Here is a 69270-nt window from a genome sequence, read left to right on the forward strand (position 1 = left end):
TGGCATCATCTCTGGAAGGGAGAACCCCAAATCTAGTGGCATTTCCCCATCATTAGGCAACATTTCCTATGGAATCCATCCTCACTGACCAGCAGAACAGAGGATGAGTCAAATCCTTGCCCAGCATCACCTCCCCATCACCCCTGAGCCCGGGGGCTGGATTCCCACCGCAGCTCCCATGGAGTTAATGGAGCAGGACACCTCCATAGCCACAACACTCAGCCCCATGTGCTCCAGAACACTCAGCCCCATGTGCTCCCATGGCAGGATGCTCCTTGAACCCTGGGGGGAAGGATCCAGCCCTCCCTCTCTCCCACCCCTGTTCCCAAACCAGCCAGGGAGGAGCTCGCTTTTCTCCCTTCTTGCAGCATCAATAAGAGGCAGAGTCAATAAGAAGGTAACAAAGAAGCTATATAATATATATATATAAAATATATACAGAGAGAGGAGATGGAATAATAACCTAGAGATTCTCTATTTCTATTGTATATTTATTCTGTAAATGTCACTGTAAATGCTGTTAAATGACAAAATCGTATTCCAAAGTGGCCCATGACCTATTTTCATTCCCAGTGCTGTACAGATCAATTCTCATTCTAGAGCAGGGCGTATTTTTACCTTTTTATTTCTTGTGTGTGCCGGGTGCACGTCCCCTTCTCCCCCCAGCCTGGGGCACCCTGGGCATCCAGCAGAGAGGAGGAGGAGGAGGAGGAGGGACGCCCCCTTTACTTTTACCTGTGGAAATACTCGTGTTTTGTCGTGGCATTTGCTCGGTGTTAGACACGGGGTTTTGGGGTGGGCGTGTGTGTGTGTGTGTGTTAGGTTTTAGGAGCTCCGTGTTGGGTGTGCGTGTTCGTCCGTGGGGTGTGCGTGTCCGTGTGCGTGGCTGCCTTTAGGATTCACTTCTGGCCTGGACTCGCTCACTTTTGGGGGTTTCTCCTGCTTACCAGGGCAGGTTCTCCCTCCACACAACCTCCTCGGGGTGCCAGGCTATGGATTGGGCCGACCCCCGGTGGCTTTTAGCCCTAGAAATCACTTTTCCTCTTTTTCTGCACAGAGGCACAGGGAATAGCTGCTAGTTGTGAGCACAGGCACTTTTCTGTTTTCCTTCAGGCAGTGGGACAAAGAGGGGGGAACTGCTGCCCGTGTCCCTGTCCCCCCACATCAGCTCCTGGGTGGGTTCCCAGCCCAGATCCTGCTGCTCAGAGCAGGCTGGGGTCCCTGCTGCTGGGTAGGGCAGGAGGGCTCCAAACCCTCTTTCCTCTCTGGGGGTTCTGGAGAAGGCACAAAGGAGGTTGCTGGAGGGGCACAGCCTGGAAACAAACTGGAAACTGGAAAAACAAACTGAAAAATGCAATTCTGGCCCTTGGCGGGGGGGTGGAAAAACGATGACATTGTGCTGCTGGAGCTGCAGGTCCAGCCTGTGGAGCTGGATTTGGGATTCTCTTTTCCCCAGCCTGTAGGGCAGGATTTGGGATGTTTTGTGCCCCAGCCTGTGGGTCTGGATTTGGGATGTTTTGTGCCCCAGCCTGTGGGTCTGGATTTGGGATGCTCTGTGCCCCAGCACTGCTCTCTGCTGCAGGGACCCCAGTACAAGGCAGAGGGCCTGTGGAGCTGATCCCCAGGGTGTCCCACGGCTCAGCCCCTCCAAACCAGCCCCTTCCTCACCTCTCAGCTCCTGCCCAGCCCCTGACAGGTCACACTAATCCCCAGCACCTCCCAGGAGCAGCTCCCACTGCCTTCCAATGGTCCCCCCCCCCCTTCCCGAGCGTGGCAGGAGCGGGGTGGGGTGGCCTTGGTGGCCGGGGGGACATGGCACAGCCCCGGACACACGCGGGATGCGTGGGACAAGCACAACCCTAGCGAAACCCTCGTGTACAGGTGAAGCACAGAGATCCGGCGCGTCCCCGGCCCCGGTACCGCAGTAGTTCCCCCTGTGCCGGGCGGGGCCGGGCAGCGCCGCCCCGGCTCCTCGGCCGCCGGGAGAAACCCTGTAAGAGCTGTATCAGAGTCTGATTAAAAGTCTCTTCTTACCAAACGTCTCCTCATCGAGTCTCTTCTGTGCCTCTCTTTGCTTTCTTGGGTGGGCTTTGGGGTCTTTTTAGGGTGGCAGAGACAGAAAGCAAAGGGCCCGCAAGTGTTGAGGTCTGTCCTTCCCTGTCTGTCCCCCTATTGTCCTTCTGTCTCCCCTCATCCCTTCCTCCACCCAGCATCAGCCTCTGCAAGGCTTTGCTCAGATCGAGCTGTCTGTGGGTGCTTCAGGAGCCTGTGGGGGTTGTTTTCCCTCCTGGCCCAGTTTAACCAGCACACCTTGGCTTTCCAGGGCACTGGGACTGCTCTGCTGCTCTGCGCAATGCCCTGCTCACAGTGCTGCTGGTTCATCCTGAGTTCTGCAGAAGGACCTGCAGTTTCCAGCAATCCCAGATGACTTCAGCTGCTGGGAATTAGCTTAGGTTAGCTGGGGAGCAGGGCTGCCCCTTCCCTTCCCTTCCCTTCCCTTCCCTTCCCTTCCCTTCCCTTCCCTTCCCTTCCCTTCCCTTCCCTTCCCTTCCCTTCCCTTCCCTTCCCTTCCCTTCCCAAACCTTCCCAAACCTTCCCAAACCTTCCCTTCCCTTCCCTTCCCTTCCCTTCCCTTCCCTTCCCTTCCCTTCCCTTCCCTTCCCCTCCCCTCGTGGCTTCTTTGGCTTCTTCAGGGAGGATGAGGAAGGAAAGAAGAGATCAGGAGAGATGGATCCAGATGAGATCCCCACCCTGGGGATGCCACCACACATGGGGACACTGCCATGGCCATGAACCAAACCTGTCCCCACGCAGGGGCAGCTGGGGGGAGGCAGGGAGGGTCTTTTGGGCAGGACTGGCAGAACCAGAGCACACAGCCTCAAGCTGCACCAGGGGAAATTCAGGTTGGATATCAGGAAAAGTTTTTTACAGAAAGGGTGATAAAGTTCTGGAATGTTCTGCCCGGGGAGGTGGTGGAGTCCCCATCCCTGGGGGTGTTTAACAAAGCCTGGATGTGGCACTGGGTGCCAGGGTTTAGTTGAGATGTTGGGGCTGGAGTGGACTCAATGATCTTGAAGGTCTCTTCAAACCCAGTGATTGTGTGAGTTCTGTGACTGGGGTAAGTGTCTGTCAAAGCTGAAGGAGCAGCACTGCCCAGGGAGGGCACAGGAGGTGGCACAGGGCTCTCCCTGTCCCAGAGGACATCCAGGACCCAGCTCTGGGGGTAAAATCCCCCAGGAGTGATGCCCAGGACACTGGGGCAGCTCTGAGCCCAGCACAGCCCAGGGCTGGGGGAGCAGGGATGGAGATCCCAGCTCAGGGCCATGCCAAGGGCTCAATGTGGTGTCACTGCTGTGCCCAACTCAGCCCATCCTGTGCTCCCAGGGGCTGAGAGAGGCCATAAAATTCCAGTGCCAGGGGCTTCCTGAAAACAGGTAAGAAAAACAAACAGGAAAAGGCAATTCTGGCCCTTGGGGGCTGGGAAAACGACACAGAAATGGGCCCAAATGTGGAATTTGAGGCGAATACATTCTATTTAAAAACCCCCATGAATATTGAACTTCAAACCCCATAAATATTGAACTTCAAACCCCATAAATATTGAACTTCCCGTGACAGTGATGGAGAGAGGTTTCAGAGCCTGCTGGGAGGTGAAGGATGCTGCTGTGGATGTGGGGGTGGATTTTGGGTGTCCCATCTCAAAACAGGCTCCGGGATCGAGATGGGTTCGGACACGAGGTGGAGCTGCTACAGCAGCATCTGCTGTTATTCCTGGACACCTCGGGAAGGGAAAGGACACTCTGATGTGATTCCTGGGCACCTCGGGAAGGAAAAGGACCTCCCGATGTTTACAGACAGGGAAACTGAGGCACAGCCCCACCGCAGGAACCGCTCAGGCTCATTCCGGAGCCAGACCATCCCCAGCGCTGTCCCCACTCCAGCCCAGCCCCCTCCCGGCCCCAAGCTGCTTTTATGGAGCGAAATTGCATCAGCCATGCCGAGGATGGAGCCAGATTCGAGCCAGACCCCGCCGGGCTCCGGCGCCCGCGTTCTGCCTGCCGGGGCTCCAGCAGAGAGCGCAGGACACGAGGTGGCACTGTGTGACAGAGCAGGGTGGCAGTCACCGTGTGACAGAGCAGGGTGGCACTGTGTGACAGAGCCAGGGACACGCTGGGAATTCGGGCAGCACTCCCACCCGGGAATTCGGGGAGCATTCCCCACCTGGGAATTTTGTGAGTTCCCCTTCCAGGCTGAGCTCATGCAGGGATGGGGATGCAAAGTCTGGCAGTGCAACCTGCACTGCTGAAATGAGGAATTGTAGATGAAAAATTCACCTGGCAGAGGCAGAGCTTGTCCATGGGTTGTGACAGCTTTTTTTTGGGAAGATCCAGCTGTAACAGAGAGTCTAGAAAGGTTTCTTGGAGATCACAGCCTGGGTGCCACCACGCACAGATCAGAGACGGATCCCACCAAAAACACAAGGGCAGAGACCTCAGAACCAGGGGTTCCTGAGGACAGCACATCTTTCATTAACGAGATTCTGTCCTGGAAGGACCTGCAGAGGTTTCTTTGGCTATTTCTGCACCAAAACAGGATTGTCTCTCCCTAAACTGCTGCAGTACATCCTCCTCCTCCTCTGTCCTTCCATGGACACAGACCTTGAAGGCTCCCAGATGAGATTCCCACCCTGGAGATGGCACCACACATGGGGACGCTGCCATGGCCATGAACCAAACCTGTTCCCATGCAGGGGCAGCTGTGGAGAGGCAGGGAAGGTGTTTTGGGCACCATCTGGAGATGTTGGCGCAGCACTGACAAAACCAGAGGTCACAGTCTCCAGCTGCACCAAGGGAAATTCAGGTTGGATATCACGAAAAAGCTTTTTACAGAAAGAGTGATAAAGTTCTGGAATGTTCTGCCCGGGGAGGTGGTGGAGTCCCCATCCCTGGGGGTGTTTAACAAAGCCTGGATGTGGCACTGGGTGCCAGCGTTCAGTTGAGGTGTTGGAGCTTGGTTGGACTCAATGATCTTTGAGGTCTCTTCAAACCCAGTGATTCTGTGATTCTGTGAATTCTGTGACTGGGGTGAGTGTCTGCCACAGCTGGAGGATCAGCACTGCCCAGGGAGGGCACAGGAGGTGGCACAGGGCTCTCTGTGTCCCAGAGGAATGTGTCCCCAGCCTCTCTGTGGGGCCACTCAGCCCCCTGAGCATCCTGTGCTCTGTCTCCTGCTGGTCCCCCCCCACCTCTGGGGTTGTCCCTGATGTGCAGGACCCTGGGCCAGGCTCAGGGTGCTGTGCTGGCTCAGGGGAAGGGGCCACGGTGACCCAGAGAGCCCTTCCCATGTCCTCAGGACCCATCCAGGGCTTTCCAGGTTAGAGCTGATCCTCCTCGAGGTCTTCCATGTCCTGCTCTTCATTCCATCCTTTGGATGTTATCTCAGATGCCTTGAGCCATGCAGGGCATCCCTGCAAAAGTGACTCCTTGCTCCAAAAAGGCCCTTATTTATTTATTTATTTTCCCAGCTCTTTCCATTCCATTTTCTCTCCTTCTCTCTCTCTTTTTTCTTTTTTTTTTCCCTTTTTTTTTTCCCTGAAATCTTCCAGGTCCTGCTCTTCATTCCATCCTTTGCATGTTATCTCAGTGCCTTGAGCCTTGCAAGACATCCCTGCAGAAGTGACTCTTTCTTGCTCCAAAAAGGCCCTTATTTATCCAGCTCTTTCCATTTTCTCTCCTTCTCTCTATTTTCTTTTGCTTTTATTTTTTTCCTGAAATCTTCCAGGTCCTGCTCTTCATTCCATCCTTTGCATGTTATCTCAGTGCCTTGAGCCTTGGGTGTCCCATGCAGGACATGATTCTTTCCTCCAGAAAGTGATTCTTTCCTCCTTCAAAAAGGCCCTGATTTATTTATCCAGCTCTTTCTATTTTCTCTCCTTTCTGTCTCTCTATTTTCTTTTTTTTATTTTTTTTTTTGAGATCTTCCAGGTCCTGCTCTTCATTCCATCCTTTGCATGTTATCTCAGATGCCTTGCAGGCAAGAAGTGACTCTTTCCTCCTCCAAAAAGGCCCTTATTTATCCAGCTCTTTCTATTTTCTCTCCTTTTCTCTCTCTATTTTTTTGGGTTTTTTTGAGATCTTCCAGGTCCTGCTCTTCATTCCATCCTTTGGATGTTATCTGACATGCCTTGAGCCTTGCAGGACATCCCTGCAGAAGTGACTCCCTCTTGCTCCAAAAGGGCCCTCATTTATCCAGCTCTTTCCATTTTCTCTCCTTTTCTCTCTCTATTTTCTATTTTTTTCTTTTTCTAGTTTTTTTTATTTTTTCAAGATCTTCCATGCCCTGCTCTTCATTCCATCCTTTGGATGTTATCTCAGATGCCTTGAACCTCGCAGGACATCCCTGCAGAAGTGACTCTTTCCTGCTCCAAAAAGGCCCTTATTTATCCAGCTCTTTCCCTTTTCTCTCCTTCTCTATTTTCTTTCCTTTTTTTTTTTTTCCTTTCCCATGGACATTAAAAACCAGAAGGCATATTTCGAGAGAGCAGACAGCTTTGGGCGGGTGTTGCTGGCTAAAAGATCTCTTCCTTCCCCAGAAACAACTCATTTGTCTGCTTGGCCACCTCCTCCCACCCCAGGCGCGGCCGCGCTCGGGTGCACGGAGCTTTTCCTGGCGGGATGAAAGTCGGCAGATAAAACAGATAAACCATCAGCATCAGGTCGCAGCATCCCTCACTCCTGGCCAGCTCAGGAGCCGAGCTGCGATGCCTGGCCGGTGATGCAAGGCTCGATCTTTCCAGCACGCTTTTCCCTCGGGCTCCAGGCTCTCCCGCGGGTGCAGCTCGGGCTGGTTCGGGTGTGGAGCCTCGGCAGCCTCCACCCGCTCCGGAGCCGGCCCTGGCAGCTGCGGAGTTGCTGTCACACTTGGAGCTTTCTTGGGGCTTTCTCGGTGGTAAGATCGCAGCGTGGCTCTCTCGTGCCTCGTGGGTTTTTTGGGGTGGAGCGTTTTCCCCGGCTGCCCCCAGCGCTCAATGGATTTTGGGGGGCGCATCACAAACAGGGGGGACAAACCTGGGCAGGGGATGAGGAGGGGCCCTGGTGGGGTGACAGGGAGGTGCAGAGAGGGGTGCTGAGGCAGCATCCCCCCCTCCATGTCCCCAAGAACCCCCTATCTGAGTGCTGCCCCTCCTGGGTGAGCCCCCCACCCCAATGCCAGGCCTGTGCTGGGTTTGCATCCCTTCTGTGACCCCAAAACATCCCCCACCCCTCAGTGCAGCAGTGCCAGTGCAGAAGTAAACATTGCTGGCAGGATGAGTGCAAACAAGGGTTTATCTACCTTGGGGGCAGCCTCGGCCCGGGGGCACCGCAGCCCCGCACGCCCTGCCCAGCCCCGGAGCTGAGCACCAGCAGCGTTCCAGGGGGCTCGGAGCCCCCCAGGGATGGGGGTTTAGGGGAAGGACCCCGGGGTCTGGGGGTGGTTGATACCCCGAGCCCCGGCCGCCGCTGCGGAAAGGGGCAGCTCGCACGCAGGAGCAGAAACAGGGCGGGGAGGTGCTCGGGGAGGGCGGTGGGAGGGAAGGGGGGTCAGCCCCGAGTGCAGCCGCCCAGCTCCCCACCGGCCCCGGGGTCGGTCTCTGCTGACCTCTCGGTGAGCGAGGCATTGCGAGCCAGGGAGGGATGGGATCTGCGGGAGCCTCTGCCAAGAGCTGGCTCCAGATCCGCAGGCAGCTCTGGGCTGCATTTCCCCTCCGGCGCGAAGAGGAGCTGGGGTGTCCGGGGTTCACTCCTCGCTGACACCGACCCCCCGAGACCCTCAGCGGCACGCCGGGCCCCGCGGGGAGGTGAGCCCGGTGCCGGGGGGTGCGGAGGAGCCGGGGGTAGGCGGAGGGATGGGCTGGGGGTGGAGGGGATGGAGGGATGGATGGATGGAGGGATGGAGGGGAGGGATGGATGTGGGGATAGGAGGGAGGGCAGCGGTGCGGGGCTGGGCGCTGCGGGGCTGGGCGCTGGGGCGGGGGGTCCGCGGTTCCCGTAACCCCACCGCGAGCTCCCAGCGCTATCAGAGCCCCGCAGCCGCTCCCGCCGCCTCCCTCGCGTTGATCCCCGCGGGGAGGAGGCACCGCCGGGGCGCAACAGGGCCCCCCCGGCCCGGCCAGCGGTGAACCCCCGGGCAGGGAGGGACAGCGGGAGGCCGAGAGGGCGCATCCATCCCCCCCTCTCTCCGCCGCTAACCGGGTCCGAGCCCCGCCGGCCGCCGCCTGCTCGCCGAGCCCGGCCCGGGGGGGCGGAGGGAGCGCGGAGCCGCCGGAGCGGGAGGGGCGGGCGGCGGGGCCCCCCCGCGCCGGGCGCTGCAGGTACCGGGAGCGAGGGGGGGACACAGCGCCCGGCCGGGCTCGGCATCCCCCCAGCCCTTCCCCTGCATCCTCCCGGCCGGGCCCGCATCCCCGCGGCTGCCGCAGCCCCCCGCCCGCTGCTGGCCCCTCCATCCCGCACTTGTTGCTGCCCGGCGGGGCTGGGCTGGCCCCGGGTTTAGGGCGGTTTTATTTTGGAGGGGTGGCTTTGGAGGGGGTGGAGGTTGCAGCCTCCCCTGCTGTCCCCCGGCTGCCTGCGGTGTCCGGCGCGGCTCCGGCTCGCTCCCCCCGAGGTCAGAGCCGAGGCTGAGCCCCCCCCTTTTCCCCTCCCCAGTCCCCTCTCCGTCATCCCCTCCCGCCTTGGCCGAGCCCCAGCTCCTCGCCCGGAGGAAGGGTGCACGTTGTGGGCATCTCCCATCCACCGAAATCTATGATCAGCTCGGTGTGTGTCTCCTCCTACCGTGGACGCAAGTCTGGGAACAAACCACCCTCCAAAACATGCCTGAAGGAAGAGATGGGCAAAGGGGAAGAGTCGGACAAGATCACCATCAACGTGGGCGGCACCCGGCATGAGACCTACAAGAGCACCCTGCGGACTCTGCCGGGCACCCGCCTGGCCTGGCTGGCCGACCCCGACGCCCAGAGCAACTTTGACTTTGATGGCAAAAGCAACGAGTTCTTCTTCGACCGGCACCCCGGCATCTTCTCCTACGTGCTCAACTACTACCGCACGGGGAAGCTGCACTGCCCCGCGGACATCTGCGGACCCCTCTTCGAGGAGGAGCTCACCTACTGGGGCATCGACGAGACCGACGTGGAGCCCTGCTGCTGGATGACCTACCGGCAGCACCGCGACGCCGAGGAGGCCCTGGACATCTTTGAGAGTCCCGAGCCTGGCGGAGGGGCTGCTGGAGAGGAGGCTGAAGAGGAAGGGGGTAGGGAGATGGCCCTGCAGCGCCTGGGCATGGATGACAGGCCTCCAGGGGCAGCAGGGGCGGCTGGAGGGGGTGGATGCTGCAGGAACTGGCAGCCCAAGATGTGGGCGCTCTTTGAGGATCCCTACTCGTCCAAGGCGGCAAGGGTAAGCTCCTGAAATGCACCAGAGGGGAGGTGGGATGGATGGGGCTGTGCTGGGGTTGTGTCTTCACCTCCCCATTCCTGAGGGCAAGGCTGGCTTTCCTGGTGGGTTACATGAGGCCCTCCCAAAACCCAGAGTGTTGGGAGGATGTGTCCCCCAAAACCCAGAGTGTCTGCATTAACTGTCCCCCTCCTACTGTGGGGCACGTGAGCCATGTCCCATCCTACAAGACACCACTTCCATTGTCTCCCAACCACCTCCCAATGCATCACATCTGGGCTGAAAGTGCATGCAAGAACAATCCCTGCCCCCTTTGCATCCTCAAGCACTCCCTGGGCACCTTCTGGACACACGGAGATGAGGGATTGTCCTTGGCAGGGCTGACTCCTGGCAGAGTTTCAGGATGCTCTAGGATAGGATGTTTGGGTTCCTCCTGCTGGGCTGCGCCATGCCAAAACCCACATTGAACAGCCTGGGTGTGGAGTGGAGATCAGGGCTGGGGGTCAGGTCCTGCGCTGACAGGATCCTCTCGTGCTCCTCATGTGTAGGGCCCTCAGCCCCAAAGTACACCCCATGCCCCTGCAACCCCCTGCCCGCTATCATCACCAGGGTCACCCCTGTGACTCATGGAGCCCATTAGGTGCTGCTGACACCCCACAGACCCCATCAGGGTCCTGCAGTCCCCTCACCACACATGGCCCTGGCACCGTGTGTGTGCACATGTGAGCTCTTCCACACAGTAGAGACCACCCCAGACTCCCTGGGCACCCAGGCTGTCCCTCCCCACAGCCACCAACATGCCCAGGATGTGCCCCCTAAAACCCAGACCCTCCTTGTGCACCCAGGCTGTCCCTCTCTATGGGCCCAGGATGTGTTCCCCAAAACCCAGACCCCTTTGCATTCTCCCTGGGCACCCAGGCTGTCCCTCCCCACAACGTGCCCAGGACATGTCCCCCAAAACTCAGATCCCCAGCCTCCCTGGGCACCTAGGCTGTCCTTCCCCATGAGCACCAATGTGCCCAGGATGTGTCCCCCAAAACCCAGACCCTCCCTGGGCACCCAGGCTGTCCATCCCCACCAAGGTGCCCAGGATATGTCCCCCCAAAACCCAGACCCCTTTGCACTCTCCCTGGGCACACAGGCTGTCCCTCCCCATGAGCACCAACGTGCCCAGGACGTGTCCCCCAAACCCCAGAGTGTCTGCAGGCTTCCAGCCCGTGCTCAGGCGCTGCTCTGCGCATGTTTCTCCTCTCCCAGCTCCTCGTAGATCATCCCCAAAGCTCTGCCCCGACCCCCCAATACCCACCCAGCCCCTGGCACGCCCAGCCTATAAATCTGCCACACACACCCAGGCAGGCAGTTGGGATGGAGATGAATTCTGGATGCATTTAGAGGTGTAAAAAAACTCCATCAATGGTAAGAAATTCTGCAGGCATTTCACACCCACGAGCAGCACGCGGGGCAGGGGTCAGTTTGGCAAGGAGGTGTTTTTGCAGCAAATGTTAGAGCAACACACACACATGCAGAGAATGCTTGGGCAGCAAGAGCTGAACCCATTTTAAAAGGGTACCCCCTCCTCTGCCCATCTCTGAGGGCTCTTCACCTCAGAGAGATGCTCTGAGTGGTGTAAAGCTCCAAATAAAAAATTAAACAAAATTAAAAATAAACCCAGGCACAATAATTCAACTCCTTTTTTTCCCTCTGGTGTCATTTGGTTCTGCTTTTCCTGAGTGCTGAGGTGATCCTGGAAAGGCTTTAGCAGGAGGAATGTGCTGGAGGGAGCAGAGATGGTGGTGATTGAGGCCCAGCTGGGACTGGAGTGGGACCAGTTTGTGCTGGGATCTCCCTGCTTCCTTCTCACTGCTCTCCATAAATGTTCAGCTCAGCAGTGCCATGGGAACGATCAACTTCCAGAGGCAACAGGAAAAAATACCAATGTAGTTTTACCACAGCTTAGGGGAACTGCTCTGGCAAGAGGGGAAACTGAGGCACAGAGCAATGCAACCAGCCCAAATTCCTGAGTGCACCCAGCTCCTGACTGGAGCCACCATCCAGCACCAGGATGCTGTGGGATTTATGTGGGTACAACATTCCTGCTTCTGCCCTGGCTTTGGTGGTGGGTGAGGTCAGCAGCGGTTGGGATGTCTTTGATACCCCATTTTGGGGTCTCCCCCTTTTTTGCCAGAGCCCCAGGGCGCTGCTGGCTGCAGGAATCTGCTGGAGCAGCTTGACAGCAGGTTGCCAAACCTTGGGAAGCAGCAATCCCATGTAAACTCTCCCTCTCTGTGTAGCAGCCGTGACTAAGAGTCTCCAGAGCTGAATTTCTCTGGTCGGTCATCGCTCCTCCTCTCCACAGAGCAGCGCCTCGGGCCCTGGCTCAGTTGGCTCCTCGTTATTTCCATCTTTCCCTCCCTCCAGCACCTCTCCTCCTGAGCTGGCAGCACTGTGAGCGGGTGGTTGGAAATCTCTGCCATGTTTCAGCCTCTTCTCCATGCACCATCGATGGCCACGGGGCCCCTGGCTCCTCACTCAGGGAGTGTTTGGTCCCTGGTGCAGCTGCTGTCCCAGCTGGAGCTTTTCTCCTCCCCATGGGAAACTGCCCTGGCTGGGATTTTACCTCCATGTCCAAACTCTCCTTATGTCCAGCTCCTGGTTGTTTTTTCCCTTTGAAGCCCAACTTGGAGAGTCCTGACCTCACTTTCATGGGGACTTTCAGGCTGGTGACCCCTCTGCAGGATTTTTTGGTGACACCTATGGCAAGCTGTTGAGTGCAGGTCAATACTGTGTAGAAACATCAGCAGATTCTGGAGGACTTGTTTGGTGTGTATTAGTAGTACTGGGTTTATACACAGAGTTTATTTTATTTTATTTTAAAGGCAGTTTTGGAAAAGGACTTGAGTTTGGAGCAGAGATTGAGGCTGAGGTGAGACATCTTGGGTCAGACACAGAACTGGATCAGCACTGCTCAAAATTGTGTAGAACATCAGCAGGTTCTGGAGGACCTGTTTGGTGTGTATTGGTAGTACTGGGTTTTTACATAGATTTTATTTTAATTTAAAGGCAGTTTTGGAAAAGGACTTGAGTTTGGAGTAGACACTGAGGCTGAGGTGAGACATCATGGGTCAGACACAGAACTGGAGCAGCACTCTGGGGGGACACAATGGTTGACACTGGCTGTGAACCCAACTTCTATTTTTAAAGGCTGATTTTGCTCCTTGGGCTAAATCAGGTCTCACCTCACACCCAGCAGCAGGGCTGCTTCATTACTCAAGTGTTTGCATGGTCTCCCTCCCTTCCTGGGTGATTTTTTTTTCCTTTCTACTTTGCTTTAAGTCTAAATTTTTACTCTTCAGGTTTTCCCAAGATCCCCCATACAGGGAAGCTCAGGAACGTGACTCAGCCCTCAGCTGAAAAGCAGATTATTTTGGCTGTGCCACCACTGTGTAGAGACACTTGTCTGCTTAAGCTGGCCTTGCTTTAAGATCCCAATTGTGTTGGATTTGTTTGTTGAACACGACAGGTCAGCCCTCAGAGCTGAATCCCCATGTGTGATCCAGAGGGTCTGACTGAGGAGTGAGAGCATCTCACTGCATCCTGAGCAGGTGTCTCTCACTGGGGCAGGAAAACCATCTTCCAGATGTTTCTTCATTATTTAACACCGGATTTAAACTTCACACCCAACTCCTGCAGGGCTGGTGCTATCTGTGGTGGCCCCATGTGGCTCTGCCCTTGGGGACAGCCCCAAGGATGCTCCAGGCAGGCTCAGGGCTGCAACAGGGCACTGCTGCTCTCGGGGGTCGGGTGTTCCTCCAGCGTGACTCAGGCTGTCTCTGCTGCTGATTCACTCCGGCCGAGGATCCGGGCTGTGCCTGGAGCAGCCTCATGGTGCTGCTCCACCAGGAGCGGCCGCTTGGGTGGCTCTGACAGCAAAAGGTCACGTCCAGCACAGGGGCTGCAGCAGGACCTGCTCTGGGGAGGCTGAAACCACCGGGCTTTTGTGCTGCAGGGAGGTGGAACAAGAATTTTTCTGCTCTGAAGCTGTGTGGTGATGTTCACAGGGGTCTCAGGATGAGAGAGATGAGAATCTTGACTCCATGTTTCAGATCTATTATTTTATGATATATATTACATTAAAAGAAAATTATACATTTTAACTATACTAAAGAAAGGATTTCATCAGAAGGCTAGCAAGGAATGGAAAAGAATGATAATAAAATCTTGCGGCTGCTCACAGCCTCGACACAGGTGGCTGTCATTGGTCATCAAGTAAAAACGATTTCACATGCAGGGTAAACAATTCTCCAGATCACATTCCAAAGCAGCAAAACATGGAGAAGGTGAAGCTTGTCAGCTTCTCAGGAGAAAAGATCCTGGCAGAAGGATTTTTTATAAAATATCATGGCGACAAAGCTGGGGTTTTTTTGGGGGGTGGCTTTTGGAAAGATGTTCCAGGTAATGGGCTAGCTGTGAGGGAGGGAGGGAGCTGAGCAGGATTGATGGGAGCACAAGGGGGAACTTTGTGACACAGCCTGTGACTTCCAGTGCGTGCTGCTGGCCCCTCCTTGCTCACATCCATGGTGAGGAGAAGGGAGGAGGAGGTGACATGGAGGGGACAATGATCTCCCTGCTTGGGCAGAGCGGAGAAATGGGAACATCTGGGTGTCACCAGGTGCAGGCAGCAGCAGGAGGCTGAGCTCTGCCTGCTCCTCCCCTGGTCCTGGACCTTCTGTGGACACATCACCCACCGCTGACCCTCAGGGAGGGGGTGAATGATGTCTCTGACACATCCAGACCCCAAAGCTCATGGCTTTGAACAGTGTGAACCTGGCATCTGGAGGGGTTTGTGATGAATGAGGGGGAAAGCCTGTTGAATTTGTCCTGTCAAAATTCCCTTTTCATATCTATTCCCATTGGAAGATTGCTTCAGTCCCAGACTGTCCCAGTTCCCCCTCATCCCCACCACTGCACAGCTGGGGAGCCCAGCACACCTTCTCCTGCACACATCAGAGAACTTGGAGAAGGTCCTGGACTGATGGCCTCAGGCACTGAGGTTTGCTGTCAATCCATGGGAGAGGTCCAGGAATCCCTCCTCATTCTCCACCCTTGGTTTTGGGGCAGTGGGTGGTAGCACCTGGAGTGTTTTGACCTCCTCCAGACAGAACAGGTTGCCCCACATAACCCATGGGAGTGGTCCAGGAATCTCTCCTCATTCTCCACCCTTGGTCTTGGGGCAGTGGGTGGCAGCATCTGGAGTGTTTTGACTTCCTCCAGACAGAACTGGCTGCCCCACATCAGCTCACAGCCCGTGTAACTTTGACTTTCACAGGTGGTTGCTTTCGCCTCGCTTTTCTTCATCCTGGTCTCCATCACAACCTTCTGCCTGGAGACACACGAGGCCTTCAACATCAACGTCAACGTGACAGAGACCTTGGTGGTGGGCAACACCACAACGGTGCTGCTGACCCACAAGGTGGAGACGGAGCCCATCCTCACCTACATCGAAGGGGTCTGCGTGCTGTGGTTCACCCTCGAGTTCCTGGTTCGCATCATCTGCTGCCCAGACAAGCTTCTCTTCATTAAAAACCTGCTCAACATCATTGACTTCGTGGCCATCTTGCCCTTCTACCTGGAGGTGGGTCTCAGTGGCCTGTCCTCCAAAGCTGCCCGGGACGTGCTGGGTTTCCTGCGGGTCGTTCGCTTCGTGCGCATCCTGCGGATCTTCAAGCTGACGCGGCACTTTGTGGGTCTGCGCGTGCTGGGCCACACTCTGCGGGCCAGCACCAACGAATTCCTGCTCCTCATCATCTTCCTCGCCTTGGGGGTCTTGATTTTCGCCACCATGATCTACTACGCCGAGCGGATCGGAGCCAAGACATCCGACCCCACTGGGAACGACCACACTCACTTTAAGAACATCCCCATCGGCTTCTGGTGGGCCGTGGTCACCATGACCACCCTGGGTTACGGTGACATGTACCCCAAGACCTGGTCGGGGATGGTGGTGGGCGCCCTGTGCGCGCTGGCCGGGGTGCTGACCATCGCCATGCCCGTGCCCGTCATCGTCAATAACTTTGGGATGTATTATTCCTTGGCCATGGCCAAGCAGAAGCTGCCAAAGAAGAAGAAAAAGCATATACCCCGTCCAGCCCAGCTGGACTCACCCACCTATGGCAAATCCGAGGAGAACTCGCCCCGGAACAGCACCCAGAGCGACACGTGCCCACTGGCAGTGGAGGAGGGGGTGACTGAGAGGAAACGGTCAGGTGAGACCCCAAAGGTGGGGCTGAGGGAGGGGGAGACCTCCAGGAGCTCTCAGGGCAGTTTGTTGGTCCCTGTGTCCCTGAGGATGGTGCAGGTGTGGCCCCCAGCTCTGGATGGGGGGTGTGAGGGTGTTGTTGGCCATGCTGGTGGAGCAGGACACTGCAGGTCGAATCCCCCATCCAGGCAGGGGGGAAAGGCCACCTGCTTTCCCAAAATCCATATCCTTCCCTCCTGATGGCACAGATCAAGCCACTGTGGTGGCTTTCAAGGTGCCCCTGCCTAACCCACCCCTCCCTCACAGTGACAGAGGTAAGGCCACTCGCCCTACTCTCATGTTAGCCTGGTCATGCCCTTGGCACAGATTTTTCCTTTGCTTTCTCCCACCATAAATCAGGGTAATTTTCACCAAAATTGATAAATCCAGGGACATTCCCTGGGGCTTGACCCCACCTCTTCATTCATCTGCTGGTAGACAGAATTCCTGTGCTGCTGCTCCAAATCCTGAGCAAAACCAGTCCCTGGACATTTCTCTCTTTTCTTGGTCTCATGCACGGAGCTGAAGTTTGGGGGTTGGCCAGTCTTTCCTTAGGATCAGCAGAAGGCACAGCCCAGCTGAGGGCAGCTGTGGGCACCATCCCCTGGCTAACTTTGGGGGTCTGTGTGAGCCCTGCCCCACTGTCAGTGCTGGCCCTGGTGGCTGCTCTGCCCCTTTTGTCTTGGTTTGCTGCCAGTGGGGTGTCTGGAACAGGAGGCACCATGGTAGGGTTGTGTCCTGCACCAACACTGAGGTGTTTAACAGTGATGGGGCATCCGCTGCTGAGGAAACAGGGAGCTCTGGGTGCCCCAAACAGATCTTTCCCTTTATAAATCTCCTTTTTCCTCATGCCTGTGAATCCCATCTGCCCCAGGAGCCCTGGCAGCAGGGAGCAGTCAGAGCCAGGAGCCCAGGCCAGGCCCTCACGTGGCAGAGCATCCTCTCAGCCAAGGAACCAGGGAGCCAGGGGACATAAATTAGCACTTCCCACCACCCCGAGCAGCCCGTTCCTCAGCAGTGTGAATTTTGGAGAGCTAATTCCCTCCAATTGGGGTGGGTGGATCTCACAAAACCTGGGGTGTTTCATCCCCAGCAGGTTTTATAACCCTCAGCAGGACTGGAGCTGCTTGGAATCATATCTGTGTTTGTCCTGTGTGACCGTGTTCACAGGGGTCTGAGGATGAGGGAAGAGATGAGGATCTGACTCCATGTTTCAAAAGGCTTGATTTATTATTTTATGATATATATTACATTAAATAATACTAAAAGAATAGAAGAAAGGATTTCATCAGAAGGCTAGCTAAGAATAGAAAAAGAAGGAATGATAACAAAAGCTTCTGTCTTGGACAGAGAGTCCGAGCCAGCTGACTGTGATTGGCCATTGACTAGAATCAACCAACATGAGACCAATCACAGATGCACCTGTTGCATTCCACAGCAGCAGATACGCATTGTTTACATTTTGTTCCTGAGGCCTCTCAGCTTTTCAGGAGGAAAAATCTTTAGGAAAGGATTTTTCATAAAAGATGTCTACAAGAGGGGGGTCTTCTCTTCAGTGGTCCCCAAATGACGATCGTGAGGCAGATGAGGGAAAATTCAGACAGACTCTCACAGTTTGCCAGCTGCTGATGGCTCTGTGGCACCTCCCTCCCTCCCTGCAGACTCCAAGCAGAACGGGGAGGCCAACGTGGTGCTGTCGGACGAGGAGCAGCCGCTGTCCCCCATGGACGAGGAGCAGCGGCCGATGCGGCGCTCCAGCACCCGGGACAAGAACAAGAAATCCTCCACATGCTTCCTGCTGGCCACGGGGGACTTCTCCTGTGCAGCAGATGGAGGCATCCAGAAAGGTAAAATGGTTGGAGGTGTGAGCAGGACACGTGGAGGTGGAGTGTAGGTTTGTTGGGCTGACCCAAGACTGGTTCATCTCCATCCACTTGCCTGGCTGTCCTCTGCTCCCCAAACCCACATCTTCCTGCCCCTCCATCTGCTTCACCTCCACCCAACACATCTCTCCGTGCTGTCTCCACACTTTGTGTTCTCCTCCCCAGTGTTCTCCCCAGTCACCCCTGTCTGGGATCTGTAACTCCCCTTTGGGGTCTGTGATTCCCATTTGGGGTCTGTGACTTCCATCTGGGGTCTGTGATTCCCATTTGGGGTCTGTGACTTCCATTTGCGTTCTGTGACCCCCATTTGGGGCCTGTGACTCCATTTGGGATCTGTACCTCCCATTTGGGGTCTGTGACTCCCATTTGGGGTCTGTGATTTCCATTTGGGGTCTGTACCTCCCATTTGAGGTCTATAACTCTCATTTGGGGCCTGTGACCTCCATTTGGGGTCTGTGACCTCCATTTGGGGCCTGTGACTCCATTTGAGGTCTGTACCTCCCATTTGAGGTCTGTGACTCCCATTTGGGGTCTGTGATTTCCATTTGGGTTCTGTGACCCCTATTTGGGGTCTGTGACCCCGTGCTGGCTGCTCTGCCCTTCTTGGGTGCACAGTGCTCCAACCTCTCCCCCTGCAGCTCTTCTCCCTGGGTTTCAACCCCTCATTTCTGGATGGTGTGTGTGGGACATCTCTCCTGGGGACACGGTGAGGTTGTGACTGAAGGTGACCAAAAGGTTTTCAGTAGGGAAAAAAAAAACCCCAGAGTCTTTTTCCCTGCTCTCCCCTGTGGTGGCTTTTGGTGGGTTCGAGCGTGGGGAGCTGAGATGTGTCAGTGCTGCCTTGCCAGCAGCTCAGGGCTGCCAGAAAGGCTCCTCTGGGCTTGGAACAGGAGCTGTGCTGTGTTGAGGTTTTCCATAGGAAACTGAGGGGGAGATGAGTCAGGAAAACACAAAACTCTTCTTCCCATGACAAAACAAAATCTTCTTCAACCTGGTCTGTAGGAGCATCGGGGAGATGGATGGAGATGAGAGATCTCTGCAGCCAGGGCTGGGAACTTGTGGGTTATTGCAAAGGGCCTGGGTGCAGGGCCCTGCTGGGAGCTGCCAGCCACAGCTGGAGCAGGACTGAGAGAAGAGAGGGGCAGAGAGGATGAGAGGGTGAGAGAGTAAAAGGGTAAGAGAGTAAAAGGGGTAAGACAGCGAGGTTCCCATTACATTACCATAAATCTTCTTCTGTGCTGAATATTCTAATTCTCACTAACCAATCTAGTACAAGATACAAATCCTACAGCATTTCCATACAGCCTATAAGAATCATTACATTACCACACTGTGTTCCATTTTAAACCCTAAAAACTCCTCTTTGGGCCCCTTCTGCCAAGCTGTAGGGTCTGCTCTGACCCTTGGGGCTGTCTGCAAGCAGAGGGTGTTGTTCCATCCAAAGGGGATTATCTTCAGCTGGCCACACCATTGTTTTCCAGTTGTTCAGTAACTGAGGTATCTCAAAGCTTGCTTTCATTTCAATCTCGCTTATAATTTCTATATTCTCAAAATCTTTTGCCAGACAATCATATTTATAAGGCTTTCCTGTTTCATCTTCCCCAACAGTGGTATCAGAGTTCTCTACTCCTTTGCCCATCCCTCAGCACTCCAGCCCCAGAAAGGATAAATCCAGAGCCCCAAAACTCAGCTGCACCCTGGATTGCTGGGATAACTCTTAGGGCAGCTCAGGGCTGCCAGAAAGGCTCCTCTGGGCTTGGAACAGGAGCTGTGCTGTGTGTTGAGGTTTTCCATGGGAAACTGATGGGGAGATGAGTCAGGAAAACACAAAACTCTTCTTCCCATGACAAAACAAGATCTTCTTCAACCTGGTCTCAGAGTTCTCTGCTCCTTTGCCCATCTCTCAGCACTCCAGCCCCAGAAAGGGTAAATTCAGCCCTAAAACCCAGCTGCACCCCTGGATTTCTGGGATATCTCCTAGGGCACAGCTCAGTTTCCCAGTTGTGCAGGGGTTTGTGTGTCCAGGCTGGTGTGGGATGCTGTAGCTGCAGAGTTGACCTACTTCTACCTCCTGGTACCAAGTGCTGCCCATTGCTCACAGGGAGCTGGGACCAGGCAGGAGCAGGGATGATGTGCTGCATCTCTGAGCTGCTCCCCAGGAGCTTTGAAGGGTTTGTTATTTTTGATGGGACAGAGGGAGGTGTTTGGGTGCAATCACATTTATCAGTAGTAGGAGCAAGTTGGTTGTTTCCTCCTGGGAAATCAAGGATTCCCTTTGGCATTGCTGCTCAGCCTCAGAAAGAGGACAAAGAGGAACAGCTCTTCTCATCCTTGGGGTGCCATCAAATATCTGCTGGAAATGCCTGATGTATTTTCCCTGGAAGTGCCTTTTCCTGTGAATGTGGAGAGGGGAGAGAGGTTTAGTCCCACTCCAGACTGGGAGGGGGAATGCTGAGCTGGAGGGATGGAGGAGACAGATGAAACCAGAGCTGATTTTCCTCCTCAGCAAATGCTGGAGCCAGGCTTCAGCTGAGGCATTTGAATCTGGTCCCACTGAAGCCAGGAGAAGTGGAGCAGCTCGGAGAGTTGAGGATCCAGAGCTGCTTTCACTCACTCACAAATCCCATCCCAGGAGATTTCTGTCCTCGTGTGGTGGCACAGCAGCTCTTTGAAAGAGCACTGTGGTGATGCTTCTTGGGGTGTTCTGGGGTCTCCCCTGCAAATTTCAGAGTGCCTTTTACACTTCCAAACAGGAGCTGTGCACGGGGCACTCATCCCCATGTTGCTGGAATGATGCTGCACCTGAAGAAATCTGGATCTGCTCTCCAGAGGGGCTCCAGAGGTGCTTGAGACCTTTTGAGAAGGAGAACCTCAGTGCCCCTGTCCTACTTGGGTGTGGGACAGATGGTGGGAGGCTGTCCTGGGAGGTTAGGGCTGGGCCTTGTGAAATGCTCTGGGTGTCCAGAGGTGACCAGAGATGACCAAAGGTGTCCAGAGGTGTCTAGAGGTGACCAGAGATGTCCAGGGGTGACCAAAGATGACCAGAGGTGACCAGAGATGACCAGAGGTGACCAGAGATGACCAGAGATGGCCAGAGGTGACCAGGGGGTGAAGCAGCCTCTAGCCAAAATCCCTTGGGAGCCGCAGAGGCTCCTCTTGCCTGGGTCCTGATTTATCTCCTGCTGAGGCTGTTTGTTCTGGTACTGGGATGTTGGCAGCTCTGCAAATTGAGATGAGCTTGGTTCTGAGCCCGACTCTCAGATGGCCATCTGTCAGATCCTGGGACAGGTACTGGTGTCTGTGCAAGCTGTGGAAATCAGGGGAGGGAGCTGCTTTGGGAATGAGCTGCAGATCTCAACATCCATTGTGGTTTAACCCCAACTCTGGGTTGGTCTTGTTGGGGCAGCTCAGAGAGAGGAGCTGCTCCTGCCCTTGTACTTGAGCCTGGAGCAGATTGGGCTGTGGATTCCTGTGGGGAATGTGTTTTTGCTCCTGTGGCTGCCTGCAGTGGTGTTGCTCTGCTCCCTGGCTGCCAGGGATGGCTTCAGAGCCTTTATGTCCCCTCAGCACTGGGGTCCTTCCCAGCACTTCCCAAAAAAGTGTCCTGCTGGCTCAGACACCTGCCTTGGCACAAGAGCCCTGTCCTCTCTTTGGGTGGAGGGACATAGAGGCAGGGAGAGTCCAGCCAGTGAGACTGGTGAGGGTGGAACCATGGAATCACCTGGGCTGGAAAAGAGCTCTACGAGTCCAACCTCCCCCCAGCACCTGGCCACTAACCCATGGCCCCAAGTGCCACATCTGTGTGTGTCTTAAAACACTCCAGCTGCTTTATTAACATGGCACAGCAGCAATTTTTGGCTTTGTAGAGCATGGTGCAGCTGATTTTCAATGTTGGTGTCAGTGCAGGGCTGTGACTCCCACATGGCCCGAGCATGTGGGATGGGATCAAGCTGGGAACACTCATGGGAACATCCTCTGGAGCTGCCTGGCCGGGGGGGACTGAGGACCAGCCAACATTTGCACAGGGACAGGACCCCACAGGAGCTGAGTGCCAGGCCTGTCGCCAACCCCACAGGAGCTGTGTGCCAGGGCTCTGTCTGTCCCCAACCCCACAGGATCTGTGTGCCAGGCCTCTGTGCCCAACCCCACAGGATCTGTGTGCCAGGCCTCTGTCTGTCCCCAACCCCACAGGATCTGTGTGCCAGGCCTCTGTCTGTCCCCAACCCCACAGGATCTGTGTGCCAGGCCTCTGTGCCCAACCCCACAGGAGCTGTGTGCCAGGCCTCTGTCCCCAACCTCACAGGATCTGAGTGCCAGGCCTCTGTCTGTCCCCAACCCCACAGGATCTCTGTGCCAGGCCTCTGTCTGTCCCCAACCCCACAGGAGCTTAGTGCCAGGCATCTGTCTGTCCCCAGCCCCACAGGAGCTGTGTGCCAGGCATCTGTCTGTCCCCAACCCCACAGGATCTCTGTGCCAGGCCTGTCCCCAACCCCACAGGAGCTGAGTGCCAGGCCTCTGTACCCAGCTGCAGCACATTCCTGGTGCTGCCTTTGCTTTCCTTCTTTGCTTTCCTTTTCCTGCCTTCCTTTGCTGCCTCTCTGCTCTACCCCATCCCTCTGGCACAGCTCCCAGCCTGTGCCTGTGTGAGCACTCAGAGTTGCAGGGAGCCCTGGGGTCACCCAGCACTCTTTTATTGGCAGGAAACCTGTTCCTAAAGTTCCTAAAGTGATCCCAGGGACTCTGGGTAGCCCCAGGGTGAGTTACTGGGACACCAGCTCTGTTTATTAGCAGAGCACAACCCCCTTGTCCACTTGTGGCTTTATCCAGCCCTGGGTGTGGTGGCAGACCACGACAGCCTTGAGGGACTGAGTCTTGAGCTCCTTCCCAGGTGCTCCTACAAGTGTGGCTTGGGATAAACTGATGGGGAGAATGAAGTGTTGGGCTTGGGGCAGGTTTGCCCCTCATGCTCCATTGCAGAGGGTCCGTGGGGAAATCAAACATCTTTATGAAGTTCTGCCCCAAAATGTGATGGTTGAGACTTAATCAGAGTGAGCAGGGGGATTTTGACCCCTCTTTGAACCTGAATTTTCTATTCAGAGTTTGGAGCCGGGGCAAAGCCCATCCCATAAACCCCATAAACCCATCATCAGGGCCCTGCTGGCAGCTCCCACCAATCCCTGACCCCATAACACCTCCTGTGGGGCTGTTTGGGTCCTGGAGTTACCCCAAGCTCTCAGGGACCACTTGGATTTCAGCACAGCTGCTTCCCACACTCAGGGAAATGCGTGTGCTCCTCCGAGAGCTCAGCACACCCAGGGAAAAGAGCAAGGGGAAGGAAAAATGAGTTTTTGGGAGTGTTGTGGGGAGCAGGGTGGTCTCTGCATCAGCTGCTGTGGGTGGGAAACTCCCAGCTCCCCCCAGCTCAGCCTGTGCTGGTTCCCTCCTCTCTCTCTGCGTGGATCCATGCCAAGGATAAATAAGGAAATTGCTCTTCTGCTCAGGCCTGCTGCTGCTCCCGCTTCCACTGCAGGGAGGGAAAGCTGTGCTGGAGTCAGCAACAGGTTTAGGCAAGTCCCTCTGCCCCCTGGACCTGCCTCTGCTGCACAGCTGGAGGGGTTGAGTGTCCTGGGGGGGCTGGGGTTGGAGAATCCCTGCTGGGGCTGGGAAAACCCAATGAAGGGGACAAGCCCCAGATTTGCAGAGGTAGTAAGTGCTCTGGAGCCTTTCCCAGGTGATGTTTCTCAGCACCCTCCTGGGGGTGTGTGAGGGTGATGCTGGGACTGCTCTGCTGTGGGTCTTGATCCCTGATCGAAACCCAAACCAGCAGAGCCCAAAGATGTGCCACGAACTCCTGGGTTGGGGCACAGGGAGGGATTCCAAGGCTGGCACTGCTGAAGGAACCATCCATCACCTTGTTTTTCTGCTGTCAGGAGCTGCCTCCCTCTGCTCCCCCCACACAAAGGCTGCTTCCCTGCTCCTTGCTTTCCATGGATCTTGCTGGTGCCTTGAAAAGGCTCAGGCTTGGCTGGGTTTGCTCAGCCAGGTGCTCCCAGGGAAGGTCCAGGCACAGGGACATTGGGCACATCACAGCTGGGAGCATCATTAATTTTCCATGTTTTGGCAGCAGATCCAGGGAACGGACTCATCCTTAGCAGTGGTGCTTTGTGGATCTAAAAATCCAATTTTCAGTGCAAAGACTTTGTGTCTTCCCAGCAAGAAAAGTGGCTTTTGACCTGTGAGAACTTTTCCTTGTTCAATAAAAGCTGGAGAAATTCCTGGCTCTTTGGGGTAGTGTGAAGTGTCCCCATGCTTAAAGAAACAGAAATATTTGCTCTTTAATGCAATTTCTAATGGAAAAGAATGAGCATGTCTACCTGCTCCTTTGCACACAGAAAGGTGTCAGCAGCAGCCTGCTGCTACAGGGGTGTAAAAACCAGAGCTGGGGGAATCACTCCTTCCAAATCCCATATTTGTTTGAGTTCTGCTGCTTTTCCCCCGTCTGCTTCAGCCCACAAAATCCCCAGACTCATTCCTCATTCAGAGCAATTTGGGAAACAAAAACCCAACACCCTCCCAGAGCAATTTGGTCTCTCATTGATGACTCCGAACTCTGGATTTGGCCGTGAAGGGCGTGGGAAGCTCTGCAAGAGCCTGATTATCCCCAAAAATCCCTTCCTGAATTTTTTTTAAGGGGGTTTGCTCGGGGTGTGGGGCTCAGCCTGGTGCTGCCGGCTTTGGGCAGGAGGCTGCTGGGCTCTAACCTGTCTGTTTTCTGTCCCGAGGCTGTGGAAAGTCGCGGAGCCTGAGCAGCATTGACGGAGGAGCGGCGCGCCGGGCTCCGCTGGCCTCCCGCTGCAGCTCCCCTTGCTCCCTGCAGCACCCCTGCTCCCCCGTGCCCTCCATCCTCTAAAGGACCTCGGGGGTCCCTCTGCTCCCCACCACGCCGAGCAGCCCCAGCTGGGACATCTCCATCCCCCAGGAGCTGGTTCTGACCCCCTCTCCAGTTCCTCCATCACGTCTCCACTGAGCTTGTCTGGTGTCCATGTGGATGGGCAGTCGCTGGAGGAGGTTTTGGGGTGGTTTTCCCCCTCTTTGAAACCTTATTCATCCTAAATAAACCCTGCAATTCCCTCTGGTGTTGAGCCCTCCCTCCCGTGGGCCATTTGTGTTGGGCTAAAGGGTGGTGGAAACACAAGGAGGACAAGTTGACTCATGAAATTATATCTCATTGTGCTGGGAATGGCTGAATTCATATATTTTTAGGTTTTATGTTGTTTGGTTTTTTTTTAAAAGCAGCCTCAAGTTTCTGGAGGCAACAGATGAATAAACCTCTATTCCCTGCCCAGCAGTGGTTCCCCTCTTGTTTTGTGCCTTTTTCTGCCTAAATTCTACTTATTCTTTCTCCTTCCAACCTCAGGATGGGCCTGAGGGCCTTGGAAACCAGCCTTGAGATCCCCTGGAGGCTGGAGGGCCCTGGAAGCGGGGTCAGGGAGCACACAGAGGCTGGGATGATAGCTATGGATGCTCCCATGAAGAGCTGGGAAGTGGTGGCAAGAGGAATAAAGGTCCCTGGCAAAGCTGCTGCTGGAGTGGATTTGAGAGAGAGATTTGAGGCAAAATGATGCCTAAATAGATGTGGGATGAATCCTTTTTTGGGATGGATATGAGGTGGTGATTCCAGAGCATTCCCACGGGGATGGGAGCTGGGTTTGAGCCAGGCTCTCCCCAATCCTGTGAGGGTCAAACTCCCTGTGGCACTGCTGGTTTTGCTCACCTGTATCGGTTTTTGGGATGATTTTGGATGATCTCAGGTGTCTTCCTGAACTAGAACAAACCCTTCAGTCCCTGTCTTATTTCAGTTCTGTCCAGCTCAGCCTCCCTGGAGGGGTTTGGGCCTTGGGTGGCTGCAAGGGGTTGGTTTGGGGTGTCCAGCCCTGCTCTCAAATCCCCCTTGGTGCTCTCTTGGCCTCTTTCCTCACTCTGAGCAAGTCAGGGCTGGAGCCCAGGGATTTTCTGGGGAGGAGAGCTTAGATTTGGAAGTGTTTGAAGAGCAGAGAGCCCCAGGAGCTTTTCTGGGCTCAAACCCTTCCCCTCCATCATGGCCAAACTGGATCTGGTGCTCAGGGAATGGTGAGGTTGGACTTGATGACCTTGGAGCTCTTTTCCAACTTTAAGGATTCTGTGATTTCATGGTCCCTGCACCAGAAAGAAGCTGGGATGGATTTTGGCAGATCCCACAGCCAGGACCCTCCTGCTCCACCCCATGTTTCCTGTGCCTCAGTTTCCCTTGGTGTGGAGAAGGAGCTGCCAGGAGGAGCAAACCAGGCCCCTTTGGGCTTCTCTTCTCTTCTCTTCTCTTCTCTTCTCTTCTCTTCTCTTCTCTTCTCTTCTCTTCTCTTCTCTTCTCTTCTCTTCTCTTCTCTTCTCTTCTCTTCCCTTCCCTTCCCTTCCCTTCCCTTCTCTTCTCTTCTCTTCTCTTCTCTTCTCTTCTCTTCTCTTCTCTTCTTCTTTCTTCTTCTTTCTTCTTTACTTCCCTCCCTCCCTCCCTTCCTCCCTTCCTCCCTCCCTCCCTGTCCCAGCTGTGCAGGACCCAAAGGGAAGCAGAAAAGAGGTGAAAGAACCAAATTCTTTTGGTGCCTTGGGCTGGATTTTGGGGATGGATGTCAGGAGCTGGTGCTGGAGGCAGACTTGTTGTGGATTTGGGGAGGAATTGGGATGAGCTGCATCCATCCTGGGCTCTGGTGCTGATCCATCCCTCACCAGCAGCACCTGGGATGGGAGTGTGTGTTGGGTGCAGCTGCATTCCTTGGGTTCCTGCAGCTGATGGAGGGGTAACAGGGCAGGTTCATAAATCCCCCAAAATTCCATGAACTGGGCAAAGGGCTGGGAGCAGCAGCACCGTGCAGGTGCTCCCCTGGCTCATCCTTCCCTCTGGAAGCAGGAGGAGCTGGAATATCCCCAGCCCCTGCCAGAGGCAAGGCCACCCTCCATGGCTTCAGTGGTGTTTGGCTCTTAAATGATTTATCCAAGGTCGTGAGCTGACTTTAGAGATGAAACCCTGGTTTTGCAGAAGGATCAGATCAAGGTGCTCAGACTTTGGGGTTTGAGTCTCTTGGAGGTAGAGAATTAAACCCAGAGCAGCCACAGATCCCAGCAGATCCCATCCTTGCCTTTGCCCCCTCAGCTCCAGTGCCAGAGTGGTTGCTTGGGGTGGAAAACCCTTGGTGGACCCCCCAAAATCTGATCCCCAGCAGAGCCAGGAGGGTTGGGCAGGAGCTGCCACGGAGCTGGCAGGATGCAATTTTTAGCTGGGGCGTTATGCAACCCTGGAGAAGGGATGACTAATGTGCAAAAAGCTCCTCTAAAACAGCCCAGCCCCGAAAGGGAGATGGAGGGATTTCAGTGGGAGGCACCAAACTGCTGAAAAACCCATTGCATCTTGTCCCTCTTCCTCCCCGCCTTCTCCTGAGCAGGATTTGGGGGATGCAGAGGGAGAAAACAGCTTGTTGTTATTTTTAGGTGGGGTCTGGGTTGGTTTTGGGGGCGACTTAGCACAGGTTAATCCCTGGGTAAGATTAGAAGAGGAGCTGTAGTGGATCAGAGCAGACCTGTAAATATCTCTGGAGGCCAGGTTTTTATCTCAAACAGTGGCCAAAATTGGCAGCCTGGAGAGGAAGATAAGAATAGAGCAGGAATATACGATACTTCCCCTGAATATCCTCGCAGGACTTATCTGTGTTCAGGGATCTGCTGGGAGCTCACGTTCCAGCCCAGGCTAAAGACACCAAGAGAAAGGCAAATTGTTGGATTTATTCCCAAAATACTGCATAAATCCACAGGAGTGCAACTGCCCCTGCCCAAGTTCTAAAATGGATTAAAAAAAATAATATCAAGGGGTGTGCAGTCATTGTGGGGGCATGGCAGCATGGAGACATGGGATGGGATCCATGGGATGGGATGAGATGGGATGGGATGGGATGGGATGGGATGGGATGGGATGGGTGTGCTGGGTCTCATTCCTGTCAGGGCAATGGGATTGAGCAGGAATCCGGGGATGAGCATTGGGTGTGTTATGGGAATGTCTCCCTCACCTGTGGAGCAGGGAATGTGTCCTGGTCATGTGCAAAAGTAATCACAGAGTCAGGGAATTGTTTGAGTAGAAAAAGACCTTAAATTCCATCCCATTCCAGCTCCTGCTGGGACTTGTGGACACATTCCACCATCCCAGGCTGCTCTAAGCCCTGTCCAGCCTGGCCTTGGACACTTTCAGGGATCCAGGGACAGCCCCAGCTGCTCTGGGCACCTGTGCCAGGGTCTGCCCACCCTCCCAGGGACAGTGGGCCGCTCAGCAGGGTGAGACCCCATAGATCTCCAGGGCCCCCTGTCCCTCTCCCCACCATGGGGACACGTGTGATGCTCAGCAGTGGGAACGGGACCAGAGATGATGGAGCCATGGAATGGTTGGGTTGGAAGGGCCAAGGGCAGGGACAGCTTCCTCCAGACCAGGCTGCTCCAAACTCTGCCCAGCCTGGCGTGGAACACTCCAGAGGTGCTGGGTGACACCAGGCTGCCCTGATGGGGTCCTCACATTCCTCTGCCCTCTTTGGGACTAAGATTGAGACCCTGTGACCACCCACCCCTGTGCAAGGAGCCAAACCAGAGCAGCCTTTGGGATTTGGGAGCAGTTCCCTGCTCCAGACTCAGCTCCTTCCTTCTCTTTTCCCCCTTGAACACTCTCAGTCCAGCACTGCGTGGAGGCTGCACCACGATCCCAGCTTGCTTGCAAAGTATTAATTTTTATTGTTGCAACAACTGCTCTGTTTCTTGGGAGATGCCTGAGAGAGCTGAGGAAATAGAAAGGCCTGTCAGGCAGGCGGGCAGGAGGTGAAGATGTCAGGAGAGTAATTGCTCTACCCAGAAGGAGCCTGTTCCTGGCTTCCCCAGCTCTGCCAGGAAAAATCCTCGCTGCTTATTTGATGACAATAAAGGAAAACAGAAAATAAATAGCAACCCCATGGCTTGCCCGTGCTGAGGAGGAGCGGGGAGAGCAGAGGCAGATGCAAAATAGGATGCAGAGGAGCTTATAAATAGGAGCCTCCCAGCTCCCAGTCTGTTACTTCGTTATCCCCACCCGGGCAACTGAGCCCAAGGTTTTACCCATGGAAAAGGTAAATGGGGGCTCAGAAAGGATCTGTGAGCTCCTGGGAAGAGGGTGACACTTCCTCCTGTGTGGGACAGGCAGGGGCAGGGACCTGCTCACATTCCTGCCCAGGGTAAAGGCACCAAGAGAAAGCCAAGTTGTTGGATTTATTCCCAAGAAACTGCATAAATCCACAGGAGTGCAACTGCTCCTGCCCAAGCCCTAAAATGGATTTAAAAAAATAACATTAAGGAGTTTGCAGTGATTGTGGGGCATGGCAGCATGGAAAGGGGACCTGGGAGTGGGATGGGATGGGATGGGATGGGATGGGTGTGCTGGGTCTCATTCCTGGCAGGGCAATGAGATTGAGCAGGAATCCAGGGATGAGCACTGGGTGTGTTATGGGAACGTGTCCCTCACCTGTGGAGCAGGGAATGTGTCCTGGTGTATGTGCAAAAGTAATCACAGAGTCAGGGAATTGTTTGGGTAGGAAGGGACCTTGAATTCCATCCCATTCCAGCTCCTGCTGTGGCAGGGACACCTTCCATCATCCCAGGTTGCTCCAAGCCCTGTCCAGCCTGGCCTTGGACAATCCCAGGGATCCAGGAGCAGCCACAGCTGCTCTGGGCACCCTGTGCCAGGGCCTCAGCACCCTCACAGGGAACAATCCCTTCCAATATCTCATCCATCCCTGCCCTCTGGCAGTGGGAAGGTATTTCCTCTTATCCTGTTCTTCCAGGCCCTTGTCCCCAGTACCTCTCCAGCTCTCCTGGAGCCCCTTTAGGCCCTGGAAGGGCCTCTGAGCTCTCCCTGGAGCCTTCTCTTCTCCAGGTGAGCACCCCCATCTCTCCAAGCCTGGCTCCAAATCCTCCTGATGCTGGAGCCCAGGGCCGGGGCAGATCTGCAGGTGGGGTCTCACCTGAGCAGGGAATCCCCCCATGCCCTCTTGCTCAGGCTGGGGGATCACCTGAGGGTTCTGGGTCCAACACACATGGCTGGGGAATGCTGAGCTGCTCATCCCCCAACACCCCCAAATCCTCCTGCTCAGGGCTGCTGTGCCAGAGCTGAGCAGAGCAGAGCAAAGCAGAGCAGAGCGGAGCCAACACAAACATTGTGCTGGCACAGCTGGCACAGCTGGCAGCCCCCACAGCAGCACTTCAGGCTGTTTGAGGAGATGCTCAAAGCAGGATAGCAGGACGGGGTGAGCTCCCCATGAGGGGAAATTTGGAGGGGGGATGGCTCTGGGAGCAGCACAGCAAACCTGGGGGTATTTGGGGCTGAGCTGTGCCAGGCTGTGCCAAACCTCCTGCCTTGCTCAGGGCAGCACTCTGTGGAGGCTGGTGCAGATCTGCACCCCAAAATAGGCTTGAGGAAAGGGTAGCACATCACTGAGGGTGAGAGCAGAGCTGGTACCCATAAGCCAAGACAGGAGGGCTGTTTGCTCATGGTGCCTTTGGGGGACAAAAAAAATAAAAATCTGGGCTGTTGTTATTTATTTTTAGTGGTGCTAATTTCTTTCCTAGGCTGGGAAGCTGCTTTCCAAGGCAGGTCCCTGGAGGCTGTGGGCAGCAGGTCTCGAGCTCACACACAAAATGGCTTTGAGCAGGGAGGAGGAGATGGGAGTTAAAAGCCAAGTCGTGCCCCTGGTAAATCAATCGACCTGATGGGGAATGTTTCTAGCAGGACACAAACCCTGCCAAGAGCTTTTAGCTGCCTGCAGCAGTGACTGAACCAGGAGCTGGGGTATTTTTCAGCAGCTGCTGGTCCCCAAATTGCTGCAGGGGGATTTTCTTGAGTCCCCAAACTGATTTGTCTTTGGAGGTGGGGAGCTCCAGGAGGAAAACTCCTTTAATCCCTGGGGGTTTTATGGGATGTGAGGTTTGAAAAGCCTCCATGCTTGGGCCATTTCTCACCCAGTGATGCTGGATGGAGGAAACCTTTATTTTGTGGGAAAGGAGGAGATTTTGGAGATGTGTTGGGTCAAACCCATGAGCAGGAGCTGGGGGTGAGGTTTAAAGCAAAATTCTGTGGTTTATCAGGTGGATCAGGAGCTGTCTCCCTGCCTGACAGCCCCTTGCCTGGAAACTGGGCCCTGGCACATGGGGAGAGGCGGGGGGTGACTCAGAGCTCCAATCAATGATAATTAATTCAATGATAACAAATGAGAGGGAGAGAGGGAGAGGAAAAAAACACTGAGAGATTAATGCACCAGGCTTGGCTTTGGGACATCTGCTTTGGGGCTGGCTTGGGAAGTTTTGGGCAAGAGCAGCTTTCTGGGAGGAGAGGGATGTGGTGAGGGTGAAGCTTTTCCCCCTTGCTTTTCATTTATACCCTCAAAATCCTGATTCCATGCATGCTTTCTCATGAAGAATCATTTCCCAAGTCTCCATCTCTGCCACCATCCTGAGGCTTTTTTAAACCATTTTCCCCTGAATTACAGATGCAACAGCAGCATTTTATCCCTCTGAAAAAGGCCCCTTTACTTTGTGGTTACTCTGGGGTCACCTGGAAGCTCAGTGTCCCTCTCCCTCTCCTATTTCTCCCCACACACCTCATGGAAACAAATCTCTAATTCTGTGTTTAATGTTTATGTCTTTAATTGCAGATTCCTGCCAGGACAACACCCTCGCTTCCAGTTACCCCCAGGGTGAGGTGGTCACCTTCTCCTGAGCCCCAGCTGGTGCAGGCACTGCCCTGGCCAGGGATGCTTTCCCTGGGGGATGCCCTCCCCAAGGTGGAAGGAGGCTGTCCCTGGGGCCAGGGGATGCTCTTCCTAAGGCTGAAGGATGCATTCCCCCAGAGATGCTCTCCCTAAAGCCCAGGGATGCTTTCCCTCAGGCTGGGACATGCATTCCCCCAGGGCTGCCCCTCCCAAGGGAGATGCTCTCCCCAGGGCTGAGGGATGCTCTCCCCAAGGCTGGGACATGCATTCCTCTAGGGGTGCTCTCCCTGGGGCCAGGGGATGCTCTTCCTAAGGCTGAAGGATGCATTCCCCCAGAGATGCTCTCCCCAAAGCCCAGGGATGCTCTCCCTCAGGCTGGGACATGCATTCCTCCAGGGATGCTCTTCCCAAAGCCCAGGGATGCTCTTCCCAAGGGAGATGCTCTCCCCAAGGTTGAGGAATGTCCTCCCCAAGGCCCAGGGATGCTCCCCCAGGGCTGGGACATGCATTCCTCCAGGGATGTCCTCCCCAAAGCCCAGGGATTCTCTCCCCAAAGCCCAGGGATGCTTTCCCTCAGGCTGGGACATGTTTCCTCCAGGGATGTCCTCCCCAAGGCCCAGGGATGCTTTCCCCAAAGCTGGGACATGCATTCCTCCAGGGATGCCCTCCCTAAGCTCCAGAGATGTTCTCTTCAAGGCTGGGACATGCATTCCTCCAGGGCTGCCCTTCCCAAGGAGCTTTCTCTCCCCAAAGCTCCATCTCCTGGGGGTGTTGGCAGCTGGGTCCCCCCCAAGAGGTGCCACAGAGCAGCAGGGCCGGGGGGAGGTTGGGGACAGCCCCATTCCCCTTCCTGGTGCCTGCCCTGCCACGGCCACGCTGCCCCTGCACCCCTGGGCTGCCCCCCACCCTGCCCACGCTTCTGGCTGCACCTCGCCCTGCACATCTGGAGATCCAGCTGCTCACCAGGACATCTCTGCACCGTGCCCTGACCCCTCCAGCGTCACACGGACACTGGGACCTCCTATGGGCACCCCAGGGGGACAAAGGCTCTGCTCTGGTGCCACTCTGGGGTGACAAAGTCTCCACTAGAGGGTGGCAATCCAGGGTGACAAAGGCTCCACTCTGGTGCCACTCCAGGGTGACAAAGGCTCTGCTCTGAGTGCCACCCCAGAGTGCCAAGGGCTCCACTCTGGGTGCCACTCCAGGGCAACAAAGGCTCCACTGGAGGGTGGCACTCTGGGGTGCCAAGGGCTCCTCTCTGGGTGCCACAGGCTCCACTCTGGATGCGACCCCAGGGTACCGCAGGCTCCACTGCAGGTGCCACTCCAGGGTGACACAGGCTCTGCTCTGGGTGCCACTCCAGGGTAACAAAGGCTCCACTGGAAGGTGGCACTCTGGGTGCCACAGACTCCACTCTGGTGCCACTCTGGGGTGCTAAAAGCTCCACTCTGGGTGTCCCTCCAGGGTGCCACAGGCTCCTCTCTGGGTGCCACTCTGGGGTGCCACAGGCTCCACCCAGGGTGACAGAGGCCCCACTCTGGGTGCCAAAGGCTCCACTGGAAGGTGGCACTCTGGGTGCCACAGACTCCACTCTGGTGCCACTCTGGGTGCCAAAGGCTCCACTAGAGGGTGGCACTCCAGGGTGACAAAGGCCCCACTCTGGGTGCCACTCCGGGGTGCCAAAGGCTCCACTCCGGTGCCACCATTGCCCCCTCCCACGGGTGCTGGTCCCAGGGGCACGGAGAGGGCCCAGAGGAGGGTTTGGGGTGCAGGGATGGGGATGGAAGCAATAGGAGAGCGAGGTGTGGGGATCCCTGGAGGGGTCAGGGTCCTTCCAACGCTGTTCCATATCTCTGTGACCAAGGCAATACTACTCCTGTCCGTCTGTCCTGTGCGCATGCCTGTCCAATGTGTAGAGTTCCAATAAAGTCATCCATGAGCTGAGTCAGCTCCCCTACCCCTCCTGCCTCCTGCCTCCTTGCCTCTGGCTCTCCATGGAGAATGAGACCTTTATTTTGTGGGAAAAAAGGAGTTTTTGGAGCTGTGTTGGGTCTGCAGGGTCGAACTCATGAACAGGGGCTGGGGGTGAGGTTTAAAGTTATCAGGTTTTTTGTTGTTAACTGCTGCCCCGAGATGTGCAGGGTGTCTCTGTTTCAGCCTGCACGGCTGAAGAAAGAGTCAGAGCTCTTCACTTTTCGGTCTTGAAGTTGTTTTTATCTATAAAATTTTCTTTCTGCCCAGCCAAGATCTGCTCAGCAGGGCAGCCACAGGCACTCTGTGTTGTCCTTTTATACTACAAACTATGTATAACATTTTTACACTTAATTCCCAATACCCATCACCTATGTTAGACAGTGAACTTCTACTCTAAACCAATCCCAAAGTGCCACCATCACTGCAGAAAATGGAGACCAAGAAGAAGAAGAAGAAGAAAGGCTGGACAGGCCCAGGTTCCTCCATCTTGTCCCCATAACCCCCATACCAAAAATCCTAAAATCTACATTTTCACCCTGTGATCATTTTATTATTATATTATTCAAACCTGTGTTACTTTCACGTCCTCATACAAAGCTGGGAATTTGCTCCAAGGGTCAAAATCAAATCCCCAGGTGTTCTGGGCAGCATGTCAGGGTCTCCGAGCCCCCCAGCGGGGTCCTCAGCAGCTCTGGACACTCTGCAGAGCTGCCCCCAACTCTGTCCCCCCCCAGCCAGCAAGGAGGAGACACCAGCACTGCTGGGGCCACCCTTGGTCTCAGAGGGAGCACCAGGATGGTCCTGCTGAGCTGTGTGGGCCACCCTGCCCTATCCCTGACTCAGGGTTCATCTTTCACACCCTTTTGGTGACTGTACTCTCCCAGAGCCCTTGGAGAACTGCAGGGACCTGGCACAACCCTGGGTGCTCCAAATCACTGCTGCCATCAGCTGAGGGGTGCAGCTGAGACCTCCTCTGGAGATCTGACATCTCTTTTGGGGCTCCACCTTTGACAACAACACGAGCTCCTTTATTTGGGAGCGGTGGTGTGGGAAGAGGCTGGGATGGGTAAAACCAGCGAGGGAACTGAAGAGCAGCCCTGAGATTGGAAAGAAAACATTCCCAAATGTGAGTGATCGGTGGCAGGGGGCCAAAGAGCAATTACAGAGAGAGGAGAGAGCCTTTCCAGAGGAGGCTTCGCTTCCTGCTGGGCTGCAGAGCCCTGGGAGAGCCCTGTGGTGCTCCCAGCTGTGCCAGGGATGGATCACAGGGACCCTGCTGGGGCCAGGGCTGGCTGACAGGGGGTATTGATCAGGGTAACATGCCCTGCATGCCCCAGGTCCTGTCAGGGGTTGTCTTGGTTTGGAAAGACAGGAGTCTGCTAAGGAAGGCAGGAGCCTCCCCTGAAATGAAAAATGTGAACCCTCCCCACCCCTCTGAATTGCTATAAATTTTAAATTAAGGGGCTCTCAGATAAAAATATGGGAAAGGAAATAACAGTTCTTTAGTAGGGAAGAAAAATAAAAGGATAAAATAAACAATGCAGTAAACCAAACCAACACTGCCAGAGTCAGAACCCAACCTGACACCCTGTGGGTCAGGGTGTTGGCAGCAGTCCCATTGGAATTGTGGCTCAGCCCTCCTGCAGTGTCAGGGCTGGTTCTGCTGGAGCAGGGATCCTGGAGAAAGGTGCAGTCTCTGCCTCTGAAGATGCAGTGGAAGAAGAGGCAGCTGCTGTTCCTCTGGGCAATCCAGTGCAGAAGCTGCGCTGGTGTTCCAGAATCCCCAGATTGTATCTGGGTAGGAATGCTTGGCTCCTCCCTCTGGGCTCACATCTCCCAATGGGATGGTGTAGTTCTTATCAGCCATGCAGTGACATTCAATGGCTGTTATCAGCAGATGTCCTCTCCCAAGGGAGGAGTGATTGTGATCACTCAGAGAGAGAGAAGGAAAACTGTCCCCTGAACAGAAGACAAAAACAGAATCCATCTTGCCTTGCAATCTGGGACAAGAGCAACAGTTCCTGGAGGGAGCAGAAATCCCAAAGGGGAGCAGGAATGTTGGTTTATCAGAGGATTCCAAACCTTTTCTGGACCCAGGCATCCTCCCCTCGCTGGGCAGTGCTCCTGGCACTGATGATCCTCACTGGTCCCGGGCATGCCCAGCCCAGGCTGGCAGGGTTTGGGGTTCTGTCAGTGCCACTGCTTGTTTGGAGCTGTAAGACTTGGATTGCAGCGCTTCTGGCACGACTCTGCTGCTGGCCCGGGTCCCTTGGCTCTCCATCCCTCTAGGTGTGAGCCCAGCCAAGTGGGAGAAGGGAGACAAGGGGGGAGGACAGAGCCTGGCACGCCCTGACACAAACCCCTTTCTCTTCCCACATAAAAATCACCATTTTCCCTATCATCCCACAGCATTTTAATTTCCTTTGCTTTATTTTTGAAGGCATGGAGCACCTGGGGACACAGGGCTGGGAGGGAGCAGGGCAGAAAGGCCCCATGGGGGGGACAGTGACAGCATCCCTGGCTCGGGCATGGCATTAACCAGCAGGTGCACTTAAAGGAATTTTAATCAACAAAAGATGGGGCTGTCAGGGAAAACAAGTGCGAGGCTCTGGGGCACCTGGCCAAGGGATGAGAGCAGGGTTTTTAATCTAGGAAAGTACCTGCTGGGAGGGAACAGCCTGCATGAGGCTGGGGAAGGAGCTGCAGGGAAAACCTGAGCTGTGAGAGGCTTTCCCCCAGAGCCAGGGCACTCCTGCAGTGGGGAAGAGGATGGGACCTTTGTGTGGGGTTGTTGGGATCCTCCCCAGCTGGTTTGTGCCTCGGTTTCCCCACTCCTAAGTGGAGATGTTTGACCAGCCCTTTCATGTGGGGAGATTTGGTGGGGTGGGATAAAGAGGGGCTGTTTTCTGTTTTTATCCCTCCATTTATTCTCTACTCTAATCTTTTCCCTCTGATGGGATGTGGGATAAGCCTGGAGCAAAGCCTGGGAGAAGGGCAGAGGAGCTGAGCATCCAGCCCTGAGCAGGAAGAGCCAGCCAGGTTTCAGAGCTTCAGGAAGGGCCAGAATATGGGGAGCACCCTAAATCCCTCCAGGGGCAGGTGAATCCCTGCATCCTCCTCTCAAACTGCACTCCATGCAGTGTAAGGCTGCCTTGGCCTCACATCACACTCACCTCTGGGAGTTGCAGGGGGATTTTGGGAGGGGGAGTTTCCCTGGGGCCAGGTGAGACTCCTCCTTCCCACTGCATACATGAAAAGATGAGGAGTTGATTCCCTCCCTGTGAAAGGTGAGGAGTTGATTCCTGCTCTAATCCCAGCTCTGAGTTGAGGTTACCTGTGCCTGCCACAGCCTGGGGGCTGAACTGGGAGCACTGGGCAGGTTCTGAACCCCCCCAGAGCAGCTCTCCAGCCCACCCAAGTTTTTGGTGCAGTTGAGGTCACTGGCCATGGCCTTGGAATGAGGATGGTGAAGGTGAGGAATGGGATTCAAGGTTCCCGTTCAGTTTGGGATCAGTGGGATCCTATAAAACCTTTTCCCCTGCAGAGCCCCAGCCTCATGTGCTGGATGTATCCTGGCTTCAGGTGGGGCCCCCTGCCCCAGCTTGGGGTGATCAGAGACCCCTGAGTGCAGCCTCTGTCCAGGAACCTTTATTCATGAACAGAATCATGGAATGGTTTGGGTTGGAAGAGACCTCAAAGCCCATCCAGTGCCACTCCTGCCATGGCAGGGACACCTTCACTATCCCAGCTGCTCCAAGCCCTGTCCAGCCTGGCCATGGACACTTCCAGGGATCCAGGGGCAGCCACAGCTGCTCTGGGCACCCTGTGCCAGGGCCTGCCCACCCTCCCAGGGAACAATTCCTAATTCCCAAAATCCCATCTATCCCTCCTCTCTGGCAGTGGGAAGCCATTCCCTGTGTCCTGTCCTTCCAGGCTCTTGTCCAAAGTCCTTCTCCAGCTCTTCTGGAGCCCCTCTAAGCACTGGAAGTGGTTCTGAGGTGTCCCTGGAGATTTTCCAGGCTGAGCACCCCCAGCTCTCCCAGCCTGATCCAACCCTGATCCCAGCCTATGCCACCCTGATCCAGCCTGATCCCACATTGATGCCACCTTGATCCCGTGACAGTGTTCACAGGGGTCCCAGGATGAGGGAAGAGACGAGGATCTGGCTCCATGTTTCAGAAGGCTTGATTTATTATTTTATGATATATATTATATTAAAACTATACTAAAAGAATAGAAGAAAAGGTTCTCCTCAGAAGGCTAGCTAAGCTAAGAATAGAAAGGAATGAATAACAAAGGCTTGTGGCTCAGACAGAGAATCTGAGCCGGCTGACTGTGATTGGCCATTAATTAGAAACAACCAACATGAGACCAATCACAGATGCACCTGTTGCATTCCACAGCAGCAGATAATCAATGTTTACATTTTGTTCCTGAAGCCTCTCAGCTTCTCAAGAGGAAAAATCCTAAGGAAAGGATTTTTCATAAAAGATGTCTGCCACAGATCCCAGCCTGATCCCAGCCTGATCCAACCCTGATCCCACGGAGATCTCCAGCTGCTGAACCCAGAGTTTTCCCTGACTGCAGCATCCCTGCACATCCCCTCCCCATGGATGCTCCAGGCTCCCAGTTTATTTCTGGGACAGAGGAATTCGGGTGGAGGGGAAGGGCTGGAGGTGCTCACTGTGCCCAATTCCCACTCTCCTAACGAGATGCAGTCTAATAAATAACTCAAGCCCCAAGCAGAGTTTATTTATCACCCAGGAATGAGCAAACCTTGCAGCCTGCTTTGGCCAGGCCATGCCTGCCTTGCACAGATTTATTTTACTGCTCTAGCTACTCAGAGCCAATGGCCTTAATCCCATCTCAGAGCCCACAAAACCTGACCTAAGATGTTCTTTTTTCCCTCATCCCTGCTTTGCAGTATTGTAAGATGTGTTGAAAAGCCAGATAAGCCAGGGAGAGGCTTAGGAGGGGAATGGCTGAGCCCTGAAATGGTTTCTGTTGGGAATAAGGCTCTTCCCACCCTGAGCAGGGCAGGGGGGAATTTTCCACTGTTAAACCCCATTTATCACCACCCTAAATTGTCTGACTGTGAACTGGGGATGGCATTTTTCCTACTTCTCTAGGTCCTGGTATAAGGGAAGGTTTAAAGCAGCATCCTCAGAGTGCCTCCTGTTTTCCCCACAGCTGCAAGAAAACCAAATGTAAAAATGCAGAGTTTCCCTAGAAAAATCAATGCCAGCTCTGCACCCAGCTGCTGGAGCCACCACAAAGCCACTTGGATGTGGCTTCACACCTTGCCATGGCTTTTGAGAGCCTCTTTTTAATTAGGAGGCAGCACTAATGAGGGTAGGAGAGCTCCCTTGATGGGCTGTTGCAGGGCAATGCCTGGTCCTGGCTCCTGGCACAGCTGGGAAACCTGGATTCACTCCCTGCTCGTGAGCAAGCAGGCTCGTGCCTCAGTTTCCCCATCTGGGTGTTCTGTCCCAGGGAATGCTGAGCTGCTGGGAGAATGTTTTTAGGAAAAAAAATAAGATAAATTAAGGAGGTGTTTGTGTATTCTGCAAAAAGCAGCTCTGGGAGTCAGCTGAGGACAGTCCCAGCTAATTGGGAGGGGAGAGCTGGGTTTTATTTCCCTATTGGAGCCCCAGGAAGGCTGGGCTGGCACAGAGCTGTGGGCACAGCGAGGGGCTGGCAGTGCCCACAGCCCCAGGGCCCCTTTTGCTGCACATCAATGTCTATTTATTGGAGAGATGACAGGAAGGAGAAGGAAAAACACGTTGCCAGAGTGGCAGCAAGGTTACCCCTCCCTCAAATGCCCCCAGCCCCCTCGGTGGGGACACTTGGCTCCATCCCAGCCCCTGTCAGTGCCACGCACAGAGAGCACAGCGCTCCTCCCAGCCAGCTGGGGACCAGGGAAAACCTCGTTTTCCTGCAAAAGGGCATCGTGGAGAGGTGCAACAAAGCCCCAAGGACCCCTCTGATCCCTCCAGCAGCTCCTTCTCCACCCCTGGAGCGGGGATTTGCTGCTGCTCCCCGAGGGCTGAGACCCCACTGCCTCTTGTTCCCTCCCCCATCCCTTTTATTTTAGCTGATTCATGGAATTCTGCTCTGGCAGCAGCGTGTTGCTTTAAGCTGTTTACTCGAGTTCAGGAGGCGACAGCTCGCGGGGTATTTTTAGCTCTCCGGGTAGCGGAGCGGGATTAAAATGCAGTCAGTGTTACAGACGCTGGGGCTGAATCAGTATTCCTGCACAAGCCTCTCCGTGCCAGCCTTCTCCATTGAGTGTCTGAAAAACCCAAGTTTCCATGGAGACACAGCTCCAGGGCAACCCGTTTTCCTTGCAAAAATAATGATGATGATAATAAAAAAATAAATAAGTAAAAAAAAAAAAATGCGGCAGGTAGAGAGCGGGTGCCAGGGCTGGGCATGGGGTGGTGGTGGCTGGAAACCCCAATTCCTTCCTGCTGGGGTGCTGGGGCTGGGGGTGTGGGTGGGAAATGCTGGTGGAGGTGGTTGGGTATGGGTTGGGCTGCTCCATCCACCCCATGGCCCTTTTTGGGGTTTTTGGGGGCTGGGTGTGCTCCCTTGGGGGGTTTTACTGTGGAGGAAAGGGGCAATGTGGTGCCAAGGTTGGGTTTGGAATGGTGGAAACAGGAATTGTTACCCCATGTCCAGGTACTTAATGAGCTAAATCAGGAGATTCTCCTACTCATGTTGGAGCTGGATCATCTTCTGCCTCGGAGTATCTCTGAAAGGGCTTTCCTGGGGCAGGTTTGTCTCCAGAACAATGTGCGGGAGCACAAATGTCCTCAGAGGACACAAAGATGAAGGTGGTGGCACCACAGGGCTGTCTTGTTGGAGCTGGGTCATCTTCTGCCCCAGGCATCTCTGAAAGAGCTTTCCTGGGGCAGGTTTGTCTCCAGATCAATGTTTGGGACCAGAAATGCCCTCAGAGGACACAAGGATGGAGGTGGTGACACCACAGGGCTGTCTTGTCTTGGTTTGCTTGTTGGCCAACATAGAGACATCAACCACGAGACTCTCCCATGGAGAAGAGACCAAAATGTTGGGTTCTCTGTTATTTTCTAGCTTGGCGCATTTCCCACTTCGTCCTCCCCTTCCTGCTGCATCTTCCTTGGTAATTTGGAGGGAAAAAAGAGGAAAATTCTTAATTCTTGCAGGAATTTTCTCTAACTTCTGCCTGTGGTCAGGGCTGGTGCAGTGACAGTGTTGGGTGGCAAAGTGGGACAAAACCCAGTGCTCCCAGTGTGGCACTGGAGAAAATTCAGCAAGAGGGACCCACCATGAGATGGCTGCTTGGTTTTCCCAACAACCACAGCATGATTGGCCTGGGGACTTGTCCAGTGGCATTCTTGGAGACCTCCTTGATGGGTATGTGGGCAGGGGTGAGATGTTGGACACAGGAGCTGATCTGTGCTCGTGCAGCTCCAGCACTGGGGTCGTGCCTTGGGATGATTCCCAAATGAGCCCACTGAGATCCAAACTGGAGCCACAGCATTTCCTGCCAGTTGTTTTCCCCCTGCTATGGTGGGATTTTTCCATGTGGTGATCCAGCATGTGGAAACCTTGAGAACCTGACCTGGAGCCACTTGTGGCTGCCCCAAGGGAGGCTGAAAAGCATGATGAGATTGGGGACAAAGCTCCTGGTCAGCCCCAGCACTGCCTCCCTCCACAGGAACGCTGCATCTGCAGGGACAGGAACACGGAAATGCTGGGCATGATGGACCAGGGATGGACCAGGGATGGACCATCTCTGGGGGATGAACTGCTCCTGGCAGCAGAAAGCTCCCTGTGACCGTGTTCACAGGGGTCTCAGGTTGAGGGAAGAGACAAGGATCTGACTCTATGATTCAAAAAGCTTGATTTATTATTTTATTATATATATTACATTAAAATAATACTAAAAGAATAGAAGAAAGGATTTCATCAGAAGGCTAGCTAAGAATAGAATCAGAAGGAATGATAACAAAGGCTGTCTGTCTAAGCCAGCTGGGCTGTGATTGGCCATTAATTAGAAACAACCAATGAGACCAATCATAGATCCACCTGTTGCATTCCACAGCAGCAGATAACCATTGTTTACATTTTGTTCCTGAGGCCTCTCAGCTTCCCAGGAGCAAAAATCCTAAGGAAAGGATTTTCCATAAAAGATGTCTGTGACAGGTCCCCAGACCCAGATGTCCTTGTGAGATCACTTAGAGCCGTGTGTGAGGGCAGGTGGGATCCAAGGAGAGGTGCAAGGCTGCAGACAGACACAAGCCACCAAAGCTCTGGTGCAATCAGGCACTTCAAGGCCACGTTGTTCGCAGCACAGTTCATTATTTTGATTCTCCAAACCAGCCATGAGCAGCCACGGTTGAACAAATTGCTCCATTTTCAAAGCAGAGTTTGTGCTTCGCCATCCATTACCTGGGGAAAAATCCTGAAATCCCATCTGTGGAGAAGCTTCCTTGCTTCCTCAGAGGTGTTTTCATTAGAAGAGCAATGGGTGTTTAACACCCCGTGTCCTCCGAGCCAAATCCAACTCACAAACTCATACCAAACCAAATTATTTTTGCTGCAGCTCCTCTCAGCCTGATTGATTAACATTTCTGCCCAAGCAAAGAAAACGTCCTGTGGAAAGGCTTCTTTTGATCTGAAAACTGTTGTCATCGGCTTTTTTCAATTGAGAACCACTTCCAGTGGCACTAATAGCTGCTCCCCCAGCCCTGCCCTGCGCTCAGCACGCCTGAAACTGTTCCTTTCCAACGGATTATTTTCCAGGATTGGAAACAGCTGACACGATGGGATTTCATCTCCATTCACAGAGAATTTAGGCAGACTTGTTCCTATTCAAGCCGTGCTCAGAAAATGGGATGTTTTCCTTGTTCTCTGTAATAAAAAAGGAAAAAAGTCATTTTTCTGCCCAACTCCTTGCTTTTTGTAGTCTTGGAAACTGTGTCGTTCCCCACAGAGTCAAGGGGGTGCTGCCAGAGGCACTTTGGTGCTGGAGGGGTGTGGTTGGATCGTGGATTTGGCTGAGGTTTGGACAGGTCAGGACAGGGCCAGCCCTCTGTGTGCTGCTGGGATGAACATTCCTCTGGGATGCAGGGTGTGATCCAATCCCTGGGAATGCTGTCACCACAGCAGGAGTGTCCCAGGGCTGGGTCAGGGACCACATGCCAAGGGCATTCTCTAAACGCTGCCAGGAGCTCGGTGGTAACCAGGGGCTGATTTCCTGCGTGTCTGAGGCTGCATGAAACAAATGCAAATGAATTCATTCTTATCCCTGCCTGAGCTGCTCCATTGTCAGCCTTTGTTTTCTTCCCAGCGTGAGCAAGTCCCTGGCTTTGCTTCCTGCTCCCAGAAAATGGGATTTGTGAAACAGCCTGCAAGGAAAACAACCAACCAACCAACCAACCAACCAAGCAACCCACCAACCAACCAACAAACCAATCCACCATCCCACAAACCAACCAAGCAACCAACCCACCAAATAACCAACCAACCAACCCACCCTCCAACCAACCAACCCACCCACCAACCAACCAACCAACCAACCAACCAACCAACCAACCCACCCTCCAACCAACCAACCAACAAACCAACCAACCAACCCACCAACCAACAAACCAACCAACCCACCCTCCAACCAACCAACAAACCAACCAACCAACCCACCAACCCACCACCCCCCAAACCAAACTGCAGCACTCCAGATACTCACTGACTTTATTTCAGTGACCTGGCTGAGTTCTCCATGGGAGCTGCAGCGCTTCTGGAGAAAGTAAGGTTTTTGCAGCTTCAATCAGAGGCTGCACTTGATGTTCTTAGAGGTGTTTCCAACCTCAGTGATTCTGTGATTCCCAGCAGTGATGGGCAAAGGTAGATGATGAACCTGATGTATTCAAGCCCTGGTGGGAAGCATTCTGCTCTAGAGCACAGAGCCCTCCCTTGAGCACAGAGGGTGCAGGAGACATGGCCAAGGGGAGAGTGGAGAAGTCCAAGAAGCAGCTTTCACTGTGGATCATGGAATGCTTTGGCTTGGAGGACCCCTTAAACCCCATCCCATCCCACCCTCTGCCATGGCAGGGACACCTTCCACTAGCCCAGGTTGCTCCCAGCCCCATTCAGCCTGGCCTTGGACACTGCCAGGGATGGATGGCTGCTTCCAGCTGGAACAGATACCATCTCCTCCCAAACTGGCAGCCAAGGGAAGGTCAGCGGTGCCCCAGCAGCTCTGCCAGGCTGCAGCAGCTCCTTGCAGGGCCAGCTCAGCACTGTCCCCTTTGAATGTGTTTCCACTTTCCCTGCAGCCCCCCCAGCCCCTCTCCAGGGAACCCCAACTCCCTCCGGCCCCTGCTTTGCATTTATAGCCGCCACTTGCAGCTCTTTTGTTGTTTTCTGCTGTTCATTTTAAAAAAAAGGCAGCTGACACCATCTCACTGTTCATGGAAGGAAACTATTTAGGGACACAACCAGCGGGTTTTGGAAAACTTACCATAATGGGAGAGCTGCGGTTCCTTCCAGGCGTGCACCCTCCCTGCTCCCTGCCAGCCAGCTCTGCTCAACAGGACACTTCTAATGGGATGGTAACAACTCCAGAAAATACCACAGAGCAGTTTCAGAGCAGAACAATTGGGAGTCAGCTGCAGCTGGGGGCTCTCCGTGCTTCCCCAGCGTTGTCCCTCTCGGAGAGGGACGTCACATTCCCGTCACTGCTTTAAGTGTCCTTGGAGCCAGTCGGGAATGTTGAGAGCCAGGGTGAGCTGAGGAGCTTGGCAGGGCTGGGGTTTGTGGGGAGAAATGGCTTTTTAAGAGACTGGGGCTATAAAACAACTCAGCTGGAGCAGCACTTTGGAAGAGATATAAGGAGGAGAAGGGAAGGGGCAAGCTCTCCTCTCTGGTCTTGGCTGTGGCCATGATGGGGGGGATGTGTTGTCTCAGAATGAGAGCTCTTGTATTGCAGAAAATGATGGGGATAAATTAGGGATAGATGGCGAGGAACCCCCTTGATGTCCCCCATCCTCTGCTAGAACCCCTCAGGAGACACTGTGGATTAAAATTCCCGTTTGTGGTGCTGCTGCTCTGATCTCGGGCAGCCCCTCCTGCCCCTTGCTTGGAATTCTTGGGCTTTTGCTTCTAAATTTAGGCCTTTTGGGGCAGGAGGGGTATGGAGGAGGGCAGATGATAGATAAGGAGGAGGAGAAGCACTTCTTTCAGTCTGGGTCCATTGTCTAATCAAAGGGAGCCTGACTTTAAAGGCTCCTTGTTCAGCCGACAGGGAACATCCATCATTAAAAATGTTCAAGAGCTTTTGTTCCTCAGCACCTCTTTGAAATTGCTGCCAATGACCAGGCTTGGAGCAACCTGGCCTAGTGGAAAGTAGCCCTGCCCATGGCAGGGGGTTGGAACACGATGGGCTTTAGGAACCTTCCCTCCAAAACCATTCCAGGATTCAGGGATCCTAAACAGAGTCTTGGCTGTGCTGCTCCTTCCCCTGCTCATCAGGCAACACAACGGGGACCCAGCTCCTAGGAAAAGGAATTTAAATGCAGGAGATCCTTGGGCTGCTGGGATCTCCCCACCCCAAAATGCAGCATGCAGTAGGAATTGTCTTTTTTTCATGTTCATCCCCTCTCCCCATTTCCCCCTAAAACTGCACAGATGCTGCTGGAGCCAGAGGGGCATTTGGGGATAAACCAGGGATGTTTTCCTCTCTCTGGTGTGTAAAAAGGCTGGGGGGTATGGCCGTGTTCCTAAACCAGCTGTAACCAAAACACCAAGCCAGGGGAGGGAGGTGATGCCCGGGGCGGGGGGGTTGTTCAGCTCTCAGATCTGCACCGCCTGTTTGAGTCATGGTTTATTTGGGTCAGGACCTGCTTTTGTCACCTCTGATGACAGCTCTGGGGGCAGGATGGGGCCAGGACACTGCAGAGGACTCGGCTGTGGCTGTGGGAGAACACCAAGCCACGGGAGGGAGGTGATGCTCGGGGGGATTCAGCTCTCAAATCTGCACCGCCTGTTTGGGCCATGGTTTATTTGGGTCGGGACCCCCTCAGATGGACAGCTCTGGGGCAGGATGGGGCCAGGACACTGCAGAGCACTCACATGCGGGCAGGGAGGGGCGGTGGGCGCTCGGGCCGTGCCCAGGATGCTGCTGCTCTCGGCGGATCGATGCTAATCCCGTTGTCTGCGCTGCAGAGCCGGAACCGCCCCGAGGGCCACGGGCAGGAGCGAGGGGTGAAGCGGGATGGATCCCCAGGGGCTCCGGTCCATCCTTGTGCCAGCTGATCCTGAACCAGTGCAACAAGGGATTCTCAACTTCCACAGTGGGCATGGAGCTGCTGTTGAGGGAAGGGCTCCTGTCTCTGGTGGTCGCAGTTTGTGCCAGTCCTCAAAACCTCACTGGAGGGAGGAAAAAAGAGAATTTTCTTAGTGAGATCCCTCCATCCTTTGTGCACCCCAGCCTTTACTCCTGGCTCCTCTCCCCACATTTCATTGCTGCTGTTTCCCTGCATGTTTTCACCCTGCAGGATAAAATCACCTCCTGAGCTGCCCACCTCAACACCCCAGTGCTGCTGCATTTCCATGCGATCACACCCTTCCCAAGACGCGGCAAGAACCATTCTCCGGGTTTTTCCCTCCACATTTCCCCCGTGGGGGATGCAGGTGGATGGGTTTTGCCTGGCCTGATTGAAATTCGGCTCAGCACAGCCTGGCTGGCGCTCAGTCGGGTCGGAGCGGCTGAAACGGCACCGAGCAGCCCTGGCCGAGCAATGGGGCTGGGAATGGGATAGGAACGGGCTGGGAATGGGACGGGAACGGGCTGGGAACGGGTGGGCTGCGGGGCGATCTGTCCTTACCAACGGGTTTGTGATGGTTTCTGGATTTGATCTCAGGGTGCAAAATGAACCGACACGGCACAGGGGGTTTGCAGTGATAATCAAAACAAATGCACCTTTATTGAATGACCACAGCAAAATGTGATAAAGGGATTAGGGCAGAGGAAAAGATAGAGGAAGAGAGAGAAAAGAGGGGGGGGGATATAGCCACCAAATGTAGAGACAAATTCCTTTGGTCCAGTCCAATCAAGGATCCGCCTGTTATGTCGGGAAGATCTCAAAATCTCCAGCTAACTCAGAGGTTTTTATTATGATAATTCTGAGGGGAGGGGGGAAACATACAATAGGGAACAGATGTAACAGGTAGTCCATGTTCTCAGCAGTAAAGGAGAGCCATTTTTGGTGCAGTGGTCAAAACCTGCAGGCAAACATCTCGCTTTGGTCAGCTTTGGTCCCCCACACACCTGCCCCGGGCTGGGGGTTTCAGTCCCAGTCCTTGGAAGGAGCAGAGGGGCCTTTTCACATGGGGGTTCCATGTCTTTGATGGAGAGGCTTCTTACATCTCAGTCTGCCTGTCACGGTGGTTGTAAAACAGGTGAGGGTCTTCTGTGGGAGACCACCTGAAACTCAGGAGAAGTTCCAGCCAGGCCGAGAGGTGGGACAGCTCCCAAGGCTGTTGTTGCAAACAGGGCACGGTGCCCCTTCTTCATCTCATTGGGCTCAGTGTAGCACACAGCAAACAACACCTGTGAAAACAATAACTTAACAATGCTCTCAGATCTCAGGGCCTTTGGCGTGTGTGACTTTCCCCTTCAGAGCCAGAGATTCCAGACAGGGGAGGTCTTCTCTTCAGTGGTCCCCAAATGGCGATCGTGAGGCAGATGAGGGAAAATTCGGACAGACTCTCACAGGGGGCTAATTAGCCTAATGAGGGAGAAAATTGCTGCAAGGGGATGGGAACCATCCATCCATCCATCCATCCATCCATCCATCCATCCATCCATCCATCCACTCCTGTGCCTGGGGCAGGCTCAGGTGGGCATGTGTGGCAGAGGAGCAGATCCCAGCCCCAGCTTTCCAGCCTCAGGCGCATCATTTATCTCCCAGATGCACCTTTGATACCCCAAATCAAGGCTGCTGATGAGCTTTGCTCCTTCCAAAACCTGCTTTGGCTTTTCCCTTGGATTCTGCTCATTTTTGTGGCACATCATTTAACTCCAGATCCAGATTTGATAGCCCAAATCAAGGCTGCTGGCAAACTCTGCTCCTTCCAAAAAGCAGCTTTGGCTTTTCCCTTGGATTCTGCTCATTTTTGTGGCTGGAGGAGCCCATTGTGTTGAGTAACTTTGACTTCCTGCATTAGACAGGCCATAAAATGCTGCGTGGTGGTGCTAAGCCTTATTATTAGCATTTATTACAGCGGAGGGAACAGCACAGCTCCATGGGTGGGGAAGCTTTTTAAAGCAATCACCTACGGCCATGCAACCTGTTATGAAAGCTCTGCATAACCAGGATGAATTTGTTATGTTGGTAATTAGAGGCAAATCAACCTCTCTTGACAGAGGAGAGCCCGGTGTGTTTGTTCTGGAAATGAGGGGGGTGGGCACGGCTGTTGGAGGTGTTTCCCCCCCATGGCAGGGTTGTTGTGCTCCATGTGCAGGTGGGCATGGTGGAGGTTGGCAGCCCAAGGAGCTGTGTTGGCTGCCTGGCTCTCCTCGTGGGCACAGGGGCCACGCTGGGGTAATTCCTGGGTAGGAAAAAGCAATGCTGAACTCTTGATCATACCCTTCCCAATCATCCTTGGCTTTCACACCATGACCTGGGGATGGTTTGGGCTCAGAGCTGCCTCCTCCACCCCTGCTGACCAAGAGAACACTGATTTTTAGCACTGAAAGCTCTGGTCTGGGCAGGATCTTATGGTGTAAGAGGACTGAAGGGCACAAAATGGGACCCACAAGGCCAAAGCCAGAGGGGGATTTGGTTCTGGGTGAAGGTAAGAGCCAGGAGAAGCTTTGAGACAGGGGAGGAGCTGGAGATGGGCACTGGAACAGACACCCATGGAGCTGTGGAGCTTCTGTCTGGAGATTCCAAACCCACCTGGGGTTTCTGTGTCCAGGTGACCCTGCTTTGGTAGAGGGTTTGGACTGGGTGATCTCCAGATCTTCCCAGCCTGACCAACCTTCCCACCCTTCCGTAGTCCTGTGAGAGCTGGGATGGGCAGTGGGATGGGCACAGGGTTTGGGGCAGCACAGCCTGGAGGGCAGTTTGGGATGGGATTCATGAGCACCATGGTTGCTGGGATGCTCCTGAGGAGCAGGACAGATTTAACACAGGAGCCACAGATTTGATCTTCATCCTTCTGCTCCCTGTGCCCACCTCCAGGGCTCCTGCCCACCTTGGTCCCTCCCCATGGCTGTCAGCTCTGCCCCTCTGGGTGACAGTGCCACCACCTCCAGCTACACCAGCGCCTGTCACCACTCAACACAACCCCCAAAGTGACGATCTCAAGGGCTTCTGTACCCCAAAACTCCGTGCAAAGGGCTTTGGGGGAATTTTGGGCTGGAATTTTTGCTACACCTGGATATATTTTTTCCTCCCTCCTGCACAGTGGTGCCTGGGGAGGAGAAAGGATGACAGAACCTGAGGGGCTTTGGGGCTGGATCCCTCCCTGCTACAGGGAGAGGGAGAGGTGGGAGGACAGGCTGAACTCCTGGAGACACTCAGACCTGCTTCTCTCCCCTCTGATTTGGTTTAAATTAAGCCATCTGGTCACATTAAATGGTAAATTATCTCAGCTGCTGCTGCTCTCCCTGTGGGAACAGTGGCCAGAGGGGAGGGGGATGCTGGAGGGCTGCACCCCTGGCCCAGGCCCTGAGGAAAATGGGGTGCCATGGGGATGGGTGTGATCTCCCCCTCGGTATCCCAATCAAACTGGAGCCAGTCACCTGGGAAGGTCACAGCCCTGCTCCACTGGCCTTGGAGGAGGGTTCAGAGCGATCTCAAATCCATCTCTAATCAAACTGAGCGTGGTGTGCCCTCCCCTGTCTGCTGTCCTTGCGAGTCCTTCCCTGGGCAGCAGCTCCAGATCAAGTGATCAGAGCTCTCACCACGGTGCTGTGGCTCAGAGGAAGGAGGGGAGGCAGTTTGACCAGGAGAGAGGGGTGGAGCAGTGTGGGAACTCAGCGCATCCCTTTGGGTGTCCAGAGTTGCTGGGAACCCCATCATGGGGCTCAGAGACCCTGGCACACAGCCCAGAGCACCTGGGGATTTGATTGTGACCCCTAGAGCAAGTTACCAGCTTTGTATGAGGACCTGAAAGTCACAGAAGTTTGAATAGTATAATAATAAAATGTTCACAGGGTGAAAATGTAGATTTTAGGATTTTTGGTATGGGGGTTATGGGGACAAGATGGAGGAACTTGAGCGTGTCCAGCCTTTCTTCTTCTTCTTCTTGTTCTCCATTTTCTGCAGTGATGGTGGCACTTTGGGATTGGTTTACAGTAGAAGTGCACTGTCTAACATAGGTGATGGGTATTGGGAATTAAGTGTAAATATGTTATACGGAGTTTGTAGTATAAAAGGACAACACAGAGTGCCTGTGGCTGCCCTGCTGAGCAGATCTGGGCTGGGCAGAAAGAAAATTTTATAGATAAGAATTAATAGACAACTTCAAGATCGAAAAGTGAAGAGTCCAGACTCGTTCTTCAGTTGTGTGGGTCAAAGCAGAGACATCCTGCACATCTCGGGGCAGCAATTATCAACAGCTGACCCGAGAGCAGGGAAGATGAATGAGCCAAAGGCTGCAGATGAATGAAATCTCCCAAGGACAGGAGATGGGCGGAGATGAAAGGGTTAAACCAACAAACTGGTTTCTCCTCAGCACCAGGCTGGGTTTTGCTGGTTTGTGTTTCTCCCCTGGCAGGGTTTCAGTGCTCTAACCCATGTGCGCGCACACACACACACACACACACACACACACACACACACACACACACACACGCTGCTCTTCCCCCGAGGGCTGCCTTGCAAAATAACCCCTTCCATCTGCGGGCCCTTATTAGCTCCAGGAACGGGTGATTTTCCACAGGTGTCAGATGAGAAAATTGAGCTGTAAAGCAGAGAAACAGCTTGGCCCAAGGTGGAAAATAAATTTGGTTTGGGGCTATGGCTGGCCCTGCTGTTTTCTCAGGGCAGGCTGGGGTGTGCCTTTGCCTTTGAGCAGGGGCTGCTCCCAAGTATCAGCACCAGGAGTAGATCTCATCCTGACCATGGAGGGTTAATCTAATTGAAGGTTACAGAGGTTCTGAAAGCCTTGTTTGGTGCCTGGACGAGGCTGCAGAGGGGAATATTCCACGCTGGGTGCTCTTGGCTGGTGATGAGCAGCACCCTGAAGGCAGAGGGGGGCTGGATCTGCTGTGCTCTGCCCTGGGCCAGCCCTGTTGCTATTCTTGCTCAGCCCTGTCTGCTCTTTTTTGGGCTGGTTTTTGTCCTCAGCCAGTCAGGCACCCCATCTCCCAGACAGGAGAGATGAAAATGAGCTCTCGTCCTCTCTGGAGGAGAAGATCAGGGAGAGACACAGAGAAAAAGTGAGGGAAATTAAGCAGAAATAGCTTCAGGGGTCATTTAAAAATATCCCCACGACTGCCTTAAATATATATTTAGCAAGAATTCATAGTCCATGGCTGAAGGAGCTCCAGGCACCAAATGTACAGTGTGGTTTTTGATAAAGACCCACAGGATTTATCACAGCCTAGGGGGGAAGAAGGAGGAATGGAGATGGGATGGAGGTGAGGGAGATCCTGGGGCAGGAAGAGGCTGCAGCATTGCTCCTGTGTCTGTGAACTGCCCCCAAACTGCATAAAGCCACATGTTGAGCATTTTGGGTCTCTAAAGCAGGATCCTTTTCCACCAGGATGTCCCAGCAGGTGTCCTGCTGATGGAGCAGGGCTGGCACCCAACCAGTGGAGACCCAGTGGGTCCCACTGTTGGGGAAGATGAAACAGGAAAGCCTTATAAATATGATTGCCTGACAAAAGATTTTGAGAATATGGAAACTATAAGTGAGATTGAAATGAAAGCAAGCTTTGAGATACCTCAGTTACTGAACAACTGGAAAACAATGGTGTGGCCAGCTGAAGATGATCCCCTTTTGATGGAACAACACCCTCTGCTTGCAGACAGGCCCAAGGGTCAGAGCAGACCCTACAGCTTGGCAGAAGGGGCCCAAAGAGGAGTTTTTAGGGTTTAAAATGTAACACAGTGTGGTAATGTAATGAGAAGGCTGTATGGAAATGCTGTGGGATTTGTATCTTGTACTAGATTGTTAGTGAGAATCAGAATATTCAACACAGAAGAAGATTTATGGTATTGTAATGGGAACCTCGCTCTCTCAGCTCTTGCCTTTTACTCTCTTACCCCTTTTTACTCTCTCACCCTCTCACCCTCTCTGCCCCTCTCTTCTCTCAGTCCTGCTCCAGCTGTGGCTGGCAGCTCCCAGCAGGGCCCTGCACCCAGGCCCTTTGCAATAACCCACAAGTTCCCAGCCCTGGCTGCAGAGATCTCTCGTTTCCATCCGTCCCGACTGTCCTACCCCTTGATGCTCCTACATCCAACCAGGGCAGGTTTGTGGTGGCATCACCCTGTTCTCCATGGTTCTCCTTTGGGAGTAACAGTTCCTGGTGCCTCTGCTGGACAAGGACAGCCTGGCTTGCGTCCTTGTCCCCGTGGAGGCTGGGAGCAGATGAGGAGGTGCTGGAGTGAGCCCAGTGTAACCGTGCTCACAGGGGTCTGAGGACGAGGGAAGAGACGAGGACCTGACTCCATGTTTCAGAAGGCCTGATTTATTATTTTATGATATATATTACATTAAAACTATACTAAAAGAATAGAATAAAGGATTTCATCAGAAGGCTACCTAAGAATAGAAAAAGAAAGAATGATAACAAAGGCTTGTGGCTCAGACTCTCTGTCTGAGCCAGCTGACTGTGATTGGCCATTAATTAGAAACAACCACATGAGACCAATCACAGATGCACCTGTTGCATTCCACAGCAGCAGATAACCATTGCTGACATTTTGCTCCTGAGGCCTCTCAGCTTCTCAGGAGGAAAAATCTTTAGGAAAGAATTTTTCATAAAAGATGTCTGTGACAAGCCCAGCCCTACTGGAAGTGAACTGCTGATGGGCCACACAGAGGATGGAAAAGCATGGAATTAAATCCATAATGCAGCATCCATGAGGAGACACAAGGGACAGATGTGGTTCCATGGGATGAAGAGCATGGAGCCACCATGAAGATGAAGCTTGGTGGGTGTGAATCACCAGGGTGGCCCAGAGTGACACTGTGCTCTTTGCATCAGTTGGGATTGAGCTCCCAAAGCATTGTCCAGCTCCCAGTTTCTGGAAATGAGAAGATTCCCTTGTTTCAAGGATCATCCTGGGCTAAAACCCTCTGTGAAGAGCAGCCCTCAGCTCCCAGGTCTGCCCAGGAGCTGTGCCACCAGCCAGCACCATGAATTATTCACGGCTCCTCCATAGGGTGGAGGATCCCCTTACACCTGGAGAAGGGTCTCCTTGAGCAGCACAGCCTTGCCCAGAGCTGTCAGCTTGGAAACACAAGATCTTGAGGGAATTAATTCACACATTTCCTTCTCAGGTCCAGCGCTCCTCCAACAGCAAAGTCAGGCGAGGTTTTGACTTTGGGGCCCCGACTGAAGGTTGGTGGGTGTCTCCTTACAGACCCACGGCCTTATTGATTGTCTCCTGCCTGAGTTCCCTCCCCATCCAGGCTGGAACTGTTCCCCTCCAGATGACAAATGGAGCTGCCAGCCTCTGGCTTATTTTAATTGCCATTTTTCCCTTCTCCTGGTGACACAAAGACGTGATGAATCCATGCTGGAGCACCCGAGACAGGACGTGCTGGGGGCTTGGTGGGGGCATTGCCCACCCCTATGTATGGAAAAACTGCTCCCTGAACCCCCCAGTGTGAAGAAACTGAGGCACTGGAGCAGGTTAGGAGGAGGTGGGAAATTATCTGCAGGTGAATGGGGTGAAAAACCAGTTTTGGGCTGCCTTTGCATTGTAGGGGATGAGAAGGGCAGACAACAGGAAAAATCCTGGAGTTTTGTGGTGAGCATGAATCCTCAGAGCTGAGGGATGCCAGGCACCTTCTCTGGGCTCTCACCTGTGCCCTGGGGTGAAGCATCTCAGCACACCACCTTTTGTACTTGGGAAGTGTTGGAGAGGAAGGAAGGTGGCAGGAGGATTTGTCTGTTTTCTTCCAGGGCTGCAGGCAAGGCCCTGGAGGGACAGGGACAGACACAGGGACAGGGGAGGACGTGCTGCTTGGCATGGCACGCTCCACTCCCCTCGTGGCTGGAGCCTGTCACAGACAAGAGCTGCCAGACGTGACACACGCCACCCTGAAGGTGAAGGGAGATGGGGATGATCCTCAGAGGTGTGGAAGAGAGGTGTGAGGTGCCTGGAGCCGGCTGGCACATGGAGCTGCCTCCTGGGGCCATCCCCTTGGTCTCTGTGTGTGAGTGCCCAGCGCCTCCCTTGCCGGCCGCTTGTGCAAATGGTTGGAAAATGGCTTTTGCCGCAGGCTGTGTCCTTGTTCCACCCCGCTGGGACACGGGGAAGGGCGCAGGTCTCTCTGTCTGGCTCCTCAGAGCATCCTCAGCGCTGCCTCTCCCTCCCGCAGCCAGTGCCACTTGTCCTGCAGACACGTCACACACCATGGTGACGTTATAGCTCAGAGCAGGGCTGGGGGGGTCTCCCCCATTTTCCCTCCCTATCCAAGGAGAATCCTTTGCCAAAAGCAGCCAAGAGCCCTGGCTGGGATGGAGCCTCTGGTGTTTGGGAGCCTGCGGTGATGTGAGGTGCCCCCTCCAGAGCTGCCACCTGTTCGGTGTCTGCCCAGCCAGCCCCAGCTCGTCCGTCATCCCCGGCCGTGTCACCGTGTGGTGACACGGGAATGGCTCCAGAGGAGGCTCCAGCGTTTAAAGGCGCCTGCCTGCCGGGATGGCTGCGGATGGGCCGAGTCCTGCTGGGCCCTGCTGCTCCTCCTGGGCACGGGGAGGAACCCGGGCAGGCCGGACCAGCTCCCTGCCGCTCCCTGCGAGGCTCTGGGAGGGAGCAGGATGTCAGTCTGGGCTCCTCCGAGCACGGGGAACGCTTGGAAGGCAAAGGCAGCAGCTTGCAGGGGGCAGATGGACCGGAGACAGAGCGGAGCCAAAGCACCTGAAGGCCGTGGATGTGTGTGCAGCTTCCCGGGGCTCTGCTTGGCTTCCTCGGGCTGCAGCCCTGTGAGAAGAGCCAGGGCCCGGCCACCACGAGGGATCGGAGCTGGGCACCCAAAATCATCTGGCTTCATCCTGTACACACATCAAAGTCCATTCTCAGCAAGCCCCTGGGAGGAAAACAGGACCAAGAGCACAGAGGATCCCTGAGTGCCCCAAAGCTCTGGAGTTCTGGGTTCATATCCGTGCATCAGGTCTCCTCAGGACACAGGGCTTTAGAGAAGGATGTGGCCCTGCAATGCAATCCCTGATCCTGCCTTAATTCTCCCTGTACTTTGGGGGTTTATTCTTCCCTCTCCATTAATCTCGGAATATTAGGTGGAAAGCGAACAATTACCGTGCTAATGGCTCCATAAATTCCTTCATTACTTATTAAACTCGAGCCCTCCCCACGCAGCGGAGGAAAAGAGACGAAATGGAGAAGAAAAGGGAGCGGAGGGGGGTGAGGAGCCAGGGCAGAGGGTCTCGGGCTGGGCTGCGGCGGCGGGGCCGGTTCAGCCGCGGTAATTCACGGGCTGGCGTTGCCCTCTGCCGGCAGCGGGACGGGCAGGGGCTGCCTGCCCTGCTCTGCTCTGCCCTGCCCTGCTCTGATTCTCCCTGCTCTGCTCTTCTCTTCTCTCCCCGCCCTGCCCTCCCTGCTCTGCTCTTCCCTTTTCTGCTCTTCCTTTTTTTCCTCTCCCTGCCCTGCCCTGCTCTCCCTGCTCTGCTCTCCCTGCCCTGCTCTTCTCTTTTCTGCTCTCCCTGCCCTGCTCTCCCTGCCCTGCCCTGCTCTCCCTGCTCTGCGGGCAGAGCCCCGGTACCCCCCGGGCCCACCAGGCTGGGGAGCCTCGGGGTCTCGGGTGCTGCTGCTGCTGAGGATGCTCCGCAGAATCCGCTGCTTGGGGACCCAAACCCCTCGGGGACGATGCTGAGCAGAGCTTGGTTTAAGAGCGGTTTAACCCGGCAGCGGCATGGGCACGGCTGCGGAATGCTGAGCTGTCTCCATCCCATCCCGCCGGGCAGCGCTATCCCCGGGCTGCGGGGACAAATCCGCTCCCTCCGCGTTTCCTCGAGGTGCCGCCCCGCTGCTCGCTGCCAGAGCTCCCCGGCATCCCGCAGCGTGCATGTTCTCCGGTTTCTGCCCTGCTGGCCAAGGCGACGGCCGGGCCACTGCGGGGATCGCTGCCACCGTTCCGGGGGAAGCTGCGCCTCCGTTCCAGGTCGGAGATCGTGGCAGCGCCGCTCCCCGGAGGGCTCTTGTGGCCTCGCCTAAGTGGAGCTAATGGATTTCCACGTCTCCAACAGGCAGCTGGGATACGAGCACATCTCGGCAGCTCGGCTGAATGCAAAACTGCAAACCGGCAAATGCCTCCCCAGCAGAGGGGCTCACAGCCTGGATCTGTGGGATTGGAGAGGGAGCTCTGGGATCCATCCAAGGAGCCCACTGCATCTCCTCCTCCCTCCATCAGCCCCACCTGCTCCTCTGCAATCTGCTCCAGCTGGGTTTGGAAAGGAAAACACAGTTAAACCCCACGATAATATTTTTGGTTTTGTTGTTATTAGGATTTTTTTTTTGTTTGGTTGTTTTTGGGGTTTTTTTTTCTGTTTTTGGTTTGGTTTTCTTCCCAGGGAACAGCCAATTTCTGTGGCTCTGCGACACCCAGGTATCCTGTGGGATGAGCCCAGCTCTGCAGAGGGACCTGGATGCCCAAGTCCCAGGGACACCAGCTGTAATTAGATGTTTAGATCTAGGCCAGGGGCTCAAGGGCCATCTGGCACCTGAATTATTCATACACTTTTATCTAAGCACAGGCAGAGCAGAGCACAGCGCTCCTTCTCCAGCCTGGGCCCAGGGGAAGATTCCTGCTTGTGCCAGATCGTTTTTCATGGCCTGACAAATGTGATCCTCTCCAGAGCTCCTTCCCAGTGCTGAGATGCCTTTTCCCAGCGCCAAACCTGCCCCAAAACACACCAGAGCTGCCAAACAGAGATCCGTGCAGATCCACAGAGATCCACAGCCCCGGCAGCTGATGCGGAGGTGGAAAAATCCAGGAGGAGAAGTCTCCCCTTGGAAGGAGCAGTTCAGGAGTGAAATCAGATTAAATGTCTATCAGGAGGGCCCGTTCCTGTGGTGATGTGGCCCAGTGCTCCCCCCCAAGGTGTCTTTTACCCTGTGACTCATCTGCTGAGGAATTTTAATCCCTGTCTTTCTCTCCCAACCCCAGGCACCATTGGGAAGGGGAGAGGACCTTGGAGACAGAAGTCTCTCTATCACTTGTTGTTAAAGCGATGCATTTCTTCTTCAGCCATGGAGCTGTGCCAGGTTTTACCAGATGTAAGTGAAAAATTTCAGATGAAGCTGAAATATGGCATATTATGGTTTTCTGTGCACTTTTCTCTCATCTCGTTGAGTGATTCCTCAGCTCCTCTGAGCAAGCTGGGCTAGTGCAAGGTACCCCTACCCAGGAACAAAATGAGCTTTAAGGTTCCCCCAACCCAAACCAGTCTGGGGTTCCATAATCCTACAGACACAACTGGAGATGCAGGACAGGAGCTGGAAGGGAGGGATCACTGCAGGGGATGTGGGGGCATCTGATCCAGACTGCAGTGATGCTTTCTTCTTGTACACTGGGACATTCTGCTCCCCAAAACACGCTGGCTGCTGGCTCTCACTCCTCAGTCAGCTCCAAAACCCCTTCTAGCAGCTCTGGGAGGGAGGTGTGGCTGTGAAACCCATGGAAAGGGTGCTCAGGCCAGCCCAGGGAGGTTTGGAGTGCCCATCCCTGGAGGTGGCACCCAGTGCTCTGGGCTGGTGATCAGGCACAGGTCAGACACAATAATCTTGGAAGGCTTTTCCAACCTTGGATGATTTCACAATCAGCCATTTACCCACCACTGAAACCCTCCCACGACTTCAGGGTGCCAAAAGATGACAAGGCAGGGACAGCCACAGCTAAAAAATCCCATTCCATCCTCCCTGTGCTGGATTAACTCCTGGGAGAGATGGGATTTTTGTGGGGTGACACAAAGATATAAGGGCACTGCACCCAATGAGGGAACATTGTACCTCCTGCTCTCCTGATTTCCAACACTCGTGATGGGATTGTCACACATGATCCAGAGGAGCTGCAGCATCACAGTTTTCCATCAGTCCTTCCCACTCCAGGGAATTCCTCCTCAGCAACTCCTGGATCTCGATGTGTTCACATGGCAGACAAAAAAAGAATGACTGGATAATTCTCCAGTTAGCCCTGGGGAGTGAAAATGGCAATTAGGAGGGTGAAATTGGGGTTTGGGGGGATCAAACTGGGGTTTGGTGGGGTAAAATTGGGGTTTAGAAGGTGAAACTAAGAGTTTGGAGAGTGAAATTGGGATTTGGGGGTGAAACTGGGAGTTTGGAGAGTGAAATTGGGGGTTGGAGGGATCAAACTGGGGTTTGGTGGGGTAAAACTGGGGTTTAGAAGGTGAAACAGAGTTTGGAGAGTGAAACTGGGGTTTGGGAGTGAAACTGGGGTGTGGCGGCGTGAAATTTGGGTTTAGAATGTGAAACTAAGAGTTTGGAGAGTGAAATTGGGGGTTGGGGGTGAAACTGGGGGTTTGAGGAATGGTATTAAAGTTTGGAGAGTGAAATTGGTGTTTAGGGGGATCAAACTGGGTTTTGGTGGGGTCAAATTTGGGTTTAGAAGGTGAAACTAAGGGTTTGGAGAGTGAAATTCCTGTTTGGGGGTGAAACTGGGGGTTTGAGGAATGGTGTTAAAGTTTGGAGGGTGAAACTGGGGTTTGGTGGAGTGAAATTGGAGTTAAGAAGGTGAAACTAAGAGTTTGGAGAGTGAAAATAGGGTTTGGAGGTGAAACGGGTTTGGTGGGGTGAAATTTTTATTTGGAGGAGAAATTGCAGTTGTGGGAGTGAAATTGGAGTTTGGAGGGCGAAATTGGGGTTTGGGGGATCAAACTGGGGTTTGGTGGGGTGAAATTGGGGTTTAGAAAGTGAAACCAAGAGTTTGGAGAGTAAAATTGGGGTTTGACGGTGAAACTGGGGATTTGTGGAATGGTATTAAAGTTTAGAGGGTGAAATTGGGGTTTGGGGGGGATCAAACTTAGGTTTGATGGGGTGAAATTGGGGTTTAGAAAGTGAAACAGAGTTTGGAGAGTGAAATTGGGGGTTGGAGGGATCAAACTAGGGGTTTGTGGAATGGTATTAAAGTTTGGAGGGTAAAATTTGGGTTTGAGAGGATAAAGCTGTGGTTTGGTGGGGTGAAATTGGAATTCGGAAGTGAAATTGCAGTTGTGGGGGTGAAATTGGAGTTTGGAGGGTGAAACTGGGGTTTGATGGGATCAAATTGGAGTATGATGGGGTGCAATTAGGGTTTGTGGGTTGAAATTAGGGTTTGTTGGCACAAAATTAATGTTTGGGGTATGAAAATAGGGGTTTGGGATAAAAATCAGGATCTGGAGGGATGAAATTCATGCTTGGGGAAGAAATTAGGATTTGGGATATTGGGGTTAGGGTTTGGGAGAATGAAATGAGGGTTTGGTGGGTGAAATTAGGTTACAGGGGATGAAATTAGGATTTAGGGGGTGAAATGAGTGGTTGGAGCATGAAATTGGGGTTTGAAGGATGGAATAAGAGGGGGTTGTGGATATTAGGGTTTGGGGTGTAAAATCAGAGTTTAGGCAGGACGATTAAAGCTTGGGGGATGAATTTTGGGTTTGGGTGGAGAAATGAAGGTTTGGAGTGTGAAATTGTGGGTTGGGGGAATCCAGCTTGGAGGGTTGAGGGTGAAATTGGAGTTTGGCTGTTGAATTTATGGTTTTATTGGGGGAAATTGGTGTTTAGGGGGATGATTTATGGGACTGTAGGATGCAGGGGCAGCAGTTCCAGCAGGGTTGTTGGATCCAGCCCTGCCCCAGCTTTCTCCCCATTTGAACATTTATTTTTCTCATCTACATTTTCCACAGGCAGAGCAGAGCAGGAGGAAGAGGAGGAAACACCCAGGGCCACAGGTGGCAGCAGGATCCTCACAAAATATAGGGAATATAAAGGTTTCTTCACAAAATACAGGGACTACAGAGGGATCCTCACAAAATACAGGGAATATAAAGGGATCCTCAAAAAATATAGGGATTATAGAGGGATCCTCACAAAATCCAGGGAATATAAAGGGACCGTCACAAAATACAGGGACTACAGAGGGATCCTCACAAAATACAGGGAATATAAAGGGATCCTCACAAAATACAGGGATTATAGAGGGATCCTCACAAAATATAGGGATTATAGAGGCATCCTCACAAAATACAGGGACTATAGAGGGATTCTCACAAAATATAGGTTTTATAGAGGGATCCTCACAAAATACAGGGATTAGAGGCGCTCCTGCTCCACGGGAGCCGGGATTCCCTGACCCTGAGGCTTCCTTCAACTCAAACCTAACCCGAACTTCTTCCTCATCTCTGGGAACCTCTGAGCTCCAACTTCCCAAGGAAATATGGGACTGCGGGTGAGCGCAGAAATGTAGCAGCATAACCACTGTGATGTGAAGCTTTAAATGGGAAATATTTCAATCGGTTTGCTGGCCCCGAGCAAGGAGTGACGGTGTTTTCAGACACTCCCTGCATTACGCAGGGCTCCACACCGGGCAGAGCAGGGCGGGCCCGGCCCCGGGGAGCCGCAGGGAGCTGCGGGGCTGCCGCATCCACCGGGAGCGCCTCCTTGCATTGCCTGGCGCAGACACCCACAGGGAAACAGGGAGAGGGTAAGGCAGGCACTGAATGCAGCCGGGCTCCCTCCTCTCTCCCCGCGGTGGGTTCAGCCCAGCCCGGTATGGGCAGTGGCGGGCTGAGGGCAGGGACACAGAGCACTAGCGCACGTCCGCTCTGCACCGCGGCAAGCCGCGCTCTGAGCCCTCAAGCGCCGCCGCACTGCGAGCTCTGCCGAGGAACGCCTCTCTCCCCGCAGCGACCAATCAGAGCCAGAACAAGCTTGATTGATTTTTGTCCTAGCCAATCAGCGCTCTGTCTATAAGCACCCAATCAGACGCCTGGGGACGATTTCTCGCCCAATGATAAACCAGGAACGGAGTTGCGGGGTGGGGCGCGCTTATTCGTGAGCGGCGTAGGGATTAACCAATCAGATCAGGGCAATATGTTGACTACTGACCAATGAGCAAATGAGGCGGGGACAGAGGGACTCGCGAGATTTTGAGAGGTACGATGGGAACTCATATCTAAGCGAGAGAGCCAATGGCAAAGGGCAGGGCGGGGCCGCAGAACCATTATTGTAACTGGCAGGTAAGCGAGCCAATCAGAAGGCGGAACTAAGTTCGACCCAGTGTTCAATGGGCAGCGAAAATCCTCCCATAGTTGACCAGCCACGATTGACAGGTAGGGTTCTCCAATGAGATCGCCGCGCCCTTTCTAACTGCCCAATAAGCGAGCGGGGCTGGGAGGCGCGCGACGGCGGCAATTCCCGCCCCCCCCCCGCGGGAGCACGGGGCTGGCTGTCAGACCGACAGCGCAGCGAGCCAATGGGAACGCGTAGCGCCAGGAGGTGGGCGGAGCATCCCCGAGACGCCAGCCAATGGGCGAGGGCGCCGCCCTGAGCAGCCAATGGGCGCGGGGGGGGCGGCGCGCGCTACCGGCGCGGCTCGCAAGATGGCGGCGGGTGCGTGAGCGGGGCGGTCGGGGAGGCCCGGCGGGAGCGCGGCCGCCGCCGCCATGAAGGGCAAGGAGCGCTCGCCCGCCAAGGCCAAGCGCTCCCGGGGCGGCGAGGACTCGGCGTCCTCCTCCTCCTCCTCGCGCGGCAGCAAGAAGCCGAGCGGCTCGTCCGGCGGAGGCGGCGGCTCCAACGGCGGGAAAGCGGCGGCGGCGTCCGGCGAGAGCAACAGCGGGAGCGGCCGGCGCGGCGCCCACGCGGACAAGGGCGGCCGCGCCGGCAGCCGCGAGTACGAGAGCGGTTCGGCGGCGGCCGCGGGCGGCGGGGGCCGGCACGGCTACAGCGGTAAAACCGCGGAGGCGTCGCGAAGCAGCGGCAGCCGCGGCGGCGAATCGCGAGCGGCCGCCGCCGCCTCCTCCTCGTCCTCCTCGTCGGAGCCGGGCGGCGGCGAGTACAAGACGCTGAAGATCAGCGAGCTGGGCTCGGCGCTGAGCGACGAGGCGGTGGAGGACGGGCTCTTCCACGAGTTCAAGCGCTTCGGAGACGTGAGCGTCAAGATCAGCCGGCTCCCGCCCGGCGCCGGCGCCGCCGACGAGCGCGTGGCCTTCGTCAACTTCCGCCGGCCCGAGGACGCGCGGGCCGCCAAGCACGCCCGCGGCCGCCTCGTGCTCTACGACCGCCCGCTCAAGATCGAGGCCGTCTATGTCGGCGGAGGCAGCGGCCGCCGGCGCAGCAGCCGATCCCCGGCGCTGCTGGACAAGGAGTCTCCCTACGGCACGGCGGCGGTCGGGGCGGTGGCGGCCGCCGTGCGGCACCCGCCGGCCGGGGCCGCGCAGCGAGCGCTGTCCCCGGCGGGCAGCGGAGGAGCTTTGGGATACCGGGACTACCGGCTGCAGCAGCTCGCCCTGGGCCGGCTCCCGCCGCCGCCGCCGCTGCCGAGGGAGCTGGAGAGGGAGCGGGACTACGGCGGCTTCTACGAGGCGCGGGTGCGGCCGGCCTATGGGCTGGAGCGCGTGGCCGGTGTGGCGGCGGCCGGGGGGTTCCGCGGAGGAGGAGGAGGAGGTGCCGGAGCGGCCGCCGAGGAGGAGATCAGCCCCGAGGATGACCAGAGAGCCAACCGCACGCTGTTCCTGGGCAACCTGGACATCACCGTGAGCGAGTCGGACTTGCGGCGAGCGTTTGACCGTTTCGGGGTCATCACTGAGGTGGACATCAAGAGACCGGGGCGTGGGCAGACCAGCACCTATGGGTTTCTTAAGTTTGAGAATCTGGACATGGCGCACCGGGCCAAGTTGGCCATGTCAGGGAAGGTGCTGCTGCGCAACCCCATCAAGATCGGGTACGGCAAAGCCACCCCGACCACCCGGCTCTGGGTGGGCGGCCTGGGGCCCTGGGTGCCCTTGGCTGCCCTGGCCAGGGAGTTTGATCGGTTTGGCACCATCCGCACCATCGATTACCGCAAAGGGGATTCTTGGGCCTATATCCAGTACGAGAGCCTGGACGCTGCCCAGGCAGCCTGCACCCACATGCGGGGTTTCCCCCTGGGGGGGCCGGATCGCCGGCTCCGCGTGGACTTTGCCGACACGGAGCATCGGTACCAGCAGCCCTACCTGCAGCCCCTGCCCTTGCCGCCCCCGGCTCATTACGAGCTCGTGGCGGAGGCGGCTGCTTTTGGGGCTCACCGGGGAGCCCCCCCTGACCCTCTACGGGGGGCCCGGGACAGGACGCCACCGTTGCTCTATAGAGACCGTGACAGAGACCTTTATCCTGAGACAGAGTGGGTGCCCCCGCCGCCCCCTGTGCGGGACCGGAGTAATCGGGCAGCTGCCTATGACCCACTGGAAAGCCTGGAGCGCCGCCGGGATGGGTGGTCCTTGGAGCGGGACCGCGGGGAGAGGGAGCTGGGCAGTAGCAGTAGGGACCAGCCTAGGAAACGGAGGCTGGCTGAGGATGGAGGCCGGCACTTGGACCGTTCCCCTGACAGCGAGCGCTCCTCTTCCTCCCGAAAGCGCCATTGCTTGGCCACGACCTCTCCCCCAGACCGCAGCCCCGAGCTCCTGGGAGGCCGGGAGCGTTACAGTAGTGACGCTGAGCGCTCATCCCGCTTGCTCCTCTTGGAGCGACCTTCCCCCATCCGGGAGTCCCGCCGGGGCAGCCTGGAGCGGGGGCAGAACGAAAAGCGCGACCGCAAAAATTCCGCAGAGCGGGAGCGCAAGCATCGCGCCGCTGCCGCCGCTCAGGAGTGCAAAAGTCCGGCCAAAAAGGACGAGCGGGCAGCAGAGGGTGGTGGTGGAGGCTCCCGGCTCAAACCTCCTCCCCAAAAACAGCAGCAGGATGGAGCAGCGCAGGCCGGGGCGGCGCCCAAGCTGTGCTTGGCTTGGCAGGGGATGCTCCTGCTGAAGAACAGCAACTTCCCGTCCAACATGCACCTGCTCCAGGGGGACCTCGGAGTCGCCAGCAGCCTCCTGGTGGAGGGAGCGACTGGTGGGAAAGTGGCTCAGCTCAAGATCACCCAACGTCTCCGTCTGGACCAGCCCAAGTTGGACGAGGTCAACCGGCGCATCAAGGTGGCGGGTCCCAATGGATACGCCATCCTGCTGGCCGTGCCCGGCGCCTCCGACAGCCGCCCCGCAGCCGGGGCTGCCGAGGCCGCCACCACCTCCACGCAGAGGCCGCTCAGGAATCTGGTGTCCTACCTAAAGCAAAAGCAGGCTGCTGGGGTGATCAGCCTCCCTGTAGGGGGGAACAAAGACAAGGAGAACAGCGGGGTCCTGCACGCCTTTCCGCCCTGCGACTTCTCCCAGCAGTTCCTGGACTCCACGGCCAAGGCGTTGGCCAAATCAGAGGACGACTATCTGGTCATGATCATTGTCCGTGGGGCATCCTAAGGCCCTCGTGTTCTGTTCCCAACCCTGCCTACTCCTCCATGCAGCCCCTCCAGCGTGTGCCAGGTGCTATGGGATACAGCCTTAGCCAGCCCTGTCGTTATTTTAAATAGATCTTTGTTTGTAGGTGACTTTCCCGGGCAGATTTTCTGTTACTACATTTTTCTATAAAGATAGAAGCCAGAGAGGTTGGTTAGGAGTAGTGTGAATAGGATATTTTGAGAATTCCCTATCAATGGGGACAGCAGGGAGGCTCAGCCTGCTTTGATTTACAGAAAATAGAAAAATAATAAAAACTGGGGGAGGGGGGGGAGGGGGGTAAAAGAAAAACTCCTGTCTTCTTAATTTAGATTCATGTCCTTTTTTCATTTCATGTATTTTAAAGCAAATCCCAAGAGCTCGTCCTCGAGAGAGCTCCATACCGAACAGACCAGATTTAAAGCACTCAGTGGAAATGGAAAACCATAACTTTAATAACAGACTGGTGTCACCTCCTCTTTTGAATCCTTAAAATTCCTCGTGGGCCTCAGGCCAGGGGCCCTTTGGGATCCCTTCCCTCGGGAGCCGCAGTGGTTTCCCCGTTGAGTCGCGTGGCTCAAGGTCGACGTTTTTCAGGTGAGCAGCAGCTGCTCTCTCGGGTACACAGCAGAACACTGAATTCCTTTTTGGAAAGGGATTCCTTTTTCATCCAGCCCCCCCAGGTGCATGCACTGAAACTGGGCTTTTTAACAGGTGTATTTCCCTGATTTCCTGGTGTATCCCATTTGTGCACTTTGGGTTTGTAGCAGTGGCTAGGTTTGGTGAAGAGCTGAGGACTTTGTTGCAAACCAGGAATGTCTTGTGCTCACTCTGGTGTGCAGGAAACAAGGAGGTGCTTTAAGGAGAACTTGAGTTCTATTGTGGGGTTTTGGTTTTACTGCCTTTTTGTTGTTGTTGTTTTGTTTTGTTTTGTTTTGTTTTGTTTTCTAAGAGTTGCAGGTTCAGTGGGGTCTGGTTCCACAATGCAAACTGAGCAAGTAAGTGCTTCTCTCCAGAGATGCTTTTCATTCTGTGATAATTTAATTACATAAAAGTTCTCATTAACATTTTACCTCTTTGTTAATAGCAAGGAACTGCTGTCTGCTAGGGACTTTTCAGGTACAGTGTGCAGTGGGCATTACATGAGGTTTATCATGGGCACCTAGAGTAAAGTGGTTTTAGCATCCTGGAGAAATATTAAAAATACTGTGAGATGCTGAGGTTTGAGCTCTTGTTCTTGTGATTCAAGGATGAAACAGTTTGCAGGTTGGTTTTTTTTTTTTTTCCAAAGAACATAGTTAATTTTTTCTTATTTTTCCCCAATCATTGGGCACTTTTCTCCAGCTGTCTCAGCCACCTTTGGTAATTCAGGCATTTAGGAGGGGAGAAGGGATCTCAATCCCTGAAGTGATGATCTAATTCCATGATACTCTGTTTAGCAGTCAAAAGGATGTTGCAGCAGCTTCTAAACTGAAGTGTAAATCTCTCTGTATCTCTTTACAGGCCCTAAAATTGTAATCTTGCACTTAAACCCAGAATGTAATCTTGCACTTAGCCATGTTTTCAGGGATTTGGGCAACAGAGAAGTGACACTGCCTCTCTTGGTCCATGCTCCAGTAGATTCCTTGGATAATTGATACAGGCATGAGTTGATTTCTGTTACAACTTGCATGGCAAAAATCAAATTCAAAGTGTGGAATAGGATGCGAATAGGAGACGAAGGAGGAAATGTCTTGAATGTATTTTATGGGTGTAACTGAACTTGCTTGAGTTTCTGTCACAAAAATAGGAATTTTTGTTACTGCACCACTTGTCAGAGAGGGCTGTGGTTTAAGAGGGCTTTGGTTCCTTTATTTGCCCAGAATGAGTGGACCCAGCATCCCAAACATTGTGGTGAACTGAGAATTCCAATGTGACAGCATCTCTTAAACACAGATTTTGTTTTTTATACCTGCTTTTCTTTCTAAATGAAAAGGTGAAAGCCTCATTTAATGCTCTTAAATTTGAGAGTAAAATCCAGAATTTCTGGGTTGTCCTTCAATGTGAATGTAAGAGATGGCAGAATTCAGCTGTTCAGCTTCCTATTAACAAGGAGAATTTTTGGGAATGACACCAGAAATGCAAATCACTGTGTTTAAGAAGATACAGCGTGTTTACCACTTATTGCAAAGAATGTTTTAATTGGAGCAGGTGCCTGTTGTGTGTCAGCAGGTCATCAATGCTGCAAGTGCTGCTTGCATTCAGAGGGAGTTTTCTGGGAGATTTCTGTCATCTGACAGAAATCACTTGCAAGAGTTTTCTAGGAAAGAGACTTGAAACAGCTGAGAATTTAAATCTGCCCAAAACTGGGGGGAAAAAGCACTAAAGTTTGTGTTGGACACTGAGAGCAGCATTTGTTCCGCTGATCTGCAGCAGGCACCTGCCTAAAAACCCGTAAAACTTGGGGTCAACATAGTTTGTAAAGCCAGTTTGGTTTGGGAAGCCTTTTGGGAAGAGCATGCTAGGTGCACTTCCATTTTTCCTTTTGGGAAATCACAGTGGTTCCGCCTGCCAGTGGCTGTGAAATTGTGCTGTGCTGGAGGGCGAGGAGGAGCAGGCGAGGCCGTGTTTGACTCCAGGTTTTCTGGTTCCTTATTTCATGGGGCACCTGCTTCCTTTGAATCTGGTTTATTTGTGGTTGCTGCTCTGTTTTGTAAGCAAAGATTTTAACACCCTTTGAGGGTTCTTGTGGCAAAACTTTGAGAGGTTTTTTTTGCCAGCACTGAATTCCCGTGGTGCCATTCTGGCTGGGCGGGCTGTGCTTTCCTCCTTGGTCTGAGGTGTTCCCCATTGGAGTAGCTGTCCACTGAAGCTGGCTGAAGGTTTAGAAGCCTGTGGGTGATACCACTGTGTGCAGAGCAAACCAGATGTAGCAGTTGTTGGCTCTCTCCTTGTGTCTGGCATTAAGTTGCTCTGGTGAGAGCTCAGTATTCCCTCCTGACCTTGTGTGCAGCTGATGTTCTTCTATTTCATGAGTGTGTTGAATTAGCCTGGAAAAAGGATGTGCTTTTCCTGAATCATTTCATCCTTGTGCTTTATGCTTTGGGGAAAGAACCTCAAACGACTCGTGGTTCTGTTTGAGATTTTAGTTTGTTGTTTATTTCTTTCGATTGGAAACTTTGCGCAACTTCCTTGGCCCCTGGCCAGTGGCTTTGTTTGCCACGGGAACACTGAGGTTATCCTCAATCCAGAGGTTTTAGGGGCAAAAATACCAACACATCCTTGTCAGCCTCCCAGAGAGAAAAGGGCATTATTGCCAGGCAGACAAACCTTGCCCTCTCTCTCTTTTCTTTCCTTCAAGGATTTTAAAGATGGAATATTTCGGTGACAACTTTCTTGGCCTCTATGGAGAGCCAAGTTTTACGAAGAAGAGTTTTAATTTCTTGTGTGGGTTTGGAACCCTCTGGTTGATGGTAACTGAGGTGAAAGGCCTGAGGTGTTAATGAGGAGGAGGAGTGAATCAAAATTGTGAAGACAAGTTCAAAAACTCTGAGGACTCAGGGAAAAATGCCTTGGAAAATGATAGTTCCTGGCTCTAAGCAAAACAGTGTTGAGGGCAGCGCTCCTGGGGAGTGCTGTGTGCCCAGAGGGGAAGAAATGGATGCCATGTGGCTCTGGAGCTTTTGGGGTTCTTTCCCCTTTGTCCCCCTGTTTATTTCTTTATAGCACTGAAGGACAGATATTCCAATGATTGGTAGACTGAACGATGAGGTGATTTTTGTATCAGGCTTAAAGCAGACCGGGTGGTGCAGAGAATGGTTCGTTGAATATTCATCCTCCTGCAGTTCCCATTGTGTGAAAACGATGGCTAGGAGATATGACTCGAATAGTAACAATTTTAAATTTTATTGGGTGTGTCTTTGATTTGACCTTTTAATATTGGCATTGTCTGCTGTTAGAACTGCACAGCAGAGTGAGAGCAAAAAGAGCTGTGTAACACTACATTTCATGGTTTTGTTGATAAGTTGCCTTCAGGAAATACCCAGTGAGGAAAGTCAACCGAATTAACAAGAATTAGGTTGGTTTTTCTCCTGGTTAATGATTTCAATGTGCCCCAACAAATGTTACTGCAAGTTGAGTAATCATCAGTACTGTAAGCCTAGTTTTATCCTGGTCCAAAAAGAAGCCCCGCACTACTTGTTTTGCATCTATCCCTAGAAGGCAACTTCATTCCGAGGTTTCATGCCCATGGGTGGTATTGGTGCTTTTAAAGTCCAAGTAGAATATTCAGAAAGGCCTCGTAGCTCTTTATGTTCATCTGTATAATGTAGGGAGGGGGAAAAACCCAAATCTGGTGTACACATTTGTATTGAAATAACGTTTTTTTTCCTCCTGCAAGCAAATCTGGTGGACTGCAGAAGACAACAGCATGGGATACCAAGCTCTAATGGACCTTTGGGAAGAGAAGCTGTGGCTTATGTGGAATTTACATGGGCCTCCTGGTGGAAGAAAGCTTATCTGTTTAGTATTTGTGCATTTTACTAAAATGGCAGCTTTAAAAAAAAAAAAAAAAGTTGTGTATCTGCTATTGTGATGCCAATGCCCGTGTTTTAAGTGGAAAAAAAAAAATGACCTCTTTGCTTTGTGCTGTGTACACAAGATTGCTGGAAAAGTAAAGGAATACCCTTTTTATGGCTCACACAGCTTAAAAGTAGCTGTCACTCAAACATGCGCTCACAGTTGAGCTGATTTTGTTTCATTCTAAATAAATTGTTTCTTTTGAGGAAAATGGTTTTTCTGCCTGGAAGTGAATTGACGACAAACGTTTGGCCACCCCTGTGTTGGCAGCGGAGGGGTTCCTGCTGCTGCTGCCCAATTGAGCTGATAGTTGTGGGTCTTGAGCAAGAAGCAGGGAGAGCACCGACACTTTTGCCTTGATCGACCTGTGGTACCAGGCAGAAGAATTTGTGTCTGATGGCCTTGCTGTGGTGGCCCTCGTGTTTGCAGTGAAAATGGGGGCACTTTGCTGCGTTTCTCCTCAGCGGGACGGGGCACGCAAGAAGCAGGGAAGCACCACCCTGCGCCTCGGAACGGTGGCCAAGTCTGGGGCTTCGCTGGTTGGAAGAGCTGGAGTTGCTGAATTTTAAGTTTCTCTGATTTATTTTGTTCACCCAACATGTTTGCCTTTAGTTTTGATTCTTGGTTTTTTTTTTTTAAGTTTGAA

The 69270-nt window shown here is 54.1% G+C and overlaps 2 protein-coding genes across 6 annotated transcripts; both read left to right on the forward strand.

The window, feature by feature from the left end:
- Positions 1–6569: 6569 nt before the first annotated feature.
- Positions 6570–31890, forward strand: KCNC4 (potassium voltage-gated channel subfamily C member 4). Of its 5 annotated transcripts, XR_008484002.1 has the most exons (6): positions 6571–6948; positions 8682–9428; positions 14752–15688; positions 17382–17567; positions 31349–31683; positions 31744–31890. XR_008484002.1 is itself a non-coding variant. In XM_054290831.1 (5 exons), the coding sequence occupies exons 1-5, from the start codon at positions 6775–6777 to the stop codon at positions 24511–24513; spliced, it is 2172 nt and encodes a 723-aa protein (XP_054146806.1). In that variant the 5' UTR covers positions 6570–6774; the 3' UTR covers positions 24514–25259. The 5 variants fall into 5 exon arrangements, 4 of the variants coding, with proteins under 4 accessions (XP_054146806.1, XP_054146808.1, XP_054146807.1 ...); XM_054290831.1 differs by lacking the exons at positions 31349–31683; positions 31744–31890 and adding an exon at positions 24386–25259 and having other exon boundaries at positions 6570–6948; XM_054290833.1 differs by having other exon boundaries at positions 17382–17575; positions 31360–31890.
- A 29301-nt stretch (positions 31891–61191) lies between these two features.
- RBM15 (RNA binding motif protein 15) lies at positions 61192–64343 on the forward strand. Its single transcript, XM_054290829.1, has one exon. The coding sequence runs from the start codon at positions 61227–61229 to the stop codon at positions 64050–64052; it is 2826 nt and encodes a 941-aa protein (XP_054146804.1). The 5' UTR covers positions 61192–61226; the 3' UTR covers positions 64053–64343.
- The last annotated feature ends 4927 nt before the right edge of the window (positions 64344–69270 follow it).

This window comes from Melozone crissalis, unplaced genomic scaffold (assembly GCF_028551555.1).
Source record: "Melozone crissalis strain CALT ecotype California unplaced genomic scaffold, PUWL_Pcris_2 ptg000086l_1, whole genome shotgun sequence".
Taxonomy (NCBI): Eukaryota; Metazoa; Chordata; class Aves; order Passeriformes; family Passerellidae; genus Melozone; species Melozone crissalis.

Coding starts and splice junctions, on each gene's coding strand:
- KCNC4 (XM_054290831.1), top strand. CDS start 6,775: ATGCAAGGCTCGATCTTTCCAGCACGCTTTTCCCTCGGGCTCCAGGCT. Junction 9,429..14,751: donor ACTCGTCCAAGGCGGCAAGG/GTAAGCTCCTGA, acceptor TGACTTTCACAG/GTGGTTGCTTTCGCCTCGCT. Junction 17,568..24,385: donor AGATGGAGGCATCCAGAAAG/GTAAAATGGTTG, acceptor TTCTGTCCCGAG/GCTGTGGAAAGTCGCGGAGC.
- RBM15 (XM_054290829.1), top strand. CDS start 61,227: ATGAAGGGCAAGGAGCGCTCGCCCGCCAAGGCCAAGCGCTCCCGGGGC.